At 36.0% G+C, this 72,089-nt stretch overlaps 3 protein-coding genes across 4 annotated transcripts; all 3 read right to left on the bottom strand.

The window, feature by feature from the left end:
• Positions 1-29,753: 29,753 nt before the first annotated feature.
• LOC111902593 (uncharacterized) lies at positions 29,754-36,222 on the bottom strand. 2 transcript variants are annotated; one of them, XM_052768484.1, is made up of 6 exons: positions 35,989-36,222; positions 35,769-35,903; positions 34,750-35,247; positions 31,661-31,792; positions 30,896-31,521; positions 29,754-30,510 (listed from the first exon to the last, which is right to left on the bottom strand). In XM_052768484.1, exons 2-6 carry the CDS (start codon positions 35,896-35,898, stop codon positions 29,812-29,814), a joined length of 2,085 nt encoding a protein of 694 aa, XP_052624444.1. In that variant the 5' UTR covers positions 35,899-35,903; positions 35,989-36,222; the 3' UTR covers positions 29,754-29,811. The 2 variants fall into 2 exon arrangements, with proteins under 2 accessions (XP_052624444.1, XP_042755178.1); XM_042899244.2 differs by having other exon boundaries at positions 35,769-35,898.
• An 8,968-nt stretch (positions 36,223-45,190) lies between these two features.
• LOC111902592 (uncharacterized) lies at positions 45,191-49,960 on the bottom strand. Its single transcript, XM_042899738.2, has 14 exons — positions 49,702-49,960; positions 49,579-49,627; positions 49,372-49,458; positions 49,139-49,289; positions 48,189-48,259; positions 48,028-48,109; positions 47,718-47,960; positions 47,416-47,586; positions 47,218-47,319; positions 46,392-46,543; positions 46,109-46,244; positions 45,785-45,988; positions 45,612-45,708; positions 45,191-45,486 (listed from the first exon to the last, which is right to left on the bottom strand). Exons 1-12 carry the CDS (start codon positions 49,958-49,960, stop codon positions 45,947-45,949), a joined length of 1,545 nt encoding a protein of 514 aa, XP_042755672.1. The 3' UTR covers positions 45,191-45,486; positions 45,612-45,708; positions 45,785-45,946.
• Positions 49,961-58,366: 8,406 nt separating this feature from the next.
• Positions 58,367-61,446, bottom strand: LOC111902553 (protein ACCELERATED CELL DEATH 6). Its single transcript, XM_023898370.3, has 5 exons — positions 61,153-61,446; positions 60,227-60,724; positions 60,010-60,141; positions 59,303-59,934; positions 58,367-59,219 (listed from the first exon to the last, which is right to left on the bottom strand). Exons 1-5 carry the CDS (start codon positions 61,280-61,282, stop codon positions 58,515-58,517), a joined length of 2,097 nt encoding a protein of 698 aa, XP_023754138.1. The 5' UTR covers positions 61,283-61,446; the 3' UTR covers positions 58,367-58,514.
• Positions 61,447-72,089: the final 10,643 nt, after the last annotated feature.

Raw genomic sequence — 72,089 nt, 5'->3', positions numbered from 1 at the left:
GGATCTAGGCTTTCTAATTAAACATGCTTTGAATCCAAGACTTCTAATGACTATTTTGGAATAAGAACAATGTTAAAACAGATCTAGAATCATACCTTTGAATTCCTTGTTGATCTTGTTGTCTTGGAGCTTCTAGAGTCATAATTGTCACTCCTCTAATGGCTTACAAACACCAAATAGCAAGGAGGATGATTTAGGAAAGAGGAGAGGGGAGGAAATCGGCCAGGGCTTCTCTATTCTCAATGAGGTGCCGATTTCCCTTAGCCATAGGGTCTATTTATACTTGTAGACTCCTTAAGGGTTACAACCTAAACCCTAATTGGATAATCTTCTCTTAAAGTTATCCAAATCCTTTCCTTAGATAAGCAATGGATGATTTGAGCTATCCATAGCTTCTAGAATTCGTCCATCCTCTATCCAATAAGGATTTACAGTCTAAAGTTTAACTATCAAACAATTGACAGTTTATACCCTCTTATTTAATTAATCTCTTTAAGTCACCAAATTAATTCCAATTAACTCTATGACTTATATTAATCAAATAACAATATTATTATTCTTTATATTATTCTCATAATATATTAATAATATTTATTCTCTCTTAATAAATCATCCTATCAAGTTGCTATGGTGAAGGCAAACCAAAAGGACCATGCACAACCGGGTCAAATACTTGCCTAATATAGTTGCAGCCTTAGATACTATTCCAACATTATGGACATCTGCATGATAAAATGACTGAAGGAACTCGCCGAGTCGCAAAGCCGACTCGGCGAGTCATTTTAAGATATGCATTGAACTCGACGAGTTGGATGAACAACTCGGCGAGTCAGATCAAGGAAGTCGTGGACTCGACGAGTTGGTTGAACAACTCAGCGAGTTGGATGAAGATGGTCATGAAACTCGACGAGTTGAAGAACAACTCGTCGAGTCGTATGAGTTTTAGCCAAGGATGTGTTTGCACGTATACCGTCGAGTTGCAGGAAGGAAACTCGACGGATGGCCTTAAGATTTGATCGGGATTCGAAGGAACTCGACGAGTCACCCCGATGACTCAGCGAGTTGGAGTGTACTTCAAGAACTCGGCGAGCAGCCTAGAGTACTCAGCGAGTTGAGGTCAACATGGACTGTTGACCTTGACCAAGGACTTCGACCTTGATCAGGGTTTGACTAGTGGGTTATGGAGTGCCTTATAAGGCTAAAGACTTATGAGTATATTGTGCTATGGATATAGGTGGTGGAGTCGGTGACAAGCGATCTGATAGTTGGAGTTACCTTTCGAGTCGAAATCTATGAGGTGAGTTATCCTCACTATATCGGTAGGGTGTACGGCACCAAGGCCAACCCTTTGATTATTATTATTATGGTATGCTGCATGTAATTATGATCTGTTCAATTGGAATCAGGGTAGACAGTATGATATGCTCTTATGATCCTTAGGGATTGGTATGTTAGTGACCTGTTAGGTCAATGCTCTAGTTACGAGTGAACTCTATGATTGATGACCAGTGAGATAGATATGTTTGTTGTTTGTACATGCCGGTATATGATAGTATGCGTACATGGTTATTGCTTGTTGGTTGGGTTGAGGCGGTCTTGCTTTGTGCTGAAGGCCAACATACCCTATGAGTAGTCCGAGGAGACTGTAGGCCCACGTGGCAGACTAGTCATGCCGAAGGCTCGGGATAGATTCAGATAGACTGTAGGCCCAGAAGGGAGGACCAGTCAGGCCGATGGCCCAATATGCATGTTGATTGACTGATTATTATTGATATGATTTCTGTTTGTACGGTATTGGTATTTTGGGGGTAGCTCACTAAGCCCTCGAGCTTACAGTTTTTATTTTATTGTTTCAAGTAATTCGGGAGATAAAGGAAAGGCGAAGGCATGACCGTACTGCTCCCCATCCTTACGAACTGTTTTTGGGACACTCTGATGATAAACAATTTAAAAATGTTTTGTAAAAACAATTACTATTGTTTCTTTTGTGAGTGTTAAAAGTTTAAAATTTGGCGTAAATTTCTTGGGTATTATAAGTTGGTATCAGAGCCTTGGTTTGAGTGAATTGGAGGAAAACTTGTGCGAATCCAGTCTCAAATCAAGGAGATTTTCGGAAAATGAAATTTAAAATGATTTTCAAAGGAAGGATGGGGGAATGCAGAGAGTACGATCAGCCAGAGCTTGTAAGTAAGCCCCAAAATACCATACAGCTAATTGATATTCTGATATGATTAGAACAGCATGCTAGTGCTAGGCTAGGGATCTTCGGGAATCACATGATAGATTTGCCTAATTATATGATGCCCATTAGCCTAGGGTTCTTGTATATGGAATTGACATCATGATTGTAGATGTTTAGTGTATACACCACGGCTGTGTGTAGTCAAGATCTTATAGCCTGAGAATGTCTGATTCGACCTTAGGGTAGGACTGGGTATTCGAAAGTCTATCGGGTCCAGTGCTATGTGTAGCCAATATACACTAGCGCTACGGGGGTTGATGGAAGTTTCATGAATTTGGGAATGGCATGGAAATTCAGGATCAGTTGTTAGATGTCCCCTGTTAGTGAGGGTTGAGCGCATGATATGCTGAGTGTAGTTTTAGGGCGTTGTGGTGATACTTGAGGCAAATATGGGTAGGTGTGGAAGGTAGTATGGGCCCATACTACTGAAAGCACAGGACCCCTACGCATAGCAAGGAAGTCACAACCCCTAGGGTTTTGGGTTTAGTCTCCCGACATTATATTGTTTATCTGATATTTTGAGTGTGATTGCAGTATGGTGGTGACAAGACGCTTTGCTGATGGATCCGGGTCAGGATCTGGGTCAGGATCGGGGATGGGAGATGGAGGGTCAGAGGTGCCGGTAGCACCTGAGCCCGTAGTTCAGATGGGGACTGAGGAGCTGGATGCCTAGATTCGGGAGATTTTGCATGATGAGGTCGCTGCGGCTTTTCGAGCGCAGCTGCCAGAGATGTTTGGGTCGATTAAGACCGTGATGGTGGAGTATTTTGATGAGCGATATGCCGCTCGAGCAGAGACAGCTATCGCTGCAGCCACATCGGCTGTAAGTGCGACAGGGATTGGGGGAGCAGCCAGCAGGGCTTTCCAGTACCGGGACTTTGATAATACGAAGCCCTCGATATTTGATGGTACACAGGACGCTATTCGGGCTATGAGGTGGTTATCTGACGTGGAGGGATGTTTCTTCACGTGCTCTTGCCCTGCTGACCAGAAGGTCAGATGTGCCCTGAACCTGCTAAGGCTTGGGGCAAAGGACTGGTGGAGATTGACGACAGTTTCCTATTCGGATGATCAGCGGACTACTGTTACCTGGGAGCAGTTCTGGGAAATGTTTCGCACCCGCTACGTTCCTCGTGTTGAGCGGGAGCGACTTGCTCAGGAGTTCTTGACTTTGAGATAGGATGGAGAGTCAGTGATGGAGATTACCCGGACGTTCACAGAGAGGGCTATGTTTTGCCCGGAGTTTGCATCAGAGCAATCTCAGATGACCCGTTATCTGAGTATGCTCAAGACGGACATACGATAATTTGTGGCCACCTAGTGTTGTGATACCCTTCTGGATCTGTAGGAAGCCACGAGGCAATGTGAGTTAAAGTTAGAGCTGCAGCTGAAGGAGCAGCGTCAGGCACCGGCCCAGTCTCAGCCGGCGCCCAAGCGGTTTAAACCCACTGATGCACGATCCGGGGGTCAGCAGAGCCGCACTTGTGGGAAGTGCGGCAGGGTTCATTCAGGAGTTTGTCGAGCAAGAAGTGGGTGCCACAAATGTGGCAAGGAGGGGCACTATGCCAGGGACTGCCGTCAGTCCGCCCCTCCACCAGATATGAGGATCTGCTATCATTGCCATCAGGTTGGTCACGTGAAGACCAACTGTCCGCAGCTTGCCGCTAGGCCTGCGCAGGGTTCTACCCCAGTTTCTGGGAAGAGTAGGGATGGGAGGCTGGTCAAGGTGGAGCCTCCGAAGGCTTAGGGATGCGCCTTCCAGCTTACGGTCAAGGAGGCCAAGGCAGCACTGGATGTGGTTGCTGGTACGTTTCTATTTCTCTGTCTCGATTATTATATTGTGTTATGCTTATTGGTTGTGCCTGTGATTAGGTACGTTGTTAGTGAATTCTTTGCCTGCTTTAGTTCTATTTTACTCGGGGGCGAGTCGGTCGTTCGTATCTCAGACTTTTAGTAAGGGGTTCAGTGTGCCGATGGATGATCTCGAGTGCCCGTTGTGAGTCTCGATCGCCAGCGAGCACGGAGTTTCCGCTTCTTCGGTCTACCGGGGATGCGAGTTGGAGATTTTCAGGGTGCCCTTCCCGATAGACTTGATTCCTATTCCCATGAGGGATGTATGTGTGATTATAGGGATGGATTGGCTCAGCCGCTTTGGCGCCATGATTGACTGTGAGGGGCAGCAGGTGGTGGTTCGAACCCCAAGTGGGGGAGAACTTGTAGTGTATGGAGAGGGCACTAGGTTGGGATCAGGGTTCTGTTCGGCAGCCAGGGCTCAACAGTATATTCAGCACGGGTGTGCCGGTTATTTGGCATATGTGATAGATACGCGGGATAGAGAGCAACTCTCAGTATCAAAGGTCCCGATGGTTAGTGAGTTTACTGACGTGTTTCCGGAGGAGTTACCCTGAGTGCCTCCGGAGAGGCAGGTTGAGTTCAGGATTGATCTAGTGCCAGGTGCGGCTCCTATCGCCAAGGCGCCGTACCTTTTGGTATCGCCGGAGATACAGGAGCTGTCATCTCAGTTGCAGGAGCTGCTGGGGAAACAGTTTATTCGTCTAAGTAGTTCCCCTTTGGGAGCACCGATCCTCTTCATCAAAAAGAAGGACGGTTCACACAGGATGTGCATTGACTATAGGGAGTTGAACAAGCTAACGGTGAAGAACCGTTATCCCCTCCCGAGGATAGATGATCTTTTCGATCAGCTACAGGGTGCATCTTGGTTTTCCAAGATTGATTTGAGATTTGGGTATCATTAGGTCAGGGTGAAGGAGGAGGACGTAGAGAAGACTATTTTCCGAACTCGTTATGGTCATTACGAGTTCGTGGTGATGCCGTTTGGACTCACCAACGCACCGGCGGTGTTCATGGATTTGATGAACCGGGTTTACAGACCAATGCTCAATCGCTCGGTCATTGTATTCATAGATGATATATTGGTGTATTCCAAGACCCGGGAGTAGCATGAGGAGCACCTCAGGGAGCTGTTGGAGGTTTTGAGACGAGAACGGCTGTACGCCAAGTTCTCGAAATGCGAGAGGTCCAGTTCCTTGGACATCTCGTTAACCATTAGGGGATTCTGGTCGACCCGGCCAAGGTTGAGGCGGTTACGCGGTGGGAGATTCCGAAATCTCCCTCTGATCTCAGGAGTTTCTTGGGTTAAGCAGGGTATTACCGGAGATTCATTCGTGATTTCTCCAAAATTATGGTGCCCCTCACTCATCTTACGAGGAAGGGGGTGGATTTCCGATGGGGCCCGGAGCAGCAGAGGGCGTTCGAGACCCTGCGGCAGTGTTTATGCAAGGCGCTGATGTTGACACTCCCCGAGGGAGTGCAGGATTTTGTGGTATTTTGTGATGCATCCATCACAGGCTTGGGGGCAGTCCTCATGCAAAGGGGACGAGTGGTAGCCTATGCGTCGCGGCAACTGAAGCCGCATGAGACTAGATACCCGACTCTTGATCTAGAGTTGGGAGCGGTGGTTTTCGCCCTCAAGATTTGGAGATACTACCTGTACGGGGTCCGTTGCATGATATACACGGACCACAAGAGTTTGAGGCACATCATAGACCAGCCAAACCTGAACATGAGGCAGTGCATGTGGCTGGATGTGGTCAAGGACTATGATTGCGAGATCCTTTACCATCATGGTAAAGCAAATGTGGTTGCGGATGCTTTGAGCCACAAGTCGGCTGGGTCGTTTACCCCAGCCCGATGTATGAGGATAGCGGTGGATTCCCCGCTGGTGGGTTTGGTCAGAGATGCTCAGGTCGAGGGTATGAAACCGGAGAATCAGAAGCTAGAAACAATTAAGGGCGAAAGTGCCCGGTTTGTTCAGGATAGCCGCGGGCTATTGACCCGATATGGTCGGATTTGGGTTCCGATGGCCGGAGGGTCAGGCAGACAGTGATCGAGGAGGCTCATAAGTCTTGTTTTTCTATTCACCCGGGGGCCACCAAGATGTACCGTGATTTGAGTTTGAGTTATTGGTGGCCTGGTATGAAGCGAGACGTCGCTTGGTACGTCGAGAGGTGCTTGACCTGCAGGATGGTCAAGGCCGAGCACCAGAGGCCGCATGGCAAGCTGTAGCCTCTGGAGATTCCCATGTGGAAATGGGAACAGATCACGACGGATTTCATCACGAAGTTGCCAAGGACGGCAAGGGGATTCGACGCTATATGGGTCATCATGGATCGATTGACCAAGAGTGCTCACTTCCTAGCCATTCGGGAGAGTTTGTCGACAGAAAGGTTAGCCGACCTATACATCCGCGAGATTGTCTCTCGCCATGGGGTCCCAGTTTCCATTGTCTCGGATCGGGATGTCAGGTTTACTTCACGATTCTGGCAGAAATTCCACGAGGAACTGGGTATGAGACTACATTTCAGTACGGCGTTCCATCCACAGACTGATGAGCAGAGTGAGCGGACCATCCAAACCCTCGAGGATATGCTGAGGGCATGTGTTATTGATTTTAGTGGGAGTTGGGACTCCCACCTACCGCTTGTGGAGTTCGCCTACAACAACAACTACCATTCCAGTATTGGCGCTCCGCCTTTCGAGCTGTTGTATGGACGGAAGTGTAGGACCCCAATCTGCTGGGGCGAGGTTGGGCACTGAGTGATGGGATGGACGGAGGTAGTCCTGCAAACTACCAAGATGATACAGCAGATTAGACAGCGAATGCAGACCGCTCAGAGCCGGCAGAAAAGTTATGCGGACCAGCGCCGATCTGAGCTGGAATTTCAGGTGGGTGATATGGTTCTCCTAAAGGTCTCACCCTGGAAGGGTGTGATTCGTTTCAGGAAGAGGGGAAAGCTGGGCCCCCGCTATATTGGTCCGTTCAGGATTGTTGCCAGGGTGGTCAAGGTGGCTTATAGGTTAGAGCTCCCGGAAGAGATCAGCAGGATCCACAACACATTTTATGTTTCCCAATTGCAAAAGTGTGTTATGGATCCGGAGGCAGTGGTGTCGTTAGATGACATCCAGGTCGACGAGCGTATGAACTATGTGGAAAGGCCGGTGGCAATTTTGGAAAGGAAGAAGAAGATCTTGCGAAACAAGGAAATACCTTTGGTAAAGGTACAATGGGAACACCGGAAAGGATCCGAGTGGACGTGGGAGTCGGAGGCGGAGATGCGCGAGCACTATCCGACTCTATTTATCCCAGCGGACTTTGAGGACGAAGTCTAGTTCAAGTGGGGGAGAGTTGTAACACCCCGAATCTCATGTAATAATTTAAATAAATGTTCTTGGAGTTTTGGCCCTACTCGACGAGTTGGTTGCCCTACTCGTCGAGTAGCAGCGGGATGGATCGTGAGTTTAATGGCCTACTCGGCGAGTCCATTAGAGTACACGGTGAGAAGGAGTTGGAAGATGAAACCCTAATCCCCGGGGTTTGCACCCCTATTTAAAGGAACTCAAGCCTCTTTCAGTTCCTTTACAACCTCCCTTGCTCCACTAACTTGTGTGTGTGTGCCCTTGTGTGTGAAGCATGAGAGAAGATCTTTGGTGAAAAGTGTGGTGAACCAAGTGGCTTGGGCAAGGAATTGAGAGGGGATCCGTGTTTTTCTGTTGTGGTCATCTATTTGGGAAGGTAATTGATCTTTTCCCTTAGTTATTTTGGTTAGGCATCAACCTTGTATGAGTTCTAGGGTTTTAGAGGAGGGGATCAAGTTAGTATGGCAATATATGGGCTAGATCTGAAGTTGTAACTTCAGATCTGAACCCTCCTTGGATTATTCAGACATAAAGTCCCAGCTTTAGTCGAGTTTGAGGTCCCCTTTGTCCTTGAGCACCCATTAAGAGCTTGATGATGGCATTTGGAGCTTGTAAAGCCATGCATGCACGTAAAGTTTGCAACTTTGTAGGCCAAAGGGAGTTGGATCTACAATTTGGGGCCTTGCCATGGCTTATGGACGTCTGCATGATAAAATGACTGAAGGAACTCGGCGAGTCGTTTGAAGATATGCATTGAAATCGACGAGTTGGATGAACAACTCGGCGAGTCAGATGAAGGAAGCTGTGGACTCGACGAGTTGGTTGAACAACTCGGTGAGTTGGATGAAGATGGTCATGAAACTCGACGAGTTGAAGAACAACTCGTCGAGTCGTATGAGTTTTAGCCAAGGATGTGTTAGCACGTATACCCGTCGAGTTGCAGGAAGGAAACTTGACGGATGGCCTTAAGATTTGATCGGGATTCGAAGGAGCTCGACGAGTCACCCTGATGACTCGGCGAGTTGGAGTGTACTTCAAGAACTCGGCGAGCAGCCTAGAGTACTCGGCGAGTTGAGGTCAACATGGACTGTTGACCTTGACCAAGGACTTCGGCCTTGATCAGGGTTTAACTAGTGGGTTATGGAGTGCCTTATAAGGCTAAAGACTTATGAGTATATTGTGCTATGGATATAGGTGGTGGAGTCGGTGACAAGCGATCTGATAGTTGGAGTTACCTTTCGAGTCGACATATGTGAGGTGAGTTATCCTCACTATATCGGTAGGGTCTACGACACCAAGGCCGACCCTTTGATTGTTATTATTATGGTATGCTGCATGTAATTATGATATGTTCAATGGAATCAGGGTAGACAGTATGATATGCTCTTATGATCCTTAGGGATTGGTATGTTAGTGACCTGTTAGGTCAATGCTCTAGTTACGAGTGAACTCTATGATTGATGACCAGTGAGATAGATATGTTTGATGTTTGTACATGCCAGTATATGATAGTATGCGTACATGGTTATTGCTTGTTGGTTGGGTTGAGGCGGTCTTGCTTTGTTCTGAAGGCAACATACCCTATGAGCAGTCCGGGGAGACTGTAGGCCCACGTGGCGGACCAGTCATGCCAAAGGCTCGGGATAGATTCAGATAGACTATAAGCCCAAAAGGGCGGACCAGTCAGGCCGATGGCCCAGTATGCATGTTGATTGACTGATTATTTTTGATATGATTTCTGTTTGTATGGTATTGGTATTTTGGGGGTAGCTCACTAAGCCCTCAGACTTACAGTTTTCAGTTTATTGTTTCAGGTACTTCGGGAGATAAAGGAAAGGCGAAGGCATGACCGTACTGCTCCCCATCCTTACGAACTGTTTTTGGGACACTCTCATGATAAACAATTTAGAAATGTTTTGTAAAAACAATTACTATTGTTTCTTTTGTGAATGTTAAAAGTTTAAAATTTGGCGTAAATTTCTTGGGTATTACAACGAACATGTAAGGAAATGCGATGTAAAGAGATTAGTGGTAAATACGATATAGGAGATGACCCTTAAGATAGTTGTTTAGGGAATATTCAATGAAGAATTGGGGATGGGTAATTGGGTTAATTATTTGACATGTATTATGTGAAGAAACAAATTAACTATATTATTGTGGGTTGAAAACCCTATGTACTCACCAGGTTTCCCAACCTGACCCACTTAGTTTACTTTTATCACAGGTGACGATATTAAGTTACATTACACTGAGAGATTAAGGAAATATAGATCACTAGTGTAAATAAATGTAAGTTTTGTTTATGCTTATGTTTCTATATTGACGATGACATCCCGAATGTTTTAAAATGTATAAAATACATTTCATCGGAAATGCTTTGATAACGTATTTATCGTGTTTTCTTTCTAGGAACAAATTCCGCAACATTTTTATTAAAAGAGGTACTCTGATTTTTATAAAGTATAAACAAAATCGGTCTTTTCTGGCCGTGAAAATGGGGATGTCACAGTTGGTATCAGAGCATTAGTTTAAGCAAACTAGGAATAAGGATTTATTTCTAGACTTAAACTTATAATGCTAAGCGATGATCGTGAGGAGAGTGTCTAATATATTTTAGGAACTACACCTGAATAGACACAAGCACTAGCTTAATTATGGAAGATACCTATAATGATTTTATGTGCTAAATGATTTGTGATGCTTTATGCTATCGTTTGATCGGATCTATGGTCTGTTGCCGACCAGACCTGGAAATTTTATGTGCTCAGGTTTCTAAACGTTTAATTACGATATTAGAACTAGCATTTAGCTTTTTGGAGTAACACGAAGGAATACGCGTCTAAATCTTCCTCTATTTATATACTCGTCTCGATACACCGAATGCCTGCTTTGGTGTATAGAATGTCATGATAAGGACTCATAGCAGACTGAGCAAATGGATGAAATGATAAGGCTTACGATAGTGAATGATACCTATTGGAAGATATTTTAAGAGTGATATGTTGCCTTTAGAATGCGTCTAATAAATAATATGTCTAGTACGGGAGAAGTTCACCTTCAATTAGAAGAAAGAAAGATTTTTGGTAGAATCCATAAAGTTATCCCATCGCCTGACATTTCCACCACCAACCGGGTTGAAACATAATTGATGATTGTAGATACGTATAGAAGAAGTCCTAGTAGAGTCTAGAGAAAATTATATGATTGTTTGGACACATTTGTATAAATTGTTTTTATGATAATAACTTGGAGAACTGCGAGACAATACTTGAGACGAGTATGAGTAGGTGTGAATGGTTGTAGAGGCCTATACTACTAGAAGCACAAGACTCACACTTGGATCAGGGAAAGTCACAAGGTTACCAAGAAGCTAGTAATCGATTATTTTTTGTTCATTTCTGTCGTTACCATCGTTTCGGTAATGACTAAGAGGATGATTGTTGTTCCGACCCTAGAGGTCATATCAAATCGAGTCCGACTAAGAAAAGTATGTTACATGGTTCAGAGAACCAATTTCGATGTAGCATTTGAGTTAAGCCAGAAGATTGAAGTGATAGATTGAGTACCGCCAGCAGTCAAGAAGTCCAAGAGTTAAATTCTCGTTTGAAAGGACATAAGAGTTATGATTATTACCTAGGATGAAGATATAACTTATGGAGTCATTATACAAGCCCTATTTTGTTGATGATTCCGGGACGTAATCATCCTAAGGAGGATATAATTGTAATGCCCGCAGATTCGAGCTAGTCAATTTAGAGACAGTGAGCGTAAAAAAAATGTGTTTTTGATGGAAGAATATTTAGAAGGATTAATCTGAACCAAGTTATAGTATATGTTACAAGGGTCCCGTACATATAAAGAACGCCGAAATCCGAGTTATAACGAAGAAGTTATGGCTCGTCGAAATTTTACAGCGAATCCGACACGACACCGCGTAACGTAAAAAAAATGAATTTTTGATAAACTAATTTTTAGACTTAGTGATCTAAACAAAAGTTGTAGTATACTTTAAACTGAGAACATACAAAAACCGAACGCCCAAACCTGACTTCGTATGAGTAAGTTATGATTTTTCGAAATTTCGGCTTAGCAGTGTACAACCCGATATTCGATTATTAGATCGAGCAGTTATTAGCCGACACAACCTAAACGAGAATCGAAGATCTCGTTGATAGTAGCGTAACGATAAAAAGACAGGCGAAAACGGACGTCAGATGAAGAAGTTACGAATTTTTAAGGGACCAATCCTGTCCCGGCCTGTTAAAAATATAACTTTAAAAATAAAGTCAAAATTAGCCGACAGAATCTAAACGAAAGCTGTAGGGTATGGTCCCGCCTACGTGTGGATATAAATAACGTCAAAAACGGAGTTTGTATGAACAAGTTATAAAATATAATAACATATTTACGTATTAAAATAAAGTATAAATCATATATACAGATACATATATATATATATATATATATATATATATATATATATATATATACACACACACACACACACAAATGTATATATCATTTGAAAGGTATCGACGATGCGGTCATTATAAGACTATTGTTGAGTATTTTCGACATTAGTTTAGTACAAAAATCGTTAAATCTATTTAAAATAGTACTATGAATGGGTGTTTAGTCGTTTATATAACTATAAAGGTCATTAAGTAATTATGGAGGGTAGTTTTTGTAAATTCAATTACTATAAATAAGAGGCTTGGGCTCTCATATTTCTTGCACCATTCTCTTGATTCAAGATTCTTTCTCTTTTTATCCCACGAGCATTTCGGTCTCTCGTGATTCGACTTCTCTTTCTGTAGTTTTAGTATAGTAAGGTGAGCGTTGAAGCGCTGCACGAATCTTTCTTAAAAAGATTCAGCGACGAAGTTTTGCCCCTACAGAGCCCGACTCCTTGCTAAAACCCCCTTGTAAGTAAGTTATGCTTATCCTATTTTAAATATAGTTTATATTTAAAATTAATATTGTCATTATGAACTTCTAATAAATATTTGATCTATTATTATGACTTCTATAAGTGTCGTTATAATATCTTTTTAACTACTCGCGGTACGGGGAATCTGGTTTAAAGGGCCACATAGGGTTGCTGGATTTTAGAAGTGCTATATGCCAAAATGGTCCTGCCCTCCGGTGTTTTATGTCTGACCCTTGTCTGTACATAGTAGTTGGAAAGTATTGTTTAAATGCTTATATAATAATAATAATAATAATAATAATAATAATAATAATAATAATAATAATAATAATAATAAGACTAATAATTAGTCATGGTAAATACTAGACTAAAATCTAGTGGTAATAATACTAGGTTTTGTCGAAGGAAAATATTTTAAAGTAAACGAAGCGCTGTCCGAGTACCGAGTCACCACCTTATCAAGTGAGTGCATGGTCCCTTTCATCTTACACATTGATATGAAGTATTTAATATAAATTACGTGTTGTGAGTGCATAGTTACTTTCATCTTACACATATATACGAAGTATTTTATATAAATTACATGCTATGTGTGTATATTATTTGAATGCTTGTTGTCTATGTTGGATAAATAATTTTATACATGTTTTAAATGATTTAAATTGTATATTTATTTTATATCTACAAATATGTTGGGATAAAGCATGGGTAGATGAAATAATTGGTGTGTGATGAAATAAAATGATGAAAGACAGGTGCTGATAATTAGGTAAATAGATGATGATGAATAGGTGATGTAGGATGAAAGGAGATACCATAACCTTAACCGGCAATTTGGCGATGTAGTCATCTACCAGAGTATAGATGGTGACCACAGACTATTCTAGAGAACCCCGTGGAAACACCAGCAGGCTCATAACTTGTAGGTGATGAATTACGAGTTAAGGCGATGTTGTAACTACGTATTCATGTGATGATAGCCTAACCCTTACTATGAATTACGAGTTTAGGCGATGTTGTAACTACGTATTCATGCGATGATACTCCAACCCTTACTAGGCACGTATGGAGGGAGTAATCCCCGAATCATTACTATCTATGTGATGTAGGCGATGATCCTTAGGAACGAACACGTAAGGAAATGCGATGTAAAGAGATGACTGGTAAATACGATATAAGAGATGACCCTTAAGATAGTTCTTTAGGGAATATTAAATGAAGAAAATGGGGATGGGTAATCGGATAATTGTTTGACATGTATTATGTGAAGAAACAAATTAACTATATTATTATGGGTTTAAAACCTTATGTACTCACCAGGTTTCCCAAGCTGACCCACTCAGTTTACTTTTATCACAGGTGATGATATGAAGTTACATTACACTGAGAGATTAAGGAGATATAGATCACTAGTGTAAATAAATGTAAGTTCTGTTTATGCTTATGTTTCTGTATTGACGATGACATCCCAAATATTTTAAAATGAATAAAATACGTTTAATCGGAAATGCTTTGATAACGTATTTATCGTGTTTTTTTTTCTGGGAACAAATTCTGCAACATTTTTATTAAAAGGGGTACTCTGATTTTTATAAAGTATAAACAAAATCGGTCTTTTCTGGCCGTGAAAATGGGGATGTCACAACCCAGAACTCCAAGATGTAAATTTATATTTTATATTCTTTTATAATGGCCCAAAAATCCATAATATTTAGCGGGGCGTTGGTTTCGGGGAGCCAAATGATATAATTTGGGTTTTCGGGGGTTAAAGTTTGATTCTAGGATTTATTTTGTAAATATTTCCAGAAATCAGGGGGTGTTTAGTAATTATTGGAACTTAATTTGAAGAGGTTTTGGAGGCAAAGGGGCTGAATGGTAACATATGGACTTCAATTGAAAATAATTTGTAGAGGAGGGGCTATTTGGTAACTGTTGGACTTAATATGAAAGGAATTATGGGAGCAGGGGTATGAAGGGTAATTTATGGACTTTATTTGAAAGAAATTAGGATGAAGGGGTTGTTATTGTAAATATAGGATGAATACTTATAACTCGGGTATAATAACCTCTGACCATGCCATACTAAATCCTAACCCTAATTGTTAAAACAACCACCACCTTCCCTCATTCTATTTCTAATGCCGCACCACCCTTATGTCTCCCCCATTGGCGCCGCCACCATCCTGTTTCCGATCAGCAAACTGCATATCGACCACCAGACTTCCACCGTTCATCTCCTTCTCCGATTGTGTTTCAGTACTTCGTTGCGGTGGTTCCGACGACTACTCCAGCCGCCGCCTCTTTACCTGATGACGCCGGAAAACCACTGCGGCAATCCCTTCCGTTGAAGATGAAGGCTGCCTTGGACGACTAGGAATTGGATGATTAGAAGAATTGACGTCGTGACCTATCGTTGTTGTTGTTTAGAAGACGAAGTCGCTACCCTCTTCATTTCTCCATCTCCTGTTCCATCGCGGTGGTGGCCGTCCCTGTACACCACCGCAAGGTGGGTGGTTGTATTCATTTTCCAAGAAAAAAAAAGTGTGTGTTCTGTTGTTAGTGTGTGTCGTAGGTGTGGTTATCTTGGCCATATTTCATGAGAAAAGCCACCACCACCGTGAGGTAGTGGCTGCCACCTTATACCACCATCAGCCACCACAAGGGTGGCTGTGTGTGTTTATCTTATTGTGTGTGCATTTATTTTGGGTCATTTCGTTGTAAATTTGTAATCGGTGTCAGAATAATCAAAAGAAAACTCATAACCACCACCATCAGGTGGTGGCTGCCGCCTTCCGTCGCCACCAGCCGCCGTGTTGGGTGGAGGTGTGCTTTTGCTTGTGTTTAGCTTTCTTTTAGGATGCTTGGACATAATTGGACTAGAACCATAACCACCACCGTAAGGTGGTGGCCGCCACCTCTAGCCGCCGTCAACCACCACTACCCGAGGTGGTAGTGGGTGGTGCGCAACATATTTAATCCTAATGGACCTAATAAAGCCCTAATTAACCTAAAAACCTAACAAACTGACTAATTAGGTTGTGATTGGATTGGAAACCCTAATTAGGGTTTAGAAAACCCTAATTTTGTATATGTTAATTTGGAATTGTCGGGACCTGCAAGTTTGGACTGTTGGATTGGAATCATGAATTAGTCCCTATCACACCGTATGATTTACCTAATAGAATGATGGACTTAATGGATTAAGTCCTTAATGGGTTAAATAAGAGCACTTAAACCTAATCGTCATTTTATGTGAAAAACCATAATTGGGTTTGGGTTCTTATTGGGCCATTTCTTGGACTAGCTTGTTCTGGGCCAAATGGGCCAAATGGGAACAAGTTTATGGACTAAGGAAATTACTGGGCTTTAGGATAAGGCCCATTGGAAAGGCTTGGGCCTAATTTGGAAAATTAGGCCATAAGTGGGCCATAATTGGGCCTTGATGATTATGAGATATTGGACCATTGGAATGCCAAATGTTTGGACTAGAATAAATGATTGGGCTTTAAGATAAGCCCATGAAGAGGTTTGGGCCTAATTTGGAAAATTGGGTCATATGTTGGGCCTTGGTTGATTATTGGGCTTTTAGGCCTTCAGAGTGTAAGTTTGGGCCTTGGTTTTGAATCAAGCTAGGTTAGGGGTAAAGTGGCCTTTTACCCCAAGCATGGACTTATGGTTATGTATTGGAACCCAATTATTAATTGGGTGTTGTTTTGATGTTGACAGTTCGGGAACCTGTCAACCAGCAGGTAGAGTTTTATTCGCATGACTTCAGCAGTGTGAGATGAGTCTCCTCACCATACCAATGGGTTGAAGGCACCAAGGCGAGCCTATTTATTTAGTTTTGATGATTATTGTGAATGTGCTATCGATACCTTATGTATTTATGTGAAGACCATGTGGGGGTTCCCATGGCAATTAGTTATATGTGATACGCTAGTTGATTGTGTGGTATTTGGTATGCTAGTTATCTTTGTGATACTTGCATGGAAGACCCCGGGGGGGGGGGGGGGGGGGTCCCGAGGTAGTTGGATATAATACCATATGGGGGTTCCCATGGCTTTTCAGGCTAAGACCACATGGGGGTTCCAGTAGCACCCGTTTAAGACCTTGGAGGGTTTCCAGGGCATCCTTATATGTTTGCATGTTTAGCTTATATGTTTGAACGTATGGTTTGATATGGACCTCAATTCGTAATCAAAACCAAATAGCAAGTGGAGGTCGGCGGCGTGCTGATGGCGTAACAAATAAAAACAACCCCTTGCAGCAGGCGTCACTTCAAACCCTCGTCGTACTGGTGATTTCTGATAGTGATGATAAGAATCAAAAGAACACAACAAAGTCGATGCTCATCTATACTCCTTCAAACCGGGGACGTACATGCTAATTCTGATGGTGATAATAAGAAGAGTGGGAAGAAACGTGAAGCACAAGAGGATACCGGCGACATTTTGGTATAGGGTTTATCGGTTGTAGGGTAATAAGCGTTGGGCGTGGTGGGAGGTGAGAGATGGAAGGTGTGAGTGTAACCCTACACCCTTACCTGAAGACGCAACAGAGGCGGTGGAAAAGTGAAGCCAACATTATCCGAATTCGAAGCTGATGAAGCAGAAGAGGGAAAGACAGTCCCATCCAGATCTGTAAACGGAAAAGATGGAGACGGAGTAGGGCAGCAAATTTATGCATAGAAGAGAATAACATGAACACTACAAACATAAACCGTAGAAAAATAGAAGAAAGCAAGCAAGAAAGCACAGTCGAAAGAAAATGGAGAAGATGTAAATTGGAGAAATGGAGTAAAACGGTCAGAAGACGTAAAAGATGGAGAGAAGTAGGCAGTGGAACATGAAGATGGCATAATAGGAGTGGTAGGTGAGGCGATGGGGAAATACAAAAGCCACGTATCCTGATAGTGTGAGAAAGTTTGGTGGTGGTGGAATAAACTGGAGTGTTTGAACCCACCGATCAAAAAAAATGATGTTGGTCCAATCAGAAAGAGTTAGTGTTCCTAAGGGAACAAAGTTTTAATCTTATTATATAATTCCTATATAAAGTCTCTGAAATGTTCATGTATTTTTTTCTTCTAGTAAATATTAGGTGTAAAACCCGTGTATTACATGCGTTGATTAAAAAAATAGAATATTAAAATGTAAACCATAATTACTTTTTAAAATAAAATTTTAAAATAAAGAAAAGAAGAAAAGATAGTATCCATATTTATTACATTTGATACTTTACGGTTTTTTTAATTTTAAAAATTAAATAAATCCATAAATTGACATGTGGATATTATTTATTTAAAAAATATCATAAAATAATAAATATCAAAACTCATTAGAGATTGATATATGACAAAATTATCTTTATTTCTAATAATATTTTATTAGAGTAAATATATGTGTTTTTCAATACATATATGAATTCACCGTTTGCCATTATTACAATATTACAAATGGAGAATATATTAATAATCTTGTTGTATTTAAATAAAAGATCTATTTCTTCTAACAATTGTGGTTAGGGTCTATACACACTATTTTCTATTTCTTATTTTACTTATTATTAATAATATTTTAAGATAACTTGTATCATACCTACGACCCAAATAATAAATTTTGGGAGGCATTTATATTTAAAGAAAAAAGATTGCTAATCATAGTCGCTTAACAACAATTAACAGTTATTTAATTCTAAAAAGATTAAGATTCTATCATGACCTTTTTTTAATTGGATTTCGTGGAATCGATAAGTCAAATGCACATGCTTGTTTTCTTAGCAAATTAAATCTAATCTGAAATATTACATACATATCAACTTGTTTGATCGAAATGTTTTCATAAAATGATTTTTTTTTGAAACGAAAAGCTTTAATAAAGACCATCAAGGCCTATCGAAAAAAACTGAAATCCGTTCTACCCACCCGACCCGTTCCAAATTCGGGTAGAATGGGTCGGGTAGAGCAGATAACGGGTATGAACATTCGGGTAATAGGTTAACCTGATAATAATATAGGTCGGATTTAAGGTATGAATATTAATTTTCGGGTAAATCCGAATACCCGAATTTGTTTTTTAAATAATACCCAATATACATGACTCGGGAGGTAAGCATGCTTAAAGTGACAAAATTGGCTTCGGGGTGGTATAAGTGACAACATCAATTTTGAACAAGATTGGGAAAACCTACAAGAAATTGATAAATGTAATTGTTTATCTTTAATACTTTTTAATATTTTGACTTGTTATGTTTTGTCCTTTTAATGCTTATACTATTTGTATAAGATTGGGAAAAGTTGGTACGTATAATTAGAGCTCAGATTGGATATGAAAATGAATGGGCAACTTGAAGATGCAAGATTGATGAATATTTTTGTGAAACTAAGAATCCGTTGAAGGTGATTTGAAACTTGGTTATGTTTTGAATTGGACTACGACTTATTAATTTTACTATTTTGTTATGTTTAGACTTTTATTGTTTAGTTGGGTTGTGTTTAGATTTCTTTTTGTTGTGTTTAGACTTTTATTATTCAGACTTTTTTTTTGTTGTGTTTAGACTTATTATTGCATGCTAATCATATTCATAACTTTTTAGTTTCTTTTATTATCAAAATGTGGAATGGAATTTAAAAATTACATAACATATTATAATGACTTGTATTGTTATTATATATATACTTATTAATTGCACGGAGTATTGTAAAAAAAACAAATCAAAAATTGACACTTAAGAAATTTTCGGGTATACCCAATAATTACCCGAATCGACCTAAAACCCGAATACCCAAAACCCAAAAACCCGAATTACAATATAGGTCGGATATTATTTTTTTAAGAAAATATCAGTTCTACCCGAAGCCCGAAAATTTTACCCAATCGACACCCCTACGATCTAGAAAGGCATCAGGTAGCAAAATCAACAAAACACCATGAGCTTATAGAGTGCTTACATACAAAAAAATATTAAAATCTAAATAATAAAAATAAAATAAAATGTAAACGAAAAAATATAAAAAAAAAATTAAAGAATAATATATATATATATATATATATATATATATATATATATATATATATATACTATCTTATAAAAGAAATCTCACTTATTCCATAAATAGATTCAAGATAATAATAATATATTTTTAAGACGTTCAACTCTCTAAGCTTAAAGTACAAGTTGTCAACAATAAAATAATATTATCCTATGAATATTGTTACTTCAATTTTAGATTAACCGGCATATAAAACACAATTTACAACCATAAAACACAATTTACAACCACCTAATGCTCAGTTAATTGAAGCTATTTTAAAAGGTCAAATAACATACCAGCTCCTGTTATATCTCAATCCTATCCCTTATAACTAAACAAACTCATCTGCCCACCGACTGTTGAATCAGTCTAAGTTGAATCGGTCATCCTTTAGCTTCAAGCCGATTGAATCAGTCAACATTAAATATGCTTTATATTGCATCCGGTCTCTCAGTTCTTTCACAATTCTTTGAGAGGAAGAGTGACAGCGTCGATGGACGCGCAGGATGAACCTGTTACCGGCTCACCGCCTCTGATTGCTTCCCTCTTCTCTGTGGTGATTCTACGATGAGCAAGTTCGCCAGTTCCTCCGTGTTTCCCTGTTACCCTCTCAGGTAATATGCTCCGTTTTTTTAGTATTACTGATTTTGGATTTTCAATTCGGCTATAGTGATTTCTAGATTTTCATGCAATTTTTCAATGGAAACGACCATTAATAGCTACAGTTTGTCCCTAAGTTTTATGTTTGTTGACTAATGGTTCTTGATTAGTAGATTTTCAACACACATGTTCTTTTTGCATTTGCTGTGCACACCAACTGCTCGATGTATTGGTCTAAAAAAATATTTTTACTAATGGTTCTTGATGTACACTTCACCTCTGTATCAGATCATGATACTTTTGAACAGCCTTTTATTCCTTCATCCTTTCAAAGGTATGATGTTGACTCTAAATGCGTTACTTTGGTCATTGCAATGTTGGAACATAATCTAAATTTCTACATTATTAACTGTGAGATTAGAAGGAATTTATAGGTCTTTTGGTGTACAATATTAAAAAGAAGGTAAGATATGTTGACCATCTTTGTAGAAGATATTCTTTTTTTTTTGTTTTTTTTCAATTAAATCGTTTTAAATATAGTATTTCTTTGTTTTGGCATGCAATTTTATTGGTCAACAGGTTAACTCAAGGTTGATTGAAGGCTGAAGAAATGCCAAAGCTGCTCAAAGAAAATTAGATTTGGTGTAAAAGGTGAAACTTATTGCTTACTAATTTACATTTGACTTATTGATTATGATCATAACATTTGACCCATTTAGTTCAATCGAAGATCTGCACTTCATTGTTTTTAATTAATGTTTGTGTATGGTATAACTTTATTAGACATTTGGTAGGTTCAGGTACAAGTTGGTTTTCTATTATTTCATATGTTTTGAAGCATGATTTGGTTTTTTCAATCTATTTGCTTTTTCTAATCATTTGGTGGTTTAGGAAAGTGGAATTTGTTAATCAACTTAAAATCACATTTTTCATGATAACGATTTTTCATATATACTGTGTTTCCCTTAAAATTGGATTTTTTTTGGTCGATGAATCCTGCCGGAAACAATTTACTTCTAAGTAGAAAGAAGAGTAAATTACAGAAATGTTCCTTGTGGTTTGATCGAATTTTTAGTTTTTGTTTTGTGCTAATTTGGTCACTTAACTATTTTTAAGTTTTAAAAGATCATCAAACTTTTGGTTTTATGCTCATTTAGACACTTAATTTTTGGTTTGGTTACATTTAGTTACCTAACTTTTAGATTTGTGCTCATTTAGTCATCTAACTTTTAAAATTATGCTCATATAGTCACTAAAGGCATTAGTTTTGATTTATTTTGACATTAATTTTTGTAAATGACTAATTAGTAACAATGACAAAGGTTGGCATCTGAATGATATTAGGAACATTGAGCTTGGTTGATGTATGAGTGATTTAATACAAGTCAACTTGTGTGATGAACTTTATTTAACTGTGGCATTTTGCTTGTCGACATAAATTTATTGTTTGGATTAATGTTTATTTGGTGTATGCAATTTTTTGGAAATGACTTATGGGGATGTATATTATCTTGGAAATAAATCGTAATCAAATCAATAAATTATACACCTCAAAATATCAACTAAAATTTTGCCATAAAAAAATAAACACATAGCAGCAAAATAAAAACTAAATGACAACATAACCACAAAGTTATATTGAAAAAAACGAAGATTTAATCGGGTTTGTAATCAATAATGTACATTTAATCGGGCTTGTAATCAATTAATCGTTTCTAGAAACTAATTATGAAAAAAAACTAATATTTCTTACCCAATTGAGTGTGAGGCTATGCGGTAGGGTTATGTGATGGTTCAATTGGTTCAACCGGTTGCATAAAGGCTATGTGATGGTTCAATTTGCTCGACCGGTCCCAAAAACCGAAGGAATCGGATGACGTCATATATATATATATATATATATATATATATATATATATATACTATCTTATAAAAGAAATCTCACTATTTCTAAAAATAGATTGAATATAATAATATTATTTTTTTAAGACGTTCAAATCATTAAGCTAATAGTACAAGTAGTCATCAATAAAATAATATTAAATTTTAACCTATGTTTTGAATCATTATATTTCTCAACAAATTATATCTCCTTCCCTGAATTTTGGATAATTCAAAATTTGAAACCATCAGAAAATACATGTTGATTCAAATATCCCTCCTGCATATGGCTCTTTCTTAACATGTTTTTATTTAATCTTTACTTGTAATTGATTTCATCATTTTTAACTTTTTGTATTTTTATCTTATAAATATATTGGGTGAAGGCTTTATTATATCAGGTTTGTTCCTAAAAAGGTTTTACTATGTTTCTTTAATGTGTTGGCTTTGCAGGTTCAAAGAACTCAACCAAGAGGGCCAGTTAGAGCATTGTATTATCATTAGTTTGTATATTTTGGCATCTTATTTTTGCAATAAAGAACGGTTAAACACAAGATTTGACATGATTAAGATAGTTTGTATATTTTTCATCTTGTTTAGTCTAAAAATGAAACATTTTTCATCATTGGTCCTTATAATATCAAGTTTCATCACATGGACTTCCTGATTACAGTGATTATTGTCCTTATATTAAGGTTCTATATAGATTTTGTTTAATATTTTAAGGTTTCGAGAGCCTAAATCAATATGAATCCTTGAATTACATACCATCGTTGAAAATGTTTTAGTTTGTGACCAAACTTGGTTTAAAATCACAATGAACAAGTTGACACCTAAGTATTTTGGCATTCTCAAAGGCCTATTTATCGACTTTTGAATCACAACACCTGATATTTTAAATGTTTATTTTTATAAACTATTATTTATATATTTTAGCATTTTACTTAGTAGGACATTAAATTAATAAATGAATTAAGGAAAACGAAAAAAAAAGACGATAAACTGTACAAGTGGTTTGTGTATGAATAAATGGAAGTAATAACCATTTAAGGGGTGTTTGGCAAAAAAGCTTATTGCTTATTAGTTCATTAGCTTCTAAGTTAATAAGTTAAGTATAGGGTAACTTATGAAAAAATGACGTATTAGTGGTTCTCTACCGGAATAAGTTATTTTAATCCAAACACTTTTTTAACTTATAGTGATGTGGAACCTAATAAGTTGTTTTAAAAAAGCTTAGCCAAACACCCCCTTAATATGGTATGGTAATGCTCTTGAAAAATAGATATCATTTAATATTCATTTCTCGAAGTGAACGCAAAATGGTTTTAACTCTAAAGAGATCAAATTATTCGCCGCCCGCCGCCCGCCGCGGGTACACGGCTAGTGTGTATATATATATATATATATATATATATATATATATATATATATATATATATATATATATATATATATATATATAAAGAAAAAAAAATATAAAAGTAAAGGTAAAATAGTCTTTTTAAATGGACTAAAGATGTACAATACAATTTATTTAAACCACAATGATACATCTTGTCAAATTTTTAAAGGTTTGACTGAGAGTGCGAATTTGATCAAACCATAGGGACCAAATTGTAATGTACTCTATTTCTCTCTCTCTCTCTCTCTCTCTCTCTCTCTCTATATATATATATATATATATATATATATATATATATATATATATATATATATATATATATATATATATATATATATATATATACTACATTATAAAGCAAATCTTACTATTTCTAAAAATATATTCAATATAATAATAATATTTTTTTAAAACGTTCAAGTCATTAAGCTAATAGTACAAGTAACCATTAATAAAATAATAATATTTTTAAGTTGTACAAATATATAAGCTTAAAGTATAATTATCTCTTATTAAAATAATAATTAAAAGTTAAACTAACTATATTTTGAAATCTTATCCAGGGAGATTTTAAAGACACCAATAAAAAGTCAAAACCACCCATTCAAATACACTTTTCAAAACTATTTTCCCGTTTATTTTAGAGTAAATTATAGAAATGACCCTTAAGCTTTGGTCTGATTAAAGTTTTGGTCCCAAAGTTAAAAAGTTAATAAGTTTTGGTCTCTAAGTTAAAAAATTAATAGGTTGTATCCTTGTGGTTTATATATATATAGCAGTTTTGGTCCTTTAGGATAAAAAGACTAATTTAATCTTTTTTTTTTTTCATTTTCTTTTAACAATTTATTATTATTATTATTATTATTATTATTATTATTATTATTATTATTATTATTATTATTATTTAAGATTAAAAAGCAAGAATATATTAGTTGTTTTATACTTTATTTTTATTTAGTTTCTTATTTAAAAGCGTCTTGTATAAAAATTATATTAACCAAAAAATAATATAAGTGATAATAACAATTATTTTTATTATTTGGTACATTGATCGACTTGTATAAAAATTATTTTTATTTAGTTTCTTATTTGGTACAGTGATCGATTGACCAATGTGGTAACTGTTTTTTTGGAATATGTTCTCTAATAACAAACTAATCTTTTGCCGCCGCTTTGCGCGGGCCAATTGCTAGTATATATATATATATATATATATATATATATATATATATATATATATATATATATATATATATTCAGGTTCATTTGAAACCATACTAATTTTGTGAGCCCGTGAGACCAAAACCAAAAAATAATTTTAAAATGCAAAATAAAAGGAAAAATCCAAAAAAAAAAATTTAATTATTATTTTCGGAACTTTAATTACCTAAAAAGAATAATAAATAATAAAAATAATAAAAAAGAAATTTACCGTTTTTTTAAATACATGAAATATTCTAATTGAATATTACACTGTAAATATTCTAATGTGATTTTCAGAATGTTAGAATATTCTACTAGATTTGTCAGATATATAAAATATTTTAATATTCTACTAGAATATGTAAAAAATGTATTTTTTTATTTTTTTGGAAAAATATAAATTCCGAAATTAACATTTGAATTTTTTTTTTGAAAATTTTCAATTATTTTGCATTTTAAAAACGCTATTTTATCTATTAAATGAGTGGCTACGATTGCATCTCAAGGTCTCACAAAATTAGGCTGTCTCACATGAACCACCACATTAACCTGCCATTCCGGTCCCGGATGAATCCCCTTTGAGCCGATTTCACTTTACTTGAGAAACTAGCCCATGACTACTTCTCTCTTTGCAAGAATAAAGCACTCAAACATCTTTGCATTTAGCCTAATCGTTCTTTTATGTCCTGTGTATCTCCTTTAAACAAACAAATAAATAAATACACAACATTGGAATATGATACAATTGAAATAGAGTTAAATAAAATACTTGTGTGCTAAATAAAATACCTTACACAAGGCTTTTTGGCATGTTCCCATTGTTGCTACTGACAAAGAATCACTCTCATCACAAACAATGTAGTCTATGGCTACAAGACGAGAAGAAAAGGGAAGAAAAGGTTGAAGAACATCATCTTCACCTCCATAAATTAACATAAATTAAAGCCACTGAAATAACAGTCCATGTATATGGTTGTTGAGCAACCATTGGTCAAAAATACTTATCCGACATTTCATCAAACACCTAATAGGCATTGAAACTTCGTTGAATTGAACAATTCTCATTAACACAATTTAACCAAAATTTTGACCATCTAAATATGTAAGAGGGATGGCAAATTACAAAGTCAATTGCAAATACCAAAAAAATGCCAAATTGGCAAGGAATTTCAAATAAAATCTGTTACCACTTAGGTTTTAGAAAATCGAATAGATGGAGTAGGAATTTCACATGCGATTCAGGTTGAAAAATGTTTAATTCGCCTCAGTTTCTTTTACCCTACCCGTCGTCCAAGCTTCTTCTACTATACTGCATTAAACGTCATTGCTTACTGCTGCAACTCGAATTAGATTAACCTGGTTTGTTTTGACGATTGGTTTGCGACTTCGAGTTCTAAGATATTCTCCACCATGACGTGATTTTCTCTGGGATTATTCTTACCTGAAAAATGAGAACAATCTGGCACACAATTTCTGATGATATAAGGGGCGAAAACCGGCGATTTATCTAACATGCTCGTAAGTCTCTACGTCTTGAGGAAGAAGAAGCGAGAAACGTGAACTCAAGGCGTAAAACAAAAAATAAAAGGAAACCTGGTTTTTTTTGGGCTAAAAACGACGTAGTATTAAAATTAAGTATCTATGCTTATACGAGGTATAATCACTTTTACATATATATATATATATATATATATATATATATATATATATATATATATATATATATATATATATATATATATATATATATATATATATATATATATATATAGGAATGAGTTCTATGGAAAACAAATAACTAGGGCAATATCTACCGGAACCAATAATCAAATGACACATGTCCATTTCTTTCTTCACAAGTAATGTATTGTGGAGGTTATTATGGAAGTAATGTGTTGTCATGTTTTCATTGGTTCAAATATGTGTTGCACTTATCATTCATTTTCCATATAACTCTTCCCTATATATATATATATATATATATATATATATATATATATATATATATATATATATATATATATATATATATATATATATATATATATATATATATATATATAGTCCCTGTAGTATACATTCTTATGAGTTTTGGTTTAAACCTTGACTTTTTTGGATTGGTGGTTCTTTTAATATAGTTTCGATGCATACTTGGTTCCTCGTTAAACTGAAATGACTGTAATGCCCCTCATGTGTTTATTTTTCATTTTTCTTTCATTTTTTTAATTTAATATATATTTATCTATTTTAATAATTAATAAATAAAGAGAGGGCCCACCTTCTATTTTTTTTCTCTCTCTCTCTCTCTCTCTCAAAGAATGTGGAAACCGGAAAGCCTTGAATCAACCATCATACCCTACATTTTGTGATTGTGTTTTTACACACCACCTCCGACCAACGTCATATCTACCACCGCCGACAACCATCTGTATATCCACTACCATCGGTAACCAATCTTACACACAAATCTTGAATCAAGGTCCATCGTCTACATCTACAACACTAAATCTGACCTTGAACTAATAAATCCGCAACATAAAATTCGAAAAGAAGGAAGGATTACGATTGATTAAAGATGGAGGACTGAACCTGGTGTTATTCAGGAAATATAAAAATAAATGAGAGCTCGATCTATTTTTGAGAAAAGAGAGTGAAGGGATTCCATTCTAGTTGAAACTCTTACCATCCTTACCCTGATCACAATCCTCCTACTCCGCCACTGCCTTTCCCGATCAAACCCGCATCCAAAAATCTGGGATTCCATTTTCTTTATGATAAAGATGATGATGGGTCAATGAAAAGGTTACCGTCATGATTGTGATGATGTTGTGAAACTCCACTGTGAATTAGGCGATCATGAATGTGCCACCACCAATATTATGGGTCACGGAATTCACCTAATGATGGTACAAAAGTGCTTTAGGATTTTCAGAAGGGATTAATCGGGTAAGAAATCGTTTGTGGTTTTGATTTTGAGATTAAAGAGGAGATGCTTTAGGGTTTTTAGAAGAAATCTACATGTGGATCGTATATGCTTAATTGAGCTTTATCCCCCAACAAGCCTTTGTAGACATCAATCGCCGAAATTTCCCTCATGTCTCTAGCGTCTTTCTTGAAACCAAACCACATTTCTTGACCAAGGGTTTAAGTTGGGATGGAAGATTGAGGAGGAGAAAATGTCTCGTTTTGAGACGGCCGTGTTGGACTGCGAAGGGGGAGGAAGAGTCTGAGTGTACGAAGGGAATGAAGATTCTAAGTCATGATCTTCTTGGTCATCGAAAACTAGGGTTTCTTATGTTTGTGTTGTTGTCGTCGACGGAGGGAGTCGATTTTGGTCATGATGATGGTGTGAGAGAGAATGAGTGATTTGCCTTTTTGTTGAAGTTGAGAGAGAGAGAGAGAGAGAGTGGCCCCTTATTATTTTATTAATTATTAAAATAAATAAATGAGTATTAGATTTAAAAAGAAATGGAAGAAAATTGGAAAATAAATACCACAGGGGTATTACAGTCATTTTACTATTCAGAAGGACAAAAAATGTAATGAAACTAGCTCAAAAGGATTATAAAGCCAAAAAATATGAAGTTTGGATTAAACCTCAGAAAAAATATATAGCATATAGACCATTTTTGCAATTTTGTATATATATATATATATATATATATATATATATATATATATATATATATATATATATATATATATATATATATATATATATATATATATATATATATATATATATATATATATAAGCAAGATCAAATAAGAAGAAAATTTTTGGTAAGAATGTAAGAAATTTTTTATATACATATTTTTTTAATAAACAAACAAAATAAATCATGAGATGATTCAAAAGTAAAATGATTTAGAAGAAAAAATTCTCAAAAAAACATCTTTATTATTCATTTTTTAGTAAATTAAGAAAAAAATTATTTTAATGAATATCAACAAAATCACGAAAAAATGAATCATAGATGTGTCTTTTAGGGAATTTGTTTTTGAATCATGATATTTTCTATTCATCTAATGATACATTTGTTTTGTTCTTCAAAAAAATATACCGTAATTTTCTTTTAACTACTACCAAAATAAATTTCTTACCGGATTGTTGGTCCCCTTATGAAAATACTTTGTCCCACTCCCACCATTATCCAAAAATTTCTTTCTCATTCCTATGTGCATCATCGCCTCATTAAAGAAACAAAGGGAGAGGGAGATCACTATAAAAAGGATGCTTGACACATTGTTGGAATGCACACACAATGCTCTTTTAAGTTTTGTTCTTCGTACCGGGTTTAAACTAAGTTTAAATTGTTTTTAACCAATAATATTTTGTTTCTTTAACTTATTTTTACAATATTGGTTAGCTATCGAAATTGGGTTTCAAGAAAGATTTATCCCCGACGGGGCTCCCAATACGATATCCGTTGGGAATTGGATTGGCTGTCCCGACTCGAACCCGTCCCGTTACCATTTCTAATTTGAACAGGGGGATTTATATAACATATATTTAACAGAATAACAGACATAGAGACTCTGCTAGTTGACTTCTGGTCAATGATCAATGTACACCCCACTTGACTGCTCGACGGCAGATCCACCATTGCATCTAACAAATAAATGAGTAAAATAGCAAACAGAAGTTACCACCAATAATTAAATGAGTAAAATGTTAAACCGAAGTTACCATCAATTCGATCTGGACAAGGTTTTGATGATCGTGTGAAGCAACCATAATTTCGATGGCCTGCAGCTTAAGGGATTCTCCTCATCGCTAAATAATTGTACGCATGTTTAAATCAAGAGCCCTGGTTAGTGGTTACAGCTAATGAATTTAGCTGAAATATAGGTATTAAATCTTGGATTCTTGTTGAAATTGATGCCCAATAGTGTACATACATTGTGGTGTCAATTGGATGAATTACAACTGTTGGAGTCACATGCAGATGAATATATTGCATGTCGCACAGGTGTGTGAGAAGCCATGACATAAACAAGGGCACATTCCCAGTTGGTATAAAATACCAGGGAAGTGCACCGTTATATGGGACGGTAAATGTAAATCAAGTCGTGGGACTGTGAGGGGGATTTATTTATTTGATTAAAGAGGATTTATTTAAGAATGTAAAGAGTCAATATACTTTTTTTTGTCTTCCCAACCACAAGCCTCCGGCTCAAACTGCCTTCCGAAACCAAAATCATTAAATGTCACGTTTTTATGTCGTCTTATAATAGAATCAAACAAAACCATTATTATAACAAATATTGAATTATATTACAATTCTGTAGAATTGTTAATCTTACAACAATTTTAATAGTTTCGAAGTACATCTTGAAATGAAAGGGATCCGAAACGGAAAACAACGATGGTTACAATTAGATTTTCCATTGTAAAGATGATTATTGGACCGAAAGACATAGCTAGAACCATATGTGGAGTGAATTACGTCTTTTAAGAGACGATATTGCAACGCACCGAACAGGAGGACTGGCATGGTAGCAATCACGGTGACAAGGATTGGTATCCATTTAAGATGTTGACGGTATAGCACAAAGAAGGTAACACTAAAAGAAATCATCATGGTTGTTATTGAGATGTAAAGTGTTGCTAGACCCAACATCAGTTTTCTAGGTAATGATTCCAAGAAATCATCTTCCGCATAACGAGAAGTGAGAATGGATAAGAATGTGAGTATTGAAGCAGATGATGAGAACAAAGATATGGCATCTGCCACCACGAAAATCAAAAAGCTTACGTTTCTGCGGAAGAAAGGGATACCATCGGTCTGATCGTATCCACCTGGAACTGTAAAAGCTGCAGCAAATACAATGGTGGCAATAAGCGCCGCTACCACCATACATTGACTAGCTGTTCCTTTCATCCATTCCTCACCTTTTACAACTAGATCTTGGTGCTCCTTGGTGAATAACTCGCGTGGTGTTAGTCCATCTTTGTTCTTCCGTTCCCGATAAGAAGGTAGGACCATCTTCTCTACTTCCTACAAAATATACAGAATTATAAATCGAGTAGATCAATTTGATTGAGGTGTCAAAATATTCATGCCAATCGCAAAGAACACATGTTTATGGCTGATTGTCCTCTTAAAAACGTACATTGGATATAGAAAAGAAAAAAAGTTTACTCTAATGAAGCCCATGGCACCACCGTAATATAAAAAAAAATAAAAATTAATAATGAATTTATTATCATAAAAGCCCCCAAAGTCATACATATATCCGCCATGCATGAGAACAAGTGATTGAAAACAAACATCAGTCGGTTGTATCTTAAATTCCTTCCTATAAATGCCTCTAGTTAACTTACTTTATGTCAAAGAAAGATAGCCTATAAGTGTGGGGAGGAAATGAGCTAGGAATATGTACCTTGAACCATAGTAGTTCACGTTGCATCTGAAACGCACCTCCTGACACATCTTCAAGTCGCTTTCTCTCCACACTCCTTGCAACCAAATGCAACATATTGTCCTCGTTTTGATCTTTGAGAGGAATAATCATATCCTTATTTAAGCCTATCTCATGCAATAGGTTGTAGATATTCGCTTGACGATGTCTGGCAGCAACATGGAATATACTTTGATTGTTATCATTTACTTTCCACGCTAGATCGGGATATAGACGCATGAGCTCAACTACGAATCTCGTATTGCCCACCTCTGTGGCAACAAATAGTACTCTAGAAGAGTACTTTTTACGTACATTTCCCGCTAGACCTTCAAGATTTCTTGCAACTGGTCCTTTGATTATGTTACGTATTTCAATAGGTATATTGACAATATTATCAGACATGTGTTTTAGTAGTTGCAGAGCTTCATCTATCTTGTCAAAAGCTGGCTTTTCATATCGTTTAACGGGAGGATCAGGGGGTCCCCTGAGTATGGTATCAATTTCTTCCCGAGGCTTCTCAGCAATATAACACCAGACGGTTTTTAGTATCTCCAACGCTTTTGCTTTACTTTCCTTTTCACGAGCTTGCCTCTTCGGACATATGACTGTAAATATTCAATGCAACAAGCAGAAAAGAAGGCAAAATGAGGATATATGCCAGATATTTAATAAGTAAAAATTGATGGATGATAATAATAAGAGATGGAAGATGTATAATCAACATCAACGAGTAGAGATGTTTACCCCATTTTATGGTTCTCATGATGATATTAGATTTTATTTCAGCAAATGCATCAGTCTTTCGAGCCAAAGCTGCAAGTACAATCCCACTGCTACTAAGTTCTTCATGCTCTCGCACTATGTCTAGTGCGATATCTAAAAGAGATTTAACAATCACTATGTTGGGGAATTGCTATGGCCAAAGCAACAATAATCATCAACAAAACAAGAACAATGTCTAACAACTAATTTTTGTTGGTATAATTCCCAATAAGGGTTTTTTAGGCATAAGGGTATGTTTCTAAACTTTCCATATTTCCAGTAATTGTGCTTTAGCAGGACCCCTTTTTCCATTTAGTATAAATAGGGTAATTCGTTTGATGTTTTACATTAATTTTTAGTTTGAATTTGTCAATAAAACTTTGGATACCAAGTAATTTGTTTTGCTTCCCATGTTTTTTTTCCCTTGTTCTTCCCGTGTTGCTTTTTGTTCTTCACGTCACACACATAAACCTTGTGCATCAACGTAATTTGCAGGTTGATTTGATGTCATTTGGTATAAATGATAACTATGTTTATAGAATAAATAGTACAACCTCGACATGGAAGGCCAAAAGAAAGAACCACGATTGTTCCATTACCCAATGTAAGCAAGAAGTAACTATGCTGCTTGGGACATCAACATGAGGGTTTTTATGTTGGCTTAAGATGTGTGACAACAGACGAGCGATTAAGCACATAACCCTCAGAATGCTATGAGTGTCAACAAGGATAAGATGGCAATAGATGTCATCTACCCGGCTATCCTGAAGATATTTTATTGTCTTTGACAGATAAGCAAACAACAAAAGAAGCTTTAGACACATTTAAAGTCATATACATGGGCGTTGGTCATGTAAGGCTGAGTTTAAGATCATGAAGTGAAGGAAAAAGAGACATGATGAGTTCTATACAAAGATCAACAACATAGTAAGTAGCATTCGAACCTTGGAAGACATGATGGAAGAGGCTTACATTGTCAAGAAATACTAGGGGTAGTACTGTCTAGATTCTTACATATTTGCTTCAACCATTGAACAATTTGTAGATCTAGATGTAGGATTAATGTGTGTAAGCTCATAACTAAATTGATATATTCTTTTAGTTAAAAGCAAAGTCCTTTTTGGATTGCCCTCGCAACTAGAAATAGCTAAGAAATTATATTAGGAGAGAAAAGAAATGATTTGTTAATATATTATATGATTAATATATTAAGTAGAAAGAGATAATTGATTTGTTAATTTATTATGTGATTAATAAATTAATATGAGATCAATAGTTAAACAATTGATTTGTTTTTTATATAATTAATAAATCAATAAGAAATCAATAAAAATTAATTAATTATTAATCAAAATTAATTTATAATTAATTCGGGATTAATTGGAATTAATTAAAAGAGATGGATTGTAATTATTTAATAGTTGAACAAAATAAACGATTTTAAAACCATCCATGGTATGAACGATTTTGGATGAGGTTCTAGGGTTTCTAGAAACCTCCTGGTCAAGAAGCTTCCTGGTTGTAGATAAGAAAAAATTTGAATCGAGATTAAATATATTATATTATTAATTAAAATTTGGATTTATCTCCAAGTTGGCTAAACTATAAATAGGACTCTTTGCTTGCAAATTTCGAGCATAACACTCCTAAGAGGTGTATAAATGAAATTTCTTCATCCTTCTCTCTTTCATCTCCATTATTGGGTTTCTAAGGTTTTGGGTGTGAACTGTTAGAGACATTATAATTTTGGTGCTTGCTTTTTGAAAACTAAAAGGAAAGGTTTCAAAGAATTCTTTGTTATAAATATTCCAAAAGTATGTAACCTTAATCTCATGAATTTTGATTATGATCTAGGGTTCTTATACTAATTCATTGTATGTTGCTATTAATTGTAAAGACATACCATAGATCTTTAGGTTGCATGTACCCTTAAGTGTTAAGAGGAATTCCACAAGTACATTGAAGTTTAACCTTAAAATTACATCACTAGACACCATGACAATTGAAGAAGTGGTTAGGAGATTGATAGCTCACGAGGAAAGAATTTGAGGACAAGGTGAGGTTGAAGGAAATAAGCTGCTTCTTACCATCAAGAATGGTCAGAAAGATGTAAGAAGCAAAACAAAGAGCAATCAAGATACTCTCAAAAGAACTACAGTGGGAACACCAACAACTCAAGAGGTCAATGGGAAAGGCTCTACTAAATTTCAATGTAAGAATGGTGAACATCGAGTACTTTGTGAAGTATACTACATTTGAGACTGTGAAAAATAAAATTATTTTGAACCAAGCATAGACTAAACATTTAGTTGGAATTACGTCTGACCCAAATGAGGGATTTGTTGGGAGTAAAGAAGGTGATACATTCTAAATTTGTTTAAAAAAACTAAATATAAATATCAAAATATTTAAGAACTTTGAATTTAAAAAAAAATAAAAAAAAATACGAATTATTATAATGAAATTTTTTTATCTTTTAAATTTAAATAAATAAAAGAAACTAATAAACTTTAATTTTAAGAATTTGGAAATTAAAAGGTAAATTCATTAATGAAATTAATATCAATTTATTACTATATTTATTGCAATTATTATATTAAAATATTATGTGAAATTTAATAAAATAGAATAACTCATAAAATGACATATAAAAAACAAATGATTCAAAATAACTACAAAATAATATTTAACAAATTGAATGAAAGTAAGACACATGACAAAACAAAACTTTCATTTATTAGAAAGGAAGTCTTTAGAATGGTTAGTATTTGATGTTTTTTATAACCACCAAGCGTATGTAAAACTTTTATCATTATTACTTGTAAAACATGAAGATGAGTAATAACAAAATAAAAAAAAATAAAAAAAAGCACTATGTTTTTAGTTTCAATTCATCAATAAAAACCTTGCATGCCAAGTAATTTGTTTTCCTTCCCTTGTTCTGTCCCTGTTTCTGTGTTGATCTCTTCACACGCTTAAACCTTGTTCACCAAGGTAATTTGGAGGTTGATTTGATTAAAACAACAAACAAAAAATATGTAGGTGTAATAATTCCATGCTAGAATTCTTACCGAACATATCATTCTCAACACATTTCTGAAGAAGCCAACCACGGTTCTGAGGTGTCCAATAATCATCACGCAGCTTTTGGGAATTTTTGTACAGATACTTCACCACCTCAGAATGTCCAAACAAGGCAGCCATATATAGTGGCGTCATTCCTCCACTACCAGTGATTGCCACCAAGGCCCTGCACTTTTTAACCATAAGCTCAACCATTTTAACATTGCCAACTGCAGCGGCTAAACAAAGGGCAGTGTTGGAACTGTTATTTTTAAGTTCGAGGTCCTCCTTTTCCATCTTAGTCATTAGATTTTCCACGAACTGTTCAGCCTGTTTGGTGCTTTTTGTGGATGCCGCGACATGAAGTGCTGTTTCATTATTTCCAGTCACACTATACCTTACCAACTCTGGCCTTTTATCAAGAATCTCTTTAGCAGCTTTCCAATCACCACTAATAGATGCTTCATATAGAGGGATAGCGATTTTCATGTTCTCTTTACTAGTTCCTTTAAAATAATTCCAATGCAAAGTTAGCACAAATTCCTCCAGGGACAATATTTGTAATATTCTTTAACTTTTCACCATGATTAAGCATCAATTCTAGTGCATACAGCCACTTTGAATACTTCAATTTGGTTTAACACACTGAAATCGAGCGTTTTATGTGTTGGTGTCTTTGAATATTAAAACTAACAATATTATATATGACAACTGAAAATCATGCAATTCCATGTAGCTTTTCTAGGAAACAGTAATGCATTTACGTGGAATTTCTACAAGGAAACGAAGCACTTTTCAAACAAGTCGAATGTAAATGTAATATAACTTACTCTTGTAATTAAGTTTCCCGAAGGAGACTAGTGGAAACAGAAACGGAAAGGTAGCCAGGTAGGTATAAAGTTTAAACACTTATTTCGTCCATCCGCAAGAATGGAGCACTAGTGCAAAGGAATCGTCTTCTTTGTATGAAATGCGGTGTAAAATAACAATACATGAAGTAAAGAGTAAAATGGGTAGCAGAATTTACCATTAAGTAGATCTGGAATAGGTTTTGAGCGACGTTGAGAAGCAACCGAAATTCTGATTTCCTGCTGCTGCTCATGGGTTAAGGACTTCTGCTCATCGATTGGGGCTAGCTGCACACCTGTTTGCGCCATCTGCACTGTGACATCATTGATGATTATAACTCTAATAATTGCTTGACGCCATGACTAGAAAATCAGAGGATTTGGTGCAACTGACAATACCTATGCGTCAGCAAGCGATTATTACGTATGAATGAATGAATTTTAAAAAAGACATGAGATTGATTATTTGAACATGCATGCTATGATTTATATACACCTAATACCCTCCCTTGCTTAAGTCAACGTCGTAAGTCTTTAAAAGTTCAATTTTTCTGCCAATCAATAAATTATAATTAGCGACAACTTGCAGTTGTTTAAAAATATAAAATAATAACGACAACTGTTAATAGTCAAAAAAAATAAAAGAAATTCAAAAATGTTTCCATAATTTTATTAATTAATATAACATCTATCATCTATCACCATTTACGCGAAAAATTATATAAAATAAAAAATGATAAATTTCTTACGTTAAGTATAGAAAACTATATCGTGTATACACGTGTATAAAAGTTGAGTCAATGTTCCTTCAACCAACTATTTTAATTTTGATAAATTGGATATCAAATTATTTTTCATTTTCAAATAAATCATTAAAATTAGGGATAAAATTGGTACGGTACTGTGTATTTTTTTTTCCAAACACTATACTGTACCAATTATAGTTGGTATGTAATTTTAATTAGTTACTATTACCGTATCAAATATAGTCAATACCAGCTTAATTGGTTACCAGTAAGTTGGATTGGTACATTTTGATAATGATATACCAAGATATTTTGCGAATTAAGATTAATGTGTTATTGTGCACTTAAAGCATACATATGAGTTTTATAAATAAGATTTTTGTGAATGGTAGGATTGAAAATTCGATTGAAAAAGATTTTTTATAATTTTGTACCATGAGTTTAAACTTAACAATGGAGTAAATTGGATACGTTATAGTTAAAATATGAGTTTAAACTTTAAACATTACTAGACGGTAAATGTTTATATATATATATATATATATATATATATATATATATATATATATATATATATATATATATATATATATATATATATATATATATATATAGAGAGAGAGAGAGAGAGAGAGAGAGAAGTAGGTTCATGCGAAAACATAAATATCTTACAAAAACACGAAAATATATTTTATCTTATGAAAATCAAACACATGTACTATAAAAAAAATATATTTATTAGCAATAAATTAAAAATAGTAAATTTACATTGGATGGTGTTATGGTAATATAGATTTATAGACGGTTTTAATAATTATTATTTTTTTCACGTCCTTAATCATTTTTAAATTCATGTTTTCATAATAAAAATTTTAAAAATCATACTTTGCTAATATGAAACAATTTCTCATTTATCATAGATTCTCATCATGTATTTCAAAGTTTGGATGAATTATTTTTCAAAATATAATGTTGAGGTGACACAATATCATAGGTTTTTCTTGTTTTCGAAAATTATTTGCACTTTCGCATGAAGCCTCCTATATATATATATATATATATATATATATATATATATATATATATATATATATATATGTGTGTGTGTGTGTGTGTGTGTGTGTGTGAAAACTGAATTGGTTGGTATAGTAATATTGTGGTATTTAAAACCTTATATCATTATTAATTAATTGGTATGGTACTACGAGCCAAACATATTGGCTACAAAGCATACTGGCTACCAACATAATTGGTTCGGTTGACACACATGTTGGTTGGTTTTTCATGGTACATATTTGCCTCCCTAATTAAAATTAGCACAACCTGTTATTTTGTCACATTGTGTCTGGAACTCTTAATATCTGGTCGCCAACTTGTTTGTAATCTAACTCGTTGCAAGATGATAATTAAGATATATTGAAATCCAAAAAAAGTTGGATTTCTATTTGTAATTCAATAAAAAAGTTTAGTCGGATGCTAGACAAAATTACAAGAGAATAGACCTATATTTAGAGCTAATGATGGGTATGTTTGTGGATTAATGCATAAAAATACTTAAGTTTTCAGTAAATGTTTTGTTTAATTTTTGCAATGATCTCATTTTAGAGGATATCTCGATTAACTTCCGGTTACATGGACAATTTGAGCGCTACGTTAGCATTGATTGTGCATTTTTGGCTAATTTAGTGTTATGTCGTCATTTTCTTAAAAATAAGCAAGAATATGATGACATGACGAAAGAGGAATATTTTGTTTAATTTTTGCAATTAAGCCCTTTTAGGGGGTTATTAGGTTAACTACCTGATTACATGAACGGGCAGGGCACCCCACCCTAAATATTAATTTCCAAGTAAAAATTATCTAGATCTAAACTGATAGAACTTTAAAGTTTTTTTTTTTTTTTTTTTTTTTTTTTTTTTTTTTTTTACTAATGATACTTAATAAATATTTATAAGACTTTATTAAATACTTAATTTATGTTCGTTCAATTAAATAAATAATATAATCATCTAATGTCAAGATAAACAATTATATAAAAAGCTTCAACCCATTATTAAAAACATAATATTTTGTGTATACTATTCCTATAAAATAAATTGTATAAGTTTATGAGTTGTTACATAAATACATTCTATTTTCTAAAAATAAATAAAAATATCGATTTGTTATCAACTTAGCTACATTAATAATTAAATTATGTAGTTACATAAAAAAATGTTGGTTTAAACTATTTATTTCACAACTCATTGCCATTTTTTTCTTTTATATTTTACTTCAATGTTTTTTCATTTCTTTTTCTTAAAAGCTGATGAGTTTTATAGGTTACAAAACTAATGTGCTTGCGTAATTTCACTTAGCATTTAAGGGCACGTGAAACCTAAAAGTTCTATGTCATACACTTTGAATGCAACATACTATGAACAACAAAACTTGATAAACCAAATATAATAAAAATATAATACAAGAATTTATTGTAGTAAACAAATGATCGCTTCAATCCTTCTTATGAAGAACTTGGAATGCTAGCACCAAAATGATGATGTCTCTAATGGCTCACACCCAAACCCTAAAACTAAAAGACAATTGAGAGAGGAGAGGTATAATTTTCGTTCATATGCCTCTAGGAAAGCGTATGCATAAATTTAAGTGCCCTAAGGGTCCTATTTATAGTTTAGGTAGAGAGAAAAGTAAATTAGGTGTAATTACCCCGGGGTGTTTTTCCATTCATTATATAATACAACAATTACAACTCAAGATCCTAATATCATGGATATGATAATACAAATATACTTATCTTATATTTGATCATAACTATCGTTTATTATCTTTATATTCGCCCTCAATCTTGGCCGTTACTAGGTTGAGATTGTAACGCAATTTCTCCAGCATACTTCGTGTTGTAGGCTTTGTGAATCCATCCGCAAGTTGATCATTTGAAGATATAAATCTAACATCTAATGCAACCATCGCTACCTTCTCTATAACAAAGTAAAAATCCACTTCTATATGTTTAGTTCGAGCATGAAACACTGGATTGGCTATCAGATAAGTAGCTCCCAAGTTGTCACACTAAAGAACACGTGCATGTGTCTGACAAACTCCTAGTTCTTTAAGCAAATACTGTAACTAGGTTGCTTCAGCAGTTCCGTTTGCTAATGCCTTGTATTCTACCTCTGTACTTGATCGTGACATAGTGGGTTGTTTTCACGAGCTCCATGAAATCAGATTAGGGCCTAAAAATATTGCAAAACCTCCAATGGATCTTTTATAGTCTAAGCACCCTGCCCAATATGCATCAGTAAAGACACTCAATAATGTGGAGCTTGACCTTCTAATATGAAGTCCTGTAGACACCGTGTGTTTAACATATCGTAATATCCGTTTTACAGCTTCCCAGTGAACATCTGTAGGATTAGAAATATAATTACACACCTTATTAACAGGAAACGAAATATTTGGCCTTGTCAGAATGAGATATTGCAAACCACCTACTATACTTCTATATTTGAAGGTATCTTCTTCATTTAACGTTTTTCCAGAGTGTAGGTCCAGCTTATTAGTGACTAACATTGGAGTTGAGACACCTTTACAATTCTCCATATTAACACAATGAAGCAAATCAGAAGCGTATTTGTGTTGTCGCAAAGTGATTCCCCCTGAATTGTGAAGGACCTCAATTCCTAAAAAATAATTCAGCCGCCCAAGGTCTTTGATAGGAAAAGATGTAGACAAGGCACGAATCAATTGTTCAATAGTTGTTTGGGAGGAACCGAAAATGACAATGTCGTCAATATATACCAACATATAGATAGAAATAACATCGGTAACCAAAATAAAAAGAGACATGTCGGCTTTAGAGGAATGAAAACCAAGATGAAGCAACTTGTCACATAGTCGAGAGAACCAAGCTCTTGGCGATTGTTTAAGCCCATAAAGTGCCTTATGAAGCTTACAAACATAATGAGGATTAGAAGAATCCTCAAAGCCAGGCGGTTGCTGCATATACACCTCCTCCTCTAGAAAACCATGAAGAAAGGCATTATTGACATCTATTTGCCGTATATGCCAACCACGTGAGACAGCCAAAGAGAGAACCAGACGAATCGTGGAAGGTTTAACAACAGGAATAAACGTGTCCTGATAATCGATGCCATATTGTTGTGTGAAACCTCTCGCAACCAAACGTGCTTTATACTTGGAAGTAGAACCATCTGGATTTTGTTTTAGTTTAAATACCCATTTGCACCCAACAATATTGACATTATTGGGTCTTGGAACAAGATACCATGTGTGATTTTTATATAACGCATCAAACTCAGACTGCATGGCTGTTAACCAAGTAGGATTTGCCATAGCCACACGAAAAGAAGTAGGAGTAGTAACTGCAAAAGCTAGTTTGGTAGGATCATATCATACAGTGCCATCGGTAAATTTCCTTGGAAAAGTCTTACCAGCTTGTCCTCGAGTTTGAGCACCAACAGGAGAATTATCAAGATATGCCATTGGAAGTGGGGAGATGACAGCAAAAGGTGGTTGAATGTATGGTAGTGGAGATGTCGCATGATCTGAAGGAGAAGAAAGAGGAGTTGATGGTGCTGTTGGTGATTGAACTGTTGATGACTGGACAAAAGAGGATGGAGAGGCAGCCGAGACCGGTATGCCTGTTAGTATGGGCTACTCCAGTGGAACATTTGGAAATAAATCTTTGGCTAGAGCTGATAATGCATTGACTGGAGATGATGTCACTGTAACTGCATTAGAATCATTAGCTAATAAAAGAGATAAGTCATAATTCTGCATATGATCATTAATAATCACCATTTGCTGGTCCGAGTCCTACCAGTATATACCCAATTATTTCTTCATCATTCATTGGCTGACCGATATTTTCTCTTGTATCAGCAAATCCAGTCATCTTCTAATAATAATCAGCAACAATCATATCCCCCTTTTTTGTTGTTGATAGCTGAGTGCGAATCTGAATCGAATTTCCACGATGCTGGGCAGAAAACATAGTGTGGAGTGCTGTCCATAATTGTTGAGCAGTGTTGATACATCTGATAAACTGAGGAAGAACTTCCTCAGTCATGGAGGACAAAAGACCTCCAGTTACAGCCTGGTCCTGAATAACCCATGTTTGATAATCAGGGTTAGGTGATTCCTTTGCGGGTTCTGCCTCTTTTTTGGTGCTACTGGATCCGATGGCCACTGTTTGTGGGGGTGATGGTGTAGTGCCATCAAGGTGACCAAACAATTGCACTCATTGCAGGATAGGAGTCACCTGGGCTTTCTACAGCAAGAAGTTGGTACGAGTCAACTTAAAGGATACGGCGGTAGCGATGGTTGATGACTTCACGGGCGCATACATGAGGAGAATTGGAGAGGTCGAAGGGGGAGGGTAGAGAAATTTAAGAGATGCTCTTTTGGAAGGGGACCAAAAAGATTCGGAGATTAAGGTAGGGTTTTTTTTGTGCAGAGAGATCAAACGGATTTAGCTCTGATACGAAAAGAGAAAAGTAAATTAGGCGTAATGACCCCTGGGTGTTTTTCCTTTCATTATATAATACAACAATTACAACTAAAGATCCTAATATCATGGATATGATAATACAAATACACTTATATTATATTTGATCCTAACTATCGTTTATTATCTTTACATAGGTAACTTAGGGATAAAACAAGATTTGAATGGATTTAATCATAATCAAAATCCTTTCATTATATGCATTCAAGAGGCTTTTGGAAACCCTAAGGAGCCTCCTGAAACCGTCCTTCCTTGGATGGTTCTAGAATTGTCTATTTGGTTCAACTATTAAACAATTACAATTCTGTTGGATTAATTTCTAAGTCCATAACTATAATTGGTAATACTTGACCCGACCCGACATGGTCCATTTGGGTTACATGGCATCATGCATTTGGATAGACTATAATGAGAGAAATAACACTTAAGGTTGGTTAATATATTATAAGTTCTAATATATTAATAAGATTATTTAATTAGTATTGATCAAGAATTAATCTAGTATTAATTAAGTGATCAAAAGAAGACTAATTAAATATATGGGTTGATTGTGTAATCATCCATACTTATATAGTGGGCTAATGCTCCATGGATTGTCACGTTGGGCTAAAACCCATAAGATGCTCCATGGTGTATTTGTACCCATGGATCATGGAAATGAAAGGCCATGTCAATAAGGGTTTACATGGTGTAACCCTAACTATATAATGATCTTATTCTTGGAGAAAATCGGCTACTATGTGTGAGAAAAAAGGGCTAGCCGATTTCATGAAGTGTGTATATTCTCTCAAGTTATTCCAAGTGTATTTGGTGTTGTGTGAACCATTTGAGGTGTCACACTTAGGGCACTAGGCACTCAAGCTTCATGAAGACATTCTACATCAAAGAGGTATGTAATTCTAACTTGAGATATTCATATCAATCAATGTTATTATGCTAGTTAGGATGAATACCTTGGAAAGTTCATATTTGAATGTATAATAGAGAAAACATAGATCCAAGGTATTTAGGGTTGCAAGTACACTTAGGAGTGTTAGAGTGCTCAAAACCCAACAGTGGTATCAGAGCCTAGGCTTGCTTTCTCTTATACTTGATGCAAATAGATTTTTCAAAGACAAGAAGCTGTCCAGAAAGAAAACTCGATGAGTTTCTTCAATAAACTCGACGAGTTCATGGTCTATTGCATGAACTCGATGAGTTCTCTATAGAACTCGACGAGTTTTGGCCCCTGGCAGCTTACTTTCGTGTTTTTTGGCTGGAATTAGACTAGGAACATTACCAAAAGCTGTTTTTGGACTTGCAAACCTATTTTTGATGTGGTAATGTTCATGCTAATCTAATTTCATAGAGAATTGTCATTAGATTCATGTTTTGTATTAGTTTAAAAGTTATGCTAATTACATGAAAAGTTTGATGTGAATTATCTTTGTTCATATGAGTTGCTTAGATTAATAGATAAGTTAATTGATTATGTGTTTTCAATCCATTTTAATCTAAGAGATGATTCTAAAATGTGTTTGTGTAACCTGTCCTAAAGTTATATGAAAAGTCACATTTAAGATTCATAAAACTCATAAGTATTTCCATAGGTTATGAATAAAGAAAAGTCACATTCTTTTAGTAGTTTAAAGTCTTCCATAACTTGTCCTCAAGTTATGGAACTTGAAGAGTTTTTGGATTAAAACTACTTAAACGCATACGTTATGGAAATTGAATAGTTTCAAAACTTGCCCTCAAGTTTTGGAATTTGAAAAGTTTTCACTTATGAATACTTTAATTCCAAGTTAGCCCTTAGAATTTTAAAAGTTAAAATTCAACCCTTATACATTATAATATTATAAGTTAATAATATATATATATATATATGTATGTATGTGTGTATGTGTGTATAAGAGTAAAGTCAGTCTTACCATTAGTAGGCCTCATTCATGAAGCCGGTCTATAAGGGGGGTATAAGGTTACTGCCTATAAAATGGCAGTTTAATGGGTGTCCACTCTCACCCACCGCTTCCTTGACTGGTGGAGGGTCGTTAGCCGAATGGGTAGGACAAGAACTAGAATTCTCCCTTCATTAAAAGTATTAATGATAAATACTAAGTAACTAAACATTTATAAGTTCCCAATCTTAGCTACTTAGGAAAATGTGAATAAGGTGCTAATCCATGAAATTACACTTTGCACTTTGTTTAAGCCGTTAGTGGAGCGTGTATGGTTAACCGACACACTAACCTGGACTTAACAAGGTAGGAAAAGGGTAACTTAATATTTACCATAGTATCGGTGGAGCGTGTGTGGTTAACCAGCACATCGATTAAGGGGTAAATATTAAGGGTACCAAGTATATTTGCATGGTTACTTCACACCTTGTTTTGTGATCCTCGGCATCCCAGTCACAAAACCTGAAGGGCACACTCGAGATTGAAACATGCCATTGAATAGTTCAATGAATCTCAAAAGATCTAGGAGTTTCAAATCCAAGTAAAACCTAATTAAATTATTTCGTTTTCATGGTGGAAATTGGTGAATCGTCATTCGCCTACCTTCAAATATTTTATAGCTTGGATTACGGCATCCCACTTCTAAGTTATAAAATATTTTGTTGGGTCCTAGCCTTAATATTTCATATTTGGTGTTATATTAAGGACTTTAAATCAACTATCTTGAATATCTCCTAAAAGATGTCTAGTTCAGACATCTATGATCTTCCCAAATCTCTTGGAACTTCCCTTCCTCGCCTCCTCCAATTATTCTCCCTAACCCACAAGTTCAAGGTCACGTAAGCCCTATTGGCAAGGCAAGGTCTAGGTGTGATCACATCTTGGAGATGAAGTCACATATTGACAAGCCGGGAAAGTTGGGTGTCAAAGTCTTGAGAAAGTTGGTGGTTCAATCACTTTCTAAGTCACATAGTGAGTTCCTTTCACTACTAGAAAAACAGCCTTTTACGACGCTCATTGCCCGTCGTAAAAGGCTCAGACGACGCGTAAATGCGCGTTAAGGAAGGCCCTCTCATAAAGAGAGACGACGCTCATTTACGACGCGCAATTACAACGCGTGTTTACGACACCCAATGCGTATCAAGGAAGGCCCTGTCACGTGTCATAAAGGAAGACGACACGCATTGGCGTGTCGTAACCTTACGACGCGCGTGTTAATGACACGCAATACGTATCAAGAAAGCCCCTATCAAGAAAGGCCATGTCATAAATGAAGATGACACACATTTTTGCGTATCATAATTTTAAATGTTTAAAAAAATATTATTTATGGATTTACTAATTTTCAAATTAAATAATACATTAAAAATCTCACAATACAAAATAAAATATCATAAATAACAAAGATAATTCATTTCACTAATATGTCATATACAAATAATTATTCCAAAAGTGAGTAAACGTTATAAAAAAAATGAACTCATTTATATACAATTGCATCATCTAGCTTACTATGTGCCAACAACTCTCTGTGTGTTTACTTTTGCTTGAGTCTCGTTTCCTCCAAAGCTTCTAGCCATGCCAACAACTATATATGTACATTTCCAAATCATCTGGAGTTAGATGGATATCAGATATTGATAGTCCTTTACTAGAAACAGGCTTCACAAAGTCGCTAAGACCGTGCCTGCAAATTACAAATCAGACATCCATCAGGTTCATATTAACTGTCTATCTATGCAAAAGTCTTATAAATGAAATAATGCCCTCTCAGCCTAAAAGATTAGAATGTCCAATGAAGTAGTTATCTACCTACTTGATGGGCTATGCTGAAAATCTGCTTTCGATTGCAGAAGTACCAACAAGTGACTGTATCACAAACATATAAACTTCTTAAGCCTGCCTGCTACTGCTAACAAAATAATTGTTTAGGGTTTAATATTGTATTGTTTATAATTGTACATGCGCAAGATAAGACCTATTACCATTGTTTCTCCACTTCGTGACTGATCTACAACCTAAATGTCATGTGTTGTTATTGTAGAGATGTAACTTTTAACTTTTTTTCTTGAAGGGAAGAGGAAATGGAAAATGACAGACATACAGGGAAGCCATTGTGACTGTTAGTCCTCAGAATAGCGGCTACATCAGCAACTTTCACCACACGAGTGAAGTAACAAACCTATCAACTTTAACCAACAGCCTAAGGAAGGTAAATGGTCAAACCTCAAAACTCAAAACTAAAACTTGTTGTACTCATCAATTTAATTATAATTGTAACTTGTAAGCAAAATAAAAAAAAAACTTACTTTTGATATGAGGAGAACAAGCATGATAAGAGGTAAGAGCTTTAAATTATTTGTAATTTCAACCATAATAACACAAAGTGAGACTGCCATTCTCATTGAACCTCCTACAAACAAGGCAGCTCCAAGCAAAGCATATCTATGAGGTGTCAATTATAAATTATCAACTGGAAATAAATATATATATATATATATATATATATATATATATATATATATATATATATATATATATATATATATAACTATAAAGAAAAGATAAAAGATGAGTGTGAAGTGAACTCACATTCCTTCTTCAATGTTGAGCTTTTCATAGAGTCTAACAACAAACATGCCAACAAGGTGTCCATATGTAGATCCAATCATTATACCTGGAACAAATTGGCCAGCTGGAACAGCAGTACCAAATGTCACCACAGCTAAACCATAAAACATAACCTGAGGAGGAGCAACACACATGCAAAACAATAACAGATTTAACACTCTCATCTTTTAATTTAGTTAGCATTGTATTTGTATATCATCGATCTTAGATTTGTAATTTGTTTGTTTGGTTACTTTTTCTCTTTTACTTAAAATTCAATACTTTTCATTCAAGCTTCTTTTTTAAATGTTAAAACTACAAAAAAAATAGAAACTGTCTTTCACAATACCAAAAACTATAACTGCAATAATTAATGAATTCTTATTACAATATGGACAAAATTACCAACCTACAATATGACAAACATCCAAGCATCAAGTTTCATTTTAGAAGGCTTCTTTCTTTATACCAATCTATATCCTATTCCTAATTGCTATTTATTAAATATTACTTTGTTTTCACAAAATGGATGTCGAGTAAAAGTGGAGTTGAGGGATACCAGAAAGGTAAAAAGGCTCGATCTGGGCACTGTACTCATGAATCTCCAACATGTTTGCCATGTGTACACTAGTATCAGGGTAACGATAAAGATATATGCCACATGTCTCCAGAAGATTGCAGGCAATATCTATTTTGTGATGGGTAAAATCGTCCAAACATGCTTGTTCAAAGAAATAGCAACCTACTTTCATTTACTTGCTTATTATAGCATATTTTACTTTCGTTTTCTTTCTTTTACAGATTTTACCTTTAGGCAGCTGAAAACGAGCCCAACTTGTGCGGTTTTGAATTTACAAAGCTCGCCAATAAATCGAATGTTCCTGATCTTTGTCTCGATGTTCATTTGATCCTGTTGTGTATTTATTTTATTTAATGATGAGGATAAGTGATTTGTATAGTTGAAAAAAATATGCTATTATCATAAGTGCATTAAGAAGAAGAAAACCTTTTTATTTATCAGAGAGTTGAATTCTTCTTCCAAATACAGCAAGAGCATAGAAGGGACATCCTTCATACAAGTTGACAGTGTGGCAACCATTCGCGAATAGTAGGGTAGCAGTTCCAGAGATGTTCTGGGCACGTTGAACAAAGCGCGTACGAGTTTTTTTGTGGGAAGCTTTTGAATTTAAATAACAAAATTCCACTTGAATTTTTTTTAAAAGTAATTATAACAAAAAACCTGTTTAAAGAATTGAAGTAGAGAGAGTCTGTAAGGAAATTTTATGTTATAGAGGGAAGAGGACTTACAGTCAGTTGGTCAATTAAGCCACGGCTCACACAGCCAGGAAGCCTCTGTATTAAGCCGTCTAAGTTGGTTCCTTCAGGACCTCGAAGCTTCTCTTTTTCAATTTCAGCTTTTATTTCATCATCTTTTTCTTTTTCTTTTTCTTTTCCTTTATCTTTTTCGTCATCATCTTTCTTTTTCTCACTTACAGATGTCTCTGCAGTGTCTTGGGCAACAATCTGATCAGACTCAGGTGTTGTTGAGTCCTGCATAATATATTTATTTCATGTCAATTAAAAACTTTGTTACTATTTTTTTGTTAAATGAACTTACACTTGGTTGATCTGATGCTTTTGATGACTGATCATTCCCTTTTTGCTCTACTTCTCCCAATAACACAGCAAGAACAAACGCCCTAGAAACAAAAAAATGTGTTTTTTTCTCATTATTACAATTTGTGGTTTTAAAATGTATTATAATAAACACTTGCATACCTGAGATTAGGTAAACATTCATAAAAACTTTTTGTATCTTCATCATCCCACAAAGCTTCAGCAACAGAAGCCTATTTTCCGATACCAGGTGATGAGACATCATCACCTGTTGTGAGCCTCGTGTGACCATCCTCTGGCATCATAGGTGGTTACATATCAAGTTCTTCTGCTAACCTAATCTCACCAAAAATTTGAACAAAATTAAATATGTATATGTAAAAAAAAGATATATAAATAGTAAATATTTTATTTTTTTTACTTACATAGAAACACCTTGATAAAGTTGGTCGTAATGGATATCATCAACTATAGCATCTTATGCAAAAACTTATCCACAAGTTAAATTCATGAAACAGCAATGCTGCATTTTTAATTCATTTAGTTGTGTATTATAACAAAACATCATACTTTCAATTATTTTCTTATCAAGGCAATGTGATTGAAAAATACATGTAATCATAGCATTGTTTATTTATTAGGGCATCATATATTAAATTCCTCAACCACACACAGGGACTCTCATTTATTCTGCCTTCTTGGGTAACACAAAAAGTTAGAATTTGTTTTCCCTAATACATGATGCGTCTTCAGTCTTAACACATACCAATGTGATAGAGATTTTAGTTAGAACAGAATCTTGCAGTTGTATACGCAATAAGGTAATGAAATGCAGTCCAGGCAGGCGTCATAGGGACCTTACACTAGTTGAATGGAGCTCCACAAAACCTGAATCATTATTGTCCTGCACATAAAAAGTTGTAATTTCTCATAAAAAAAACTCAATGGCATAATAAATATATTACATATACAAAAGTTAGATTGAGATACCTCAAATATCAAGTCCTTTCTGGTGATCATGCCAATCACACGAGAAGCACGTGGATTGTAAGGATTTTGTAAACCAATAGCAGGAGGTGGGGGGGGGCTGATCGGGAGTGGTTCTTCAGTACGTGGGTTATAAGAGAACCCAATTCACAGGTTGTCAAGGCGAAAACTGCTACTGGCAGTGGTTCTTCAGTATCTAGACCACTTGGATTACAGACCATGGAACCTTCAAGATTCAGCTGAAGCTGCAGATGTGATGCCAAAAGAACTTGTGTTCTAAAATAACACATATTAAGAAAAAAAATCAGAATTTTTAAATATATAATATAGAAATATAATACACACAACAATTTATAACCTGATTAGATTCTCATTTAGCCTTTGGACTAGAGACTCGAGCATTAGCATTGGCCACCTCATTAGCAAACATGTCCTCTTAAATATTCTTCATATTGATAATCATAGTTTTTTTTAGTTAATCCAGAGCTTTTTTAGAAAATCGATTCCATGGTGGAATTAGAGATGTTTCCTTGTCCATCTCCTTCAATGCCTAGAGTGACCATACCCCAGCTTCAATAACATGCCAAATAGAGTTTCTGCTTTGGTTGTCAAACCTACAGCAACAATAAAGAAAGATGTCAAAATTAATAACTAAGGGTATCCTTAATTAAAACAAAATACATTTCACCATCTTTGATGAGATTGTTAACAAGCTGAATAGTTGCTAACCAGCCATCACAAATAAACATTGATTTAGTAGTAAAACAGAACCTAAATTCCAAGTCTTGTAGTTCAATTATCTTGTTCTCGAGTCCTTTTGGTGCATATCGACAGGCAAGGTAGCCAAAAGTAGTCTCATCTGGGTGAAAAGCTAACATAGACATTATGGCAAACACCTTGTGGGCATGCATCAGTAACTGACCTAACAGAGACTGATTCGTGTTCATGGCTATACCCTCCAAAGCAGCTTTATGAGTAGACAAATTAAGTATGTGATATATCACCAATAGTTCTGATATTACATAAGGAAATGATAAAGTAAGAGAAAGAAACCTAGGGTACATACATGGAGAAGAAGAGAATGATATTCAAACATGTGGCCTCTTCCATTTTCGTTTCCTAATTTCCGATGCTTCTAATCTGACCATGAACCTCCGACTTTTAATCCCAAATCTAACCTTCAACCTTTGATTTATGATCTTCAACCTCTAACTTGAGCCCTATAGTTTCGAAACCCCAGAACCGACCTTTCGAGCTTGACAACTTTTACGATTATTACAAATCTATCGGCCTTGCAAGAATGTCGGAGTACCCAGAAGTCGCTAAGATTTCACAAAAGCGATTAGATTTCATGGATAAGTTTATCAGAGAAAAATCTGGAACGAGTCAGTACCAGACAGAAGAAGAATCAGAATCTGAGGAAGAAGAAGAAGAAGTAGCTAGGTCGCCGGAGCCGGAGAGCAAAGAAGGGAAACTGAGTCAGGATGATGTGTTGAACTTTGGAGACGGTGGTCAGACGGTGGAAGAGTACGTTAATAAAGTCGGATTAGCTTTCTATGATGGTGGTCCGGCGAACCGCCAACCATCTCTACTTGGTGGTTTCAGTCCATAGGTTCTCGATGATATGTACCAACAAGCAAGGCAAAACTCCGGGAACATAGCTTCCAGAAGTACTAGTAGTGTCGCCGGGTAGCCATCTGACCCGTTCTCAGCCTCGATTCCGGTGGCAGCACCACCGTATGTGCAGATGTTAGTGGAGGAGCAGATGATGTGGCAGCAATATCAAAAAAAATGGATTGCAAGATCATAGGTAAACACACACACACACATGCCTTTAAGTGAAGTAGGTTTGATACACAGTGTAGTGGAAAAGGTTATACATTTTTAAGCACCTAAAACACAGTTGTTGATATATGGAAATGGAAGCTCGGTGTGTTTCTTTATGGAAACCCCTAATTGCATTCCAACTGTAACTAGGGTTTTCCAGAGACCTTGCACTATTGGGGACAAAAAACCTTAAAATCACGGGCGTTTTGAGTGTGAGGAGTCGTAGAACCCCAATCGTCAACTCCATGAGTTCAGCTCCCTGATTGCAGAATGTGTATGAGTCAATGAGTAAAGAAAATGCATAACACCAGTCCTTATAGTGGATTACAACACTGAGATAAAGATTGGAAACATCAAAACAATCGTCATCGCGAGGCATATGATCACGAAAGCAGAGCAATTATGCTATGAAGATGAAGGCCCTAGGGCTTTTTCTTGGTAATTGGAGGAGGCGGGGGGTTTAATTTTTGGGATCCAATAGGCGGGTGAAATCCCGCTTAAAACGCGTGTTTCATTAAAAAATTATAAAGTAACACATTTAGATGACACACATTTTATGAAAGGCGCCCTCCGTATTTTCATTTTTTTCTTTTTCTGACACTAATTTTAGGGCCCGCACAAATGTGTGTCCTCTTTCCTCCATATTTTGCAAAACTGACATTCTTTTTTAGGGCATGTACAAATGTGTGTCCTCTATCAGCGCGTGTCATTGTTTGCGTGTCATTAAAGGGTTGTTTTCTAGTAGTGTGCAGTCCACAATGGGGATCAGCTCTACTTTGAGAAGTGTGATAGTACAAGAATACTTGTAAGATGTGGGAAAAGAAATGAGGATAATGGTTGCCCTTTCAGACTGTATGCCTCATGGATGTTCAATGAAATATCTATTCAAATCAAGACTTTAGAAGTGGGCCAAGGATCAAATTGAAGTTAAATTGCAAATAAACCTAAGGTGAAGCTTAAAGAGATGATTACTGACATCAGACAAAGGTTTAGGTGTGTTGTGTCTATAGGTCAATGTCGTAGGGAAAAGAAGTGGGCTAAGGAGCTAATTGAAGGTAAATTGACTGAACATTATGCTAGGATATGGGATTATGCACAAGAGTTGTTAAGATCTAATCCAGGATCTACATGTAAGGTGTGTGTAATTGTCAATCCAAATGGGATAAACTATTTTCATAGGTTTTATATTGGTTTCAAAGCTATATATGAAGGCTGGAAAAGAGGGTGTAGAATAGTTATTGGTTTGGATGGGTGCTTTTTGAAGAGAGCAGTAAAGGGTGAGTTGTTGACAACCATTGGTAGAGATGCCAATAATCAGGTCTACCCAATTGCTTGGGCTATTGTGCATGTTAAGAATAAGGCTAACTGGAGATGGTTCCTTGAGCTTCTAAGGGATGATTTAGATCTTGATAGTGGAAGAGGTTTGGTAGTGATATCAGATCAACACAAGGTAAAATTTTACATACTTTTCCTCTACTTAATTGCATAAGTATCTTATTACATATTTGTCATCTATTAAACTAATTAAATGATTGTCTTGTAGGGTCTGCTTGAATCTGTGAAAGATATACTGCCTCATGTTGAACACTGGAATTGTGCTAGGCACATTTATGCCAACTTTAGAAAAGCTTTCATAGGGTTGGAATATAAGAAGTTGTTTTGGGCTGCTTCTATGAGTTGCACACAAGGTGACTTCAAAAGGCATATGGAAAGCATCAAGAAATTGAACCCTTCTGCATATGAATACTTGATGTCAAAGCAACCAGAAACATGCAAAGAGGATGATATTCTCCCTGAGAAGATACAAATAGGACCTGAAGACATTGCTAATATGCTAGAAGCTGGTTATAGCATGGCAGAAATAGAAGCTATGCCAGGGGTACAAGTAGAATTTGATGATTCCCCACCAGCTGAACTAGTAAGACCTATTATCTTTTATTAATTAACAAATTTTCTAGTGATTTTTATGAACTATCTATATCTTTTTACACTAGGATGTAAATGATTTCATTGATGGTCATCATTCTAATGATGATGTTGGTCCAGATAGTGGAGTTGAAGGTGTTGGAGATGAAGCTATAGGTGATGGTGATGGAGAAGTTCATGGTGCTGGATTTGATCATGGTGCTGGATATGAAGCTATTGGTGATGGTGATGAAGAAGGTCATGGTGGTGGAGATGTTGATGATGGTGATGGACCTGAAGGTGATGGTGATGGGCCTGAAGGTGGTGTTGAAGAATTGGGTGATGATGAGGAAAATCAGGATGATGATGGACATGAGGTTGTCCCAATGGTTAGGAGAACAAGGAAAACATCTGATAGGATTACCAAGATAAAGCTAAGTAAGGGTGTCTATGACAAAAATGGTGGTGGTTCTTCTTCTGGAAAGCCAATCAACTTGGAGTAGTTTGTTAGCAAGAATGGGGGATGGGGGTGTAGTGGGAATGGTATAGGTTGCCACTTTTGTAAGCTTTTTTTTTTGGCATTTTGATTGCAACATGCATCCAATTGTTACCATTTAGGTTGCCTTTTTTGTGCATTGTTTAGGCATTTTAGTACAAATGGATGGCTGTTACATATTGGTACTATATGTAATGGATACACGTCCTTCCATATTATGTTCAATCTTTTAGAATAGTTACCATTCACTAATTGTTTCTGCAAATTCATACCAATTATCATTTTAATTAAACTTGTACTACAAATTCATACCAATTACACTTGTAATGGATACATATTGGTAGTATGTAATTAAACTTGTACTACAAATACATACCAATTACCATTTTAATTCAATCTACTCCAAATTCATACCACTTGTTACATTTACTGAAATTACAATTATTACCATTCACCAATTGTTACCATTCAACAACTTCTACTCCAAATTCATACCACTTGCCATTTTTTGTACTCCAAATTCCATTGCAATTAACATCCATTTACTGCAATACCAACTTGTACTCCAAATTCCATTTACTGAAATTAATCATACAATATTGCAATTAACCAACTTGTACTCCAGTTAACATCTATACATTACAAATTAACATCCATACATTGCAAATTAACTTCCATACATTACAAATTACATCCTAACATTACATATACCTACCAAAGTATCAAATACCATCAAAAGCTACATATTTCATACCATCAAAAGCTACATATTTCAAGATCACAATACTAGTGGCATAACAACCAACCACAATTAAATCTTGTATACTACTAGAACAAGCATGAATAATATAGCCCCTAACAAAACAAAAACCTCCTTCATTTGTCGCTGCTCTGTAATCCGATTTGACTCTGGCATCATATCTTGTTTTTGAACTTCTTCATCGACAACACATCTGAAAAACCCACAACCTCCTTCTTCCTACATATTTACGTCAGTGCATAATACCCTTACTGCAATCCTACTAAAGAAAAGGGAAAATGATTTTACCTTATAATTAGGGCAGCCCCAAAATTTCTTTCCTGGATTTTTTGGTGTGCGTGAAACAAACACATTGCATAAATCTTCACACCAACACTTCACTTCGATCTTCTTCTTGAATCGTGAATTCACATTTGAGCTTGATTTTGTAGAAGATGTTGGCATTTTGCGTGGGAGAATACTGCGGTGCGAGAGGATGCAAGAAATAGGGGGAGAGGGAAGGGTTATGTGGGAGAGCGTTATAAAATGGGGCCCATATTGTTTGACATGTCACCTAAAGTGCCAAATCAGCACATGGATAACCGGCTACTAAGGTTCCAACCTGTTAAATGATATATTTGATACATTTAGTGAAAGTATTCGACATTAATACCCTAAAAACTCATCCAAGGGTAAAACCAACATTTTTTGGAAAACTTAAGGGCTTGTATGAGAATTTCCCTAAATAATATTATTAAATATTATATGATTATGAAGGTTGAGTTCTAACAGATAGTTTTTACTAGAATTGAAGTAAAACTATGTTTAGAATCGTTCAGAAAGTGATGGGAAGTCTTATGAGATTCCGATCAAAAGTTAACTATTGAAATTAATGAAACTATAAAGTTGAAAATAAGTAAAATTTTATTATTGAAAGTTGTAAAGAATCTTGTTAGAAACATTTAGGCAAAAACCTCATCGAAATCCGAACTATAATTAATAATTTATGACTCCTTAAAGTTTTGCGACAGAACCGGCACGACGCCGTATGACGTAAAAAGTGAGTTTTCCATAAACTAATTTTTAGCCTTTGTGATCTAAATGAAAGTCTTAGTATTCGTTAAACCGAGATTTTTCATAAAAAGAACATCCAAATCTGACTTCGTATGAGGAAGTTATGATTTTTCGAAGTTTCAGTATATAGAAGTAGACAGCTAAAAACTCAAAATAAAGATCGAGTGATTTTTAGCCGACACAACCTAAACGAGAATCGAAGGTCTTATTAGTAGTAGTACAACGGTAAAAAGACAGACAAAAACGGACGTCAGATGAAGAAGTTATGAATTTTTAACGGACTTATCTTGTCCCGGGCTGTTAAACATATAACTTTAAAATTTAATTGAAAATTAGCCAATGGATTCTAAAAGAAAGTTGTAGAGTATGATCTCACCTACGCATGGATATAAAGAACGTAAAAAACGGAGCTCGTATGCGAAAGATATGAATTTTTGAAGTTTATGGCCCAAATATCAAGACTAATCCGAGGAGGTACGCCCCGCGTTCGCATGGCAGGGCCTCAGATTGACCACGTCACCGATCTTCGCATGATGGCCACGTAGCGGACATGTCCAAGCCAAGTTCCCTTCCTTTGGATCATCGGACGCGTGTCTCGTACGCTTCGCGTAGTAAGGTGCTTCGGACCCTATAAAAGGGATGCGAGGTTGCCCGTATTTTGGTTGCCATTTTTCAATCCCTTTCACTCTAAAACCCCTCTCTAGCCTACTTTTAACCCCCGAAGCCCTAGTATCATCCCCGACACTTGAAGCAAGTCCCGACGCTCCGAAGTTCCCGAGAAAATCATATTTTCAAGTTGAAACTTTGCGCAACTAAATCCCAGTTTTCAACTAAAATCCTCGGTTTCGTCACAGAAAGTCATTTTTAAAGTCGAAGTGCTGCCCAAGTTATCATTTATTCCTTCGGTTATTTCACGGTGAGTTCAATATAAGGACAACTATATGTTATGTGTTATATATTCAATGTACTTTTCTGTGTTATATCGGATTTATGCCTTTGGCCATGTAGAGCATGACTTGTATAATTTCTGGTATTGGCTTTGTGCCTTTGTCCATGTAGAGCATGACTCGTATAACTTCTGGTATTGGCATAGGGCTATGTAGGGCTAAAAGCCTGTATATTCTAGCAAAATGATAATCCGAAATTGTATTTTCTGTGCCATTTGGGCTGAAGCTTATTGATGTATATCAAGTTGAAATTATTATGTCTCATTGATTGTAAATCATTGAATCAGATTGATGGTTGATATAGAAAGCCTATCATATGATATACAAATGTCTTTGTTGTTCTTTGTCCCTCTTTGCTTCTGTCATATTGATATGTATATGGAATAGCGTTATATTGTAACTGTTATTAAACTCACTAAGTGTCACTCACTTATCCCTCTCAATGTTTAATCTATTGCAGGTGATAAGCATCCAATATAGTCATGTACTGGTAGAAGACATAAAATAAATAATATTATAGCTTTTGTATTTAGTGTTTAATTTCCTGGGAAGTTATGTAATATATATATATATATATATATATATATATATATATATATATATATATATATATATATATATATATATATATATATATAATTTTGTAAAAATTCTTAATAGTTGATTTGAATCCAGTATATGTAATTAAACTATCAATGTAAAATATTGTTTTATGAATATGCATGTAGCATGTTTTGGAGTAACAATGTCTTTAGTATGAAATTTTGGGTCTTTCACAAACACACCCGAGAGTGTGCCCGAATCCCTCAAACCATGCCTCTGATACCAACTTGTAACACCCAAAAACATGGTCCCAAAAAATTGTTTTTAATAATAGAATAAATAGTAATTCCAACAACATCCAATCATCTCAAGTAAAAGACCAATGTATTAATTGTCACAAAATCAGAGTAAAGCATCATGTGTGGAATCCAATGGTGCGTGCAATGTAGTGATCCCGAGCTCTTCCCTCTAGAACCAAAAGTATCTGAAACATAAACTGAAAACCGTAAGCACAAAGCTTAGTGAGTTTCCCCAAAATACAACATACCAAAATACAGTGGGCCCCACCCAGTCATCAGGCCTCGTCCGGTCATCAGGCCCCGCCCGGTCATCGAGCTGAGCTCGGAAAACATATAAACACATACATATGTAATATACATAGCATAGAGATAGTCATCAGGTTTGCCCGACATTGGACCTTAGTCCAATAACATATAAACATAGGTACATGCAAGAGTCACAAAGACAACTAGCATTCTATCAGCATAACATAAACATGGGTCGACATTGGTGCCTTTGACCCGCTAAACCTGGTAAGGAAACTCACCACAAATGCTAAAAGATGACAGGATAAATCCCTGGCCCCGGAAACAGCTCTACTCAACCCCTAAACAAAAACAATTCCATAGATACCAATCAAAATTTCAAAACTCCTTAAAGGTCAAACTTGGTGAAAGTCAAAGTCAAAGTCAAAATCAATGCTTCGAGTTACTCAACTCGTCGAGTTATCCCACAACTCGTCGAGTTTCCATCATTTTCTCGTAAACAAGTCTCAGACTTTCTTATAGCTTCTTAGATCTCATTATCATCTTTTATTGAGCTTTTGGTCCAAGAAGCTTTATCTTTGGGATATGGACGTCCCAAGTGAGTGAACCATCAGATCTGGAATCATTAAGGGCTTTCATGGCATAAAGGTGCAAACTTTATGGTCATTGAAGCCCCATGCAAGCCACAAGATGTTATTTTTGGCCTTTTAAGCTCCAAAAGGCCATGCATGGAGTGAAAGGTGGAAACTTTACATGTTCAAATGATGTATAAGGTCTGGATCTCTGTTTATATGCTTTTGTTTGGAGTATGGATGACTTGTAGACCAAGATCTAAGTCCTAAAGAGTTAGGGTTTGAGCCAAACCCGTCAAATGAGGGTATTAATGGGTAAAGTTGGACATTAATTACCCTTAAAAGGACGTTTTCAGTGTGCATGAGAAGCAAGAAGCTTAGATCTGAAGTGTAGGGTCTTAATCCGTCAAGATGGCCCAAATAGACAGAGAAACTCATCGACTCCATAGAAGAACTCGACGAGTTGAGTCGATTTGTCCCGATTCTTAACATCGATTCCTACGTATAACTATAACCTTTAAAAAAATAATTCATTGATTTTCTTAGGTACTTTCCATCGGATGTCCTATAGATCGACCTACATCCCTAGTTGGTCGAAAAAGCATTGCTAAATTAGGGTGGTTTCCCTTACGGGTAATACATCGGTTTCACAAAAGATTTATTTCCGAAATTTTATTGAGATGTCCTAAACTGGAATATTATGAGTTTTGTAGATGAAAGATACTAAACCATACATATACATCCTCAACAACTTACAATGTGACATTGTTATATCGTTATGTCTCATCTTATCAAATCAAACAAAACGATAATAACAATTATCAAATAATATTACAACTAGAACTTTTACAGTTTACAACAATTTCAATATTTTCGAAGTGCATTTTGAAATGAAAGGTACTCTAAATGGAAACCACCACCGATGATTAGACATGCAGTCTTCATAGTAAAGAACCTGTTTCTTGGGCCGAAAGAGGTATCTAGAACCATACGTTGACCGAAATATATCTTTCCACAAAGGAAATTGCAACGTAGCAAATAAGAGAACTGGCATAGTAGCAAAAAAGGCAATAAGAATCGGTATCCACTTCAAATCCTTATGATATAAAACAAAGAAGCTGACACTAAAAGCAATCATCATGGTTGTTATCGAGAGAAAAAGCGTCGCTAAACCTATCATAAGCTTTTTGGGTAACGATTCCAAGAAATCACGTTCAGCATAACGTGATGTGAGGATAGATAAGAACATGAGGATTGAAGCTGAAGATGAGAACAAAGACACAGCATCTGACACTACGAAAGCTATAAAGGTTCCTTTTCGTTTGAAGTAAGGGATTCCATCATCCTGATTGTATCCACCTGGCACTGTAAAAGCTGCAGCAAATACTATGGTGGCAATAAGGGCGGCAACCACCATACATTGACTAGCGGTGTCTTTCATCCAGTCCTCACCTTGTTTGACTAACTCTTTGTGTTCTCTGGTGAATAATTCGTGTGGTGTTAGGCCTTCTTTGTTCCTTCGTTCCCGATAAGAAGGTGGAATCATGTTCTCTACTTCCTATAACATAAATAGAGTATAGATCAAGTAACAAGCATTTAAAAATTAACATCAGTTGAGTTGAGGAGGAAATATAATTGTACCTTAAACCACAATAGTTCACGTTGCATCTGTAAAGCAACTCCCGACACGTCCTCAAGTCGCTTTTTCTTTGCACTCTTCCCAACTAAATGCAACATATTATTGTCATTTTTATCTTTGAGAGGAGTTATGAGATCTTTCATTGAGCCTATCTCGTATAATAAGTTGTAGATACCCTCGTGACGATGTTTAACAGCAGTGTGAAATATACTTTGATTGTTATCATTTACTTTCCATATCAAATCAGGATATTTACGTATAAGCTCGATGATAAATCTTGTATTCCCCATTTCTGCAGCAACAAATATTATTCGAGCAGAGTACTTTTTAGTTGGATTTCCCCGAATTTGTACATTCGGACGAATTACAGGGGGAGAATCTTTGATTAAGTTTCGGATTTCAAATGGCATTTTGTCAATTCCATCAGAAATTCGTTTTAGTAGTTCAAAAGTTTGTTCCTCTTTGTCAGAGGGTGATTTGTCATCTGGCTTAACAGGAGGATCAGGGGGCCCTCTGATTATGGCATCAATTTCGTTCCTTGGCTTCTCAGAAATATTTTCCCAAATGAGTGTGAGTAATTCCAATGCTTTTGCTTTACTTTCCCTTTCTAGAACTTGCTTCTTTGGATTAATCACTGTAACAATATATAAGATATTAACAAGTGAAAAATGATGGATGATGAATCAAGGAGTAGAGATGCTTTGGTTACCCCAATTGAAGGTTTTCTTAAAGATATTAGATTCTGTTTCAGCAAATATATCAGCCTTTTTAGCTAAAACACCAAGCACACTTCCACTACTACGAAGGTCTGGATGCTCTTGCACTATCCTTAGTGCAATATCTAGAAAATATTTGAGATTCTGTATGAGGAAAAATGGTATGAAAAAAAAAGTAACAAGATAAAAAATGAAAAGAAGAAGACATACCAAACATATCAGTCTCAACACATTTCAGAAGAAGCCAACCACGGTTTTGTGGTGTCCAACAATCATCATGCAAATTCTGGGAATTATCATACAGAAACTTCACCACCTCATAATGTCCAAACAAGGCAGCCATGTATAGTGGAGTCATTTGTTGACTACCAGTGATTGCAACCAAGGCTTTGTTCTTTTTCACCATAATCTTAACCATTTTAACATTTCCAGCTGCAGCTGCTAAACAGAGGGCAGTGTTGGAACTGTTGTTTTCAAGTTCCAGGTCTGTCTTTTCCATGTATTCTATCAGATTTTCCACGAAGTCTTCAACCTGTTTGGTGCTTTTTGCTGATGCAGCAACATGAAGTGCTGTTTCGCCATTTTCAGTGATACTATACCTTACCAACTCGAGCCTTTTATCAAGAATGGCTTTAGCAGCTTTCCAATCACCTTTAATTGATGCTTCATATAGAGGGATACCAGTGGTGATGTAATCTTTTCTAGGTCCTTTAAAGCAGTGTAATACAATGTTAGTACACCACACATCCAAGGATAATTGCATTATTCTTTAACACATTATGGTTATCTCTACTAACATATTATAAATGAGAACTGAAAATCAATTCCATCTTAGTTAAAGTACGCTTTCTATGAAATAACAAGGGATCTTATCTGAAATTTCTAAAAAGGGAACAGTATTACCCTTCGATTGTTGATTTTAACCTTTTTTTATGCAAAGTTTCCTAATTTTCTCCGAGGAGACTAGTGGAAACAGAAACGGAAAAGGTATGTACAAACTCTTTTCTCAACCATCGGCAAGCCTGGAGCATTAGTTCATAGAATCATAGGAATCGCTTTATTTTCGATATGAAATCTGGTGTATAATAGCAGTATATGTAACGAATTGAAGGAGTAAAGTGGGTAGCAGAAGTTACCATTAAGTAGATCTGGACACGGTTTTGTGTGAGTTTGTGAAGCAACATTAATTTTGATATCCTGCTGCTTATGCTGACTTAATGACTTCTCCTCGTCGATTGAGGCTAACTGTACACTTGGTTGAGCCATCTGCAAGGGATGATTAAAAGCCTAATTGCTTGACGCCATGACCAGAAAATCAGAGGATTTGGTGCAGCTGATAATGCCTCTGTGTCAGCAAGTGATTATTACTTAAGTGAATGAATTTGGGAAAAAAGACCTTGCGGAGATCATTTGAACATGTAACTATTCAAGCGTTGATTTATATACAGCGAATTTCTCTTTCTTTAGTCAACGTCAATCCTTTCCAATCTAAAACAACTGTTAATCGCAGAACTAATTAAAAAAAATATCATTATATTATTTATATATATATACTCCACTTACATATATTAAAAAAAAATCACACATATACACTCACCCCACTCACTCTCCTATTGTTTAGTTTGACATTTAATTGTTTTCCGTGATATATTATTAAAAAATAATATTTTAAAATGTTAGATTTTTTTTTTAATCTTAACGTCCGTTTTCCGGGTAATGTTTTTTTTTTCAAGTTTAATTTATTAAATATAAATTTTGAGGATTTTCGGTGGGCCACGACGTGGTGGTTGAGGCCCCACGACGTGGCATCGTCTAATTAAGATTGTATAGTCGTGAAGCGCTATAATGTGGCAATGCCGTTGATACGATGTGGCGGCTATTTTGGTGCAAAGCCTTAAGATTGCAGAGTCGTGAAGCGCTATAATGTGGCAAGGCCGTTGACACGATGTGGCGGCTATTTTGGTGCAAAGCCTTAGATCTTCAGGTTTGTGTCCTATTTAATGACACTAAGGTGTTGTTTGTTTTTTCGAAGAGAAAATGCGTAAAATCTGTGGACCACCTCTACAATCCTCTGTAGCAGAAGAGGTGGAACAAATGGTTGCAGCATGTAATAAAAAGTATGTTTTTTAACGTCTACAGACTGCTGCAGTAAGTTAAACTAAGGCGTGAAGAGGTTTGAATCAGTTGGTTTAGTGCTGCGCCACGCAGCACACGCGCAACAATTTTTAAGTTAGAAGTCTTCTGAAAAACAAAAAGTTGCGAAGGGCTAAGTACTGCCCTTGTGCTGCGCGGCGCAGCAATAAGTGGTCTGAAGTGGTTTTTTTAAAAAAAAAACAAACAGCACCTAACTCCTAGGGTTGCTTTATTTGACAACTTCCACCCTCTAAGACCTTACCACATCCAAACCATAGCCTTCATATGTGTGTTTTGAGTGTGTGAAACCACTTTTATGAAGGTTGAAGGAAGAAAAGGTTCATTTTGGTGCTTGTGTGTTTGGTTCCAGCTTAGATCTTGCATCTTCATCACATTTCTGGTCTTTGGAGGTATAAAGTCTTCACCTTGCTCATTAGATCTCTAGATCTAGTTCTAGGTCATTTTATGAGCTTTTTGCTCCATATATTCTTGTTCTTGGAGTTTAAGTGGACTCAAGAAACATTGTGTGCCTTATTCAATTTCTAGACCATGGTCGTCGTTAAAAATGGGACTTTCATGACTTAGTTTAGTGTCCATGCAATTGGCACAACCATTAAGAGCTCAGGGTTTGAGATCTTGGCTTATTGGGATGTCATAATGGATAAAGTTGGAAAGTTTATCCATCAAGACTTTGGGAAGGTTCAGATTTGAGATTTATAGCTCATGGAGTTAAGGATTAAGAACTTAATCCATTAAGCTGTGAGAAACCAGTTCCCACGACATGACAGTCTGCTTGCCATGACGTTGTGGATAGTATCACCACAACTGTTTTGTCGTGTAGCTGCCACGACGTGGCCTATGAGTGGTCACGATGTGAACGTCAGCTGGGGATGACTTTGACCGTTGATTTATTGACCAAGTTGGTTTTTGGTCAACTTGAGGGTTTTAGGGTGTAGATTGAGAGGGTACTTCTATATTGATGATGAGGTGATTCTTAGTACCATTCTTCACTGTCAAAGAGCTGTTGTGTTAGTCTGTTATTTGTAAGGTGAGACTTCTCACTAAATTACCTATGTTATAGTAGGGTGCATGTTAAACTAGTTGAGTCTTATTTGCTAATTGATGTTATGTGTATATATTAAGTTGCTAATAACTCTAGGAATGATGATAGTCTGCAGGGTTTCCGATAACCCATAGGGATGCTGTGAGACCGTAGGACTACTGATAGTCATCAGGACTACTGATAGTCCTAGGGTTGCTGATAACCCATAATTGTTTATTATGTTGTGTTATATGTGGTATTTTGGGGAACTCACTAAGCTTCATGTTTACAGTTGTGGAATTAAATGTGTTTCGGTTGCTTCAGATGATCGTGGGAAGGCGAATGTTTGATTGTACACACTCTTCGATAACATTTTGTGATTTCTCATTGTTATGATACTATGATTTTTGGGATGGTTGTATTTTGATACTTATGGTTTTCTTGACATGGTTTTATGGAAAGAGTTTTTTACCTAATTTAAAAATGAAAAGTTTGGTTGTGAAAATGGAAAATTACATTTATCTATATTTTTGGAATTGATTTGGATTTTATGTTGGGAATCGTATATCAATTGTAAAAAATCAAAAGAGTTTTGATAATATTTGTTAAGTTGTGATACTAGTAGCTTGTTAGGAATTAGATAACACTTGTCATGAACCAAAAGAGCTCTAATACCACTTATCAAGAACCAAAGAGCTCTAATACCACTTTTCAACCTCTCATACCAGTTTGTTGGAAATCTTACAAAACAAATTAAGCACTTCAGACAAAATGAACTTTGAAAAAACTTTCAGAATAAAACATCTAAAAAAACCACAAACGAAAAACTGTAAAATCGAAACACAATATTTAATGTGGTTTGGTCAATATGACCTACATTCACAAGTAAATGAGAGTGAAAGAGAGAGAGAGAGAGAGAGAGAGAGAGAGAGAGTGGAGAGATGATTTTATTAAACTTCCAAGAACAATTACAATCACCCATAAAGGTTTCATCTCGCTTGAGCTCTCAAAACAAAATAATCTCTCTTGCTTACAAACTACTCCAAATGATGTGATCTGAACCTCACAATGATTTGCTCTCGTTTGGGGTCTAACCGTTGCAGGGACGAATCTTCTACTCGAAGGATTATCTGAGCATTCTGTCAACTATAAGTGTTCTGCAACAGTAATGGCCTAGCAATTTTGTTCCCAATGGAGGCATCAAAATAATCAAGGTTTGGAAATGTTTTGTTTGATCTGGAATTCAATAAGGTTTTGGCATGGTAGTGATTATGTGTGGGTGGTCTCTTAGGGAGTCAGACCAATTTGAGACTTCAGATTTCATGTTTCGGGTAAGGTAGGGTGGTTTTCTGCAAGGGATTAAGGATTCGTTCATCATCGGGTTTGGAGAGTTCTGCTAAGGTTGGGATCGGTAGCCATGGGAAGGCCGTTGTATGCTTGGGGTTGTGGTTTCGTTCTTCAGGATGTGTGACGTGCCTGGGATGGTAAGGAATGATTTCGAGGACGAAAACTAATTTAAGTGGGGGAGAGTTGTAACACCCGGAATCTTGAGGAATAATTGTTAAGAATAAATCCCATTTAGAGGGTTGGACACAACGTGTTGGAGGAACCAACACGGCGTGTCTAGATTGGAAGAATCACGGCTTTCATAAAGACCAACACGGCGTGTTATGCCTTAACACAGCGTGTTATTCCTTAACACGGCGTGTTGGCGGCTAGTGGAGAAAACCATAATTTTTAGGGTGGTGCACCTTATATAAAGACCTTAAGTCCTCATGGTTGGCCTTCTTACCAGCCTCCATTGCCATTAAAGCCCCAAAATCGACCCATTAGCCTCTTGGTGATGTTCTTGAGCTATTAAAAAGACTTTCGTGTTAATTTTTTCCTTTATGAATGAAGTAGAGAAGATTGGTGTTGCTTTGCTTGGTGAAAAGGCTTTGGATCTAGAATCATCATCTTGTGGAAAAGCTTTCTGAGGTATCAAATTTGCATCTTGAATTGTATATGTTTAGATCTCTTCATAGTTAGTTTGTTCTACTTTTGGTCCCTTTTTGTGATATTGGACGAGCTAGGTCGTCTAAGGGCTTGTTCTTTAAGATATGAGTTTGTTTTGGTGTCCTTGAGCATAAAGGTGCAAGCTTTATGAGAGTTTTGGTGCCATGCATGCATTAAGTCAATTACTAAGTCTTTTTTAAGCTTAAGAGTTTTATTTAGACATGCATGAACGTAAATTCATATCTATGTTTTGGTGTTATATCTTTACGGATTAAGTGCTTGTTGGTTAAGCTCTTGCATATTTAAGCTTTGTGGTTTTAGTTTGAACCCTTTTTGGTAGTCCCAATGGATAAAGTTGGAAACTTTATCCTTCTTGACCATGTAATGGACTAGATCTGAGCTTTGGAGCTCTTGGAATCGGAGAAAACAACTTATTGTATTAAGTTGTTGAATCTTGGGAAAACACGATGTGTTTACAAGCCAACACGACATCTTGGTTGGGGTTTTCTCAATTATCTGGATGATGGCAAAACAAGGTGTGTCCAAGGGGCAGCACGGTGTGTTTAGTCAACACAGGTTGTTAACTTTAACTTTGACCATAAGTTTGATCAGGGTTGGTCATGGGATATTTTGGGCCATGTTGGAACTTTTAGATTGCAGGTTTTGATGGGTTTTGAGCATTACAACATTCATATGGTGCACATGCAACACTAATTGCTTTAGATCTAAGTTTTTCTTTATTGAACATGCAAATACAAACTCCAAAGCAATAACCCAAGATCTAACATATACATTTCGAAATTCACATATATATTAGGGTTAGAATATTACCTCACTTGTTATATTGTAATAACAAGAACAATCCCCGCTTGATCTTGACTTCTGAAAGCCTAGTGTCCCAAGTGTTTCACCTCTAATGGAGTCACAAACACCTAATGTAAATAATGACTTAGGAGAGAGGTGAAAATCAGCTACTTTAGGGTTTCATAAAGCTTAGGCTGAAATTCCTTATGGAGGGGTTCTATATATAAGTGTAGCTGCTAGGGTTTTCAGGTGGAAACCCCAATTCCTTGCTTAAGGCTTAAGCAGCCCACAAACCCCTTCTTTAGAGCTCTTGGACGAAATCTATAGGGCCTCCCTATAGGATTTCGTCCACTCCACTCTATGGAGTCCATCAGCCTAATTTTGTAACTATCAAACATTTGGAAAATCAGTCCCTCCATTATTAATCAGTTCCTTTAATTCCAAATTAATATTAAACTAATTTTTGATTAATCAGTAATCACTAATTAATAACATAATTTCCCAATAATATATCAATGTTTTAATATATTAATAAATTCATTTTCAGTACCAATTTATTATTCCAAATAATATTAATCTTGTAATATACTTTCTCTCTACTTGTCATCCTGTCAAGTTACATGAGTGAAGGAAACCAAAAAGGACCATGCTCATATTCAAATCAAGTACACACCAAATATAGTTATGGGCTTAGACACCTAATCCAACAGTCTCCCACTTTGATAACTCTAATAACTATTATTGCAAGTATGAATTCAGAATCTGATCAACAATTATCGCTTTCAAAAACCGTTGTCGAACTCTGATCTTATCAGAAGCACGTCCTTTAGATATGGGATCAAATATTCCTCCATTCTACAAGATATCGTATGGACATGAGACATGGATTATAATCATTCTCTCTGTCCAAAGTTTGTTTCCCGACTTCTGATTTACGACGACTGACTCAGACTACAATTGAACACATCAACTTAGTCCAAGCTAGGTCAAGCGCTTAGGGTGTCATCATTAAATCATTGAGGGGCCCACATATATCACTTTTATCCTATTTAGGGTAAAAGGAAAGGATAAACTTCGACTCATATGCTTGTACTATTCACTCATCAAATCACACACAACAATACGTTTTATAACATCAATTTATTGATGCGTTTACCTATTATCAATGCGCAACCGACTTGTAAACAACAACTATATGTCCCCGTTTCAAGAATATAAGATATTAGCATCTCAGAATCACTCGTGATAAAATCCATGAAGTGATTCAAATGAGAGTAGATTTAATCCAATACTCAAATCCTATTTCAGGAGTACTCATGAACACTGCAGCAAACATTTTCTATGTCTAAGCACTTAGACAATCTTCAGTCAGATTCATGACAGTCTTACCTCATTACTTACTTCCAAAGTATGATCGACTGTGGATATTTGAATAATCTTATTATTCGGGAAGTAAAACATGTGAAGTGAAACACAGGAATAACCTAATCCGATATGGTCTCAAAACTTTTAAATATAATTAAAACACTTATTATCTAATCACCATATCGATTAGACCTTACTCATTGTATAATGTTTCGAACAATCCACTCAATATTTGAATTATAACAATAGTCATCCCATGCTCTAATCATGCATAGTATGTTTATGTATTATTCTTATTCTGTGAAATAGATCAATTGAACACATTTCCAATGATGCTCATTTCACAATTTCCTAATCCTTACAAGTGTATGAATACAAAACTCTTTCCACTAATAGAATGTGTTAGAGTCTAACCTTTCATGCAATGATCCTTTTGTAATTTTTAGGCACAAAAGTCACAGAGACTTGGATAATGATATTACAAAACATTCCATTGGAGATTTGTTACAATACAAATCCATGGAAATGAAGTCTCACATTCAAAGAGCATTTATTAAACATCCTTCTTGCATTAAAGTTACTCATTCACACATAGATCTTAATATCTAACTCCATAAGGGAAACAATTCCATATTCCATATGACAATCCATTCTTAATAGACTCCTATCTATTTAGAATTATATCAATATGGTCCATCCAAAATAATATTATACTTCCAACTGTCCACAAGCAACCGATCTTTGGTAAACCTCATATTGTCCTTGACAGTTGTTTAGCAACTTTAGTCATATCCAATTCTAGTCCTTTTTCCCTCTTAAAGCATTAGGCATTTGGAAAAATCAGAACAGATGAATATTATAGCATATGCAATCCATCCTATACTTGAAGCATATGGGATACGATTCATAATAAAGACATGGTACTAAACCAGTCTCTTGCTATAATATTTCCATATATAGAATTTCCTATGTTGAAACATTTCAACATGACATTCATATATTCTCATGACTAAGTTCAATTAAAATTTCAATCTAATCTTTTAGATTGGAAATGAAGTATAAATGCTCTCTCCTTTATAGCGAAATAGTTTTTCAAATTCTGCAACTTTGCAAATTTAGAACTTTGTTTTCTATAAATAACATTGCTAACAAGAGCCTCCATTGCTTCCAGGTTATTGAGCAGCTCACCATATAGATCAATGTACTTTCACTGATCAAGGTGCTTTGCCTTTATACAATCAAATGAGAACTCACAGAACTCACATGCATAGTCAATTTAATTAGAATAGGACAATAGGTACATAAATGAGAATATGTCAACACGATAGGTTGTTAACCTCAGATCGTGTGCTAGTGATAACTAAAAGGTTTATTCTTGATTAGTTCTTGAAACCATTCAAGACAACTTAAGACTCTCACTGACCTCTTGACATATAAGATTCTCTATCAAGGAACATTCCTTGACAAACAAATATTCAAGAGTTAGTGCGGGTTCTTATCAAGAAATACTTCAAATAATTGGTCTTAGTTGGTATTTGTTTTATTCAAAACATCACAACTACCAACTTCAAATGTGCAAGAGTTAGAAAACATTTCTACTCCACATTTCATGAGGTGTTATAAGCCTATTTAGAACATGTCACTCAAGGCAGTTTCTCGAGTACGACTCTAAAACTTGATCTTGGAACGAAGTATGACTCATCTTCTTAATTAACCATTTTAACAATTCCTGATTCCTCTTCTTAGTCATACAAATGCACTAAGGTGTCCTTAGAGGATTAATTGTGAGATGGTTCCATAATCATTAGGATGATCATAAAATACGATACTAAAGTACTCTCCTTTCCTTTCAGATTGGAGAAACTTTTATCTTTCTACCTGATTGATTCTTCCTATTCGTTCTGCTATAAACTGAAACTTTTCAAGGTATTAGAATTACACTTAATCTTGTAAGCATAACCATATTTACTAAACCATTAATAAATCATGACGAATAACCTTCATCATCCTTTGTGGTGGAACTGACCAGTCCACATCAATGTGTACTAGATCCTTCAGTCTTTCACTTGATTCACATATACATGTGAACAAGGAATTAATCCCAATTTCCTAGGGATCAATATGTTGGGTTTTGAGCATTCTAACACTTCCTAAGTGTACATGCAACCCTAATAACCTTGGATCTATGTTTGTCTAATTATCATGCAAAGTTGATTTCCAAGGCTATGATCCTATCTAGCATACATGGGGAACAATTTTAACTTGAATAATATATAGAACTACATACCTTGTTGTTGTAAGTGTTCCTTGAAACCTTGTGAGCCTAGCACCTCAAGTGTGATGCCTCAAATGCTTCATACAACACCAAATGCAAAGAATAAACTTGAGAGAATACTCTAGCACATGCAAAATCGGCCAAGCCCTCTTCTTTCTTAGTGTAGCCGATTTTGGGGAGAGTTACATTGCTTATATAGTGTGTTACATTAGGTAAACCCTAATGTTCCATGACTCTTCATTTCTTGATCCATGGGTTAACTCCATGGAGCATCCTATGGGTAGAACCCAACTTGACAATCCATGGAGCCTCTTAGCCCACTATATAAGATATGGAAGATTTACATAATCTACCCATATATCTAATTAGTTATCTTTTGATCACTTAATTAATTCTTGATCAAAACTAATTAAATAATATTATTAATATATTAGAACTTATAATATATTAATAAACCATATGTGTTATTTCTATCATTTTGTTTATTCAATTGCATGGTGCCATGCAACCCAAATGGACCATGCCGGGTCGGGTCAAGTATTTACCAGAAATAGTTATGGACTTAGACACCTTATCCAACAGTCTCCCACTTGGATAAGTCTAATAACTATAACTGCAATACTTCAAGAACCGATCGGTAATCGTAGCTCTTTCAAGGTCTCTCGGAACTGAGAAGATGTTGATACGCCATTTAAGATAAGTGATCATATAATCCTCTGTTCTAGATATCAGCCGGACAATTACATGGAACAATGTCTTACTTATTGTCCAGCAGTTTGTTTCCTGATTTCCGATTTGTTTGACAAAGAACTTAATTGAACACATCAACTTAGTTCTGACCGGGCCCGGTACATAGGTCAAAACAAAATCATTGAGGGGCCCAGATATCAGCTTCTAATCCAAGAAGAAACATATAAACTTCGACTCATATGTTTGTTCTACTACTAGTTGAATTTTACACAAAAGCACGTTTTATAACATCGAGTTACCAATGCGTTTTCGTACAATCAATGCATAATCAATTCATAGGCAACAAATCATATCTCTAGGTTTGAAGACTTATATGATATTACCGTCTCACGATCACTCGAGATAAAATTCCATGAAGTGATTCCAGTGAGCGTGGGTTGATTCCAATACTTAGAACTTATGAGCACTCATGAAGTGTTCTCTTATATCCTGACACCTACAACCAAATTCATGACAGTCTTACTTCATATCTACTTCCAACATATAACTGACTGTGGAAAGTTTGAATAATATGTGAAACCACAACATACTATTCTGGAAGTCAAAACATGCAAAAGAAATTATAGTAAATGATTGACAAAAGATAGTAACAATTTACTCATAAATAAACACAACTTTTATTCATCATCAAATGTCAATTACACTTTACAAATTTCATAATTTATCTAACTACTAAAATTTATATCATCCTTCAGCCCTATGCTCCGAGCATGCTGGAGATGCTTAACCCTACTCAGTCCCTTCGTGAGGGGATCTGTTGGGTTCTCATCCGATGATACCCTCTTTGCCACGAGGATTCCTTCTTCTATGCGATGTCTGATAAAATGATATTTTCTGTCGATGTGTCTAGATCTCCCGTGATCCCTTGGTTCCTTGGCTAAGGCAACAACACTTTCACTATCACAGAAAATTTCCATGGGCTCCTTTATAGCTGGTACATCTCCAAGGTCTCTAATGAAGTTCTTTAGCCATATTGCCTCCTTTGCTGCCTCGCTCGCTACTATATACTCTGATTCACAAGTGGAATCAGCCACTGTCTCCTGCTTGGAACTCTTCCAAGTGATTGCTCCTCCGTTTAAGGTAAAGACCCAGCCCGACTGAGAGCAGAAATTATCCTTATCAGTCTGGAAGCTAGCATCACTATACCCTACAACTCTCAAGTCATCCCTCCCGACGAGGGTAAGGACCCAGTCCTTAGTCCTCCGTAGGTACTTGAGGATATTCTTTACCGCAGTCTAGTGTGCCTTGCCGGGATTCACCTAATACCTGCTAACCATGCTCAAGGCAAAGGCTACATCAGGTTGATTACACGTCATAGCATACATGATCGAGCCTGCTGCTGAAGCATAAGGTACTTGACTCATTTATGCTATCTCAGCCTCGGTACTTGGGCTTTGTGTCTTACTCAATCTAGCGTAACTCTGGATGGGTAACTCTCCTTTCTTGGAGTTCTGCATGCTGAATCTCTTCAACACCTTGTCCAAGTACGTACTTTGACTAAGTCCAGTTAGTCTTTTACTCCGGTTTCACAAAATCCTTATCCCTAGAATATAGGCAACTTCTCCTAGGTCCTTCATAGAGAAACACTTCCCAAGCCAGGACTTAACTTCCTGCAGAGTTGGGATGTCATTTCCTATGAGTAGTATGTCATCCATATACAATACCAAAAAGCTAACAATACTCCCACTAGCCTTGACATACACACAAGA

This window comes from Lactuca sativa, chromosome 2 (assembly GCF_002870075.4).
Source record: "Lactuca sativa cultivar Salinas chromosome 2, Lsat_Salinas_v11, whole genome shotgun sequence".
NCBI lineage: Eukaryota > Viridiplantae > Streptophyta > Magnoliopsida > Asterales > Asteraceae > Lactuca > Lactuca sativa.
This window is presented reverse-complemented; position numbering and strand designations above follow the sequence as displayed.

Excerpts from the sequence above, each read along its gene's own strand:
- LOC111902593 (XM_052768484.1), bottom strand. The coding sequence starts at position 35,898 with ATGGCGCAAACAGGTGTGCAGCTAGCCCCAATCGATGAGCAGAAGTCC. Across the intron at positions 31,793-34,749 it reads TGTTGAGAATGATATGTTCG|ATATCGCACTAGACATAGTG; the intron begins GTAAGAATTCTA and ends AATCTCTTTTAG. Across the intron at positions 30,511-30,895 it reads GTGAACTACTATGGTTCAAG|GAAGTAGAGAAGATGGTCCT; the intron begins GTACATATTCCT and ends TATATTTTGTAG.
- LOC111902592 (XM_042899738.2), bottom strand. The coding sequence starts at position 49,960 with ATGAACACGAATCAGTCTCTGTTAGGTCAGTTACTGATGCATGCCCAC. Across the intron at positions 48,260-49,138 it reads TGGGTTCTCTTATAACCCAC|GCTTCTGTTGCTGAAGCTTT; the intron begins GTACTGAAGAAC and ends ATCGGAAAATAG. Across the intron at positions 47,587-47,717 it reads GCTTAATTGACCAACTGACT|CTTCCCACAAAAAAACTCGT; the intron begins GTAAGTCCTCTT and ends TAAATTCAAAAG.
- LOC111902553 (XM_023898370.3), bottom strand. The coding sequence starts at position 61,282 with ATGGCTCAACCAAGTGTACAGTTAGCCTCAATCGACGAGGAGAAGTCA. Across the intron at positions 60,142-60,226 it reads TGTTGAGACTGATATGTTTG|ATATTGCACTAAGGATAGTG; the intron begins GTATGTCTTCTT and ends AATATTTTCTAG. Across the intron at positions 59,220-59,302 it reads GTGAACTATTGTGGTTTAAG|GAAGTAGAGAACATGATTCC; the intron begins GTACAATTATAT and ends TTTATGTTATAG.